General features: G+C 39.1%; 2 protein-coding genes across 5 annotated transcripts; one reads left to right on the top strand and one right to left on the bottom strand.

Moving 5' to 3' along the window:
- The first annotated feature begins 36,800 nt into the window (after positions 1-36,800).
- PARP2_1 (Poly [ADP-ribose] polymerase 2) lies at positions 36,801-53,342 on the top strand. 3 transcript variants are annotated; one of them, XM_051210292.1, is made up of 12 exons: positions 36,801-36,852; positions 39,145-39,218; positions 39,256-39,371; positions 39,415-39,587; positions 39,635-39,731; positions 39,768-39,833; positions 41,782-42,098; positions 43,210-43,408; positions 45,061-45,185; positions 46,216-46,414; positions 47,814-47,938; positions 51,753-53,342. In XM_051210292.1, exons 2-12 carry the CDS (start codon positions 39,149-39,151, stop codon positions 51,907-51,909), a joined length of 1,644 nt encoding a protein of 547 aa, XP_051070267.1. In that variant the 5' UTR covers positions 36,801-36,852; positions 39,145-39,148; the 3' UTR covers positions 51,910-53,342. The 3 variants fall into 3 exon arrangements, with proteins under 3 accessions (XP_051070267.1, XP_051070268.1, XP_051070266.1); XM_051210293.1 differs by adding an exon at positions 36,919-37,128 and having other exon boundaries at positions 36,801-36,872; positions 39,635-39,833; positions 51,753-52,132; XM_051210291.1 differs by having other exon boundaries at positions 36,801-39,218; positions 39,635-39,833; positions 43,210-45,185; positions 47,509-47,938.
- Positions 53,343-55,048: 1,706 nt separating this feature from the next.
- On the bottom strand, positions 55,049-67,435 carry RPF1_1 (Ribosome production factor 1). Of its 2 annotated transcripts, XM_012945408.2 has the most exons (4): positions 67,371-67,435; positions 60,827-61,155; positions 60,678-60,785; positions 55,049-59,383 (listed from the first exon to the last, which is right to left on the bottom strand). In XM_012945408.2, exons 2-4 carry the CDS (start codon positions 61,037-61,039, stop codon positions 58,760-58,762), a joined length of 945 nt encoding a protein of 314 aa, XP_012800862.1. In that variant the 5' UTR covers positions 61,040-61,155; positions 67,371-67,435; the 3' UTR covers positions 55,049-58,759. The 2 variants fall into 2 exon arrangements, with proteins under 2 accessions (XP_012800862.1, XP_051070265.1); XM_051210290.1 differs by lacking the exon at positions 67,371-67,435 and having other exon boundaries at positions 55,049-60,638; positions 60,827-66,799.
- Between the last annotated feature and the right edge of the window lie 4,654 nt (positions 67,436-72,089).

Below are 72,089 nucleotides of genomic sequence, written 5' to 3'. Positions count from 1 at the left end.
CTGTTCCCTATATGGTTTTGGAGTCAAGGTAAAACTGGGTCAATGAAACCTGTCTTTGTACCCTCCCCCATGAAGAGTAGGTTTCGTACTGTGTCATGGGGTTTTGCAATGTCCAGGAATATTACATGAACAGGTTTTTTGAACCCTAGCAGGTAACTCAGCTGCCTTATACTTTGAGGAGATTGTGTGCACGGGACTTGCCTTTCTCAAACCTGTGTCGGGCTTCATGGGGACTGCTGTTTCAATCCATGTGTTTCCTTGTCCTTTCGTTTATCAGAACGTCCATTACATTCGAATCTTTCAGAGAGACTTGCCACTTGTGCTAGGCTCTCCTTTGGCCCGAAACAAACGTCCTGTGTTTCGTTTAACCCAGAATCACTCTCCAGGTGTGTGTTTTGTCTGTGGTACATTGTGTAAAATAGCATTCTGAACCATATTCTACGCTATCTTCCAGCAGTCATACACTGTTTGCCGACACCATTCTAATGGTCATGAAGAGAGTTAAAGACGCAGCCCCATAGTGGTGTAGTGTGCTAAGATGTGAAGGGAGCGTCTTCGTCGCTCTGGAGCATCTCTTTCGTGACCACATGAATCGTGACTGTACCATCGTCACTCCCACTAGAAACTAGTGATTTATTACCAAATAATCTAAGTTTAGTGGTTTTCCATTCTGGTCACATCTTGTGGCATCACCCAAATGTCTAGCCAGTTCTGAACTTTTGGTGGCCTTGGCCAGTCACTTATAGAATCACCCTGTGGGGATTGTATTCAGCCCTATGAGACTTAGGTATGTAGTGTTGAAGTCTCGAGCTGGTAGTATTTAACTAGCCCCTGTGTATGCTAACCATAGTACAGCCCGTATTATCTCATCTTTTTTGTGTTAGAACCGGTGTTGGGAACCGGTATATTACTCCAATCAAGTACTTTTCGCCTTTCACATGAAAATAACCCCAGCATGATTCTGTCACTCAGTGAACTCGGTACGATGTGGTGTTGCGGGTTCTAAGCCACTGTTCATATTTATCGCGACCTACTGTTCTGTGTACCCTATCGCATCTGAAAAGTGTTATGCCTCGCAAGACTACTTCATCATCCGTAATGTCGCGAACTAGCCATATTTAAGTTAGCACTATGATCTCCAGCCTTAACTGGGAACTTATGTTTTTGATCTCTCCTACTTTACCTCTTGGTTTAACTGCGTTCATACAGATGCACTTCGAAGTATTTCTCACCACCAGATGCTCCTCTGAAGAGCATGTGACGACTGGTATTTTAAGTAGGTCGGATAGGACTGGAGAGATGATTAATAGAGCCTTACCAGACGGTGAAGAGCCTCAGTCATGTCCTCTTCGTTTTTGAAGCTCGTAGTCAGCGGACAACGTGATTTACTGTTCTCGAGGTGTGACAGACGAGGAGACCTGGGCATTCTAAACATCGTCTATGTGTGAATCTGTAAAATTATGGTCTAAGTTCATTATTAGTACTGCTCTAATAATAGACTTAATCCTAAAATCGTAGATCTATAATGATGTGACTACCTAATCTATAAGATCTTACATAGAAACCACATCTTCTACACTAAATTATGGTATCGTGACAATTGGCAACATGATACTTGGTACTTCTGAAGAGCACATTTAGGCTTAAGATAGAATAATATATTTGAAGCGAACAAAAATAGGTTGTACGGAACAAACGCGTCTGCGAGGCTAAGCCATGTCATCCGCGTTTACTAATGTTGAATGTGTACTTTCCCAATTATTTCATGTTCAGCTTGTGGACCAATACTACTACAAATCACCATGTTATGCGACAGTCAACCCCACTTTTGTATGTCGTGTTCCGAACTTCATCCAGACTGTCGATTTCTAGCCCAGGTATTCGTTAACCACCATATTGGTTGGTTCTTGAGTGTATTCTGATCTTTTCTTAGGCTCCATGGTTTGTTGTATTTAACTTGCGTTTGTAAGAAACGTTTAATTGATGGTTCTCAGATGTCAGTAAGATTTTTCTATAAAATTTACTGAAGCAAAAGTTACTCTTAATTGAAGGGATTTACCTCTCACTAAATTTTTGGCCTTATAGAGGTGGCCAAGTATAGCTGGAATGGTACCAATCATTGACATTGTACAGTATTTGTTCTATTGTCCTTTATTGAATATTGCCACACAACCTTGTAAGCTACTCCCCGACAGTGGGATATGAAGTAAAATCATGGAGATTTGTCCGACGTCTTCACCCCCTAATTTTTAGCGTTTTGAGATCTATACCATCGCTATTTCCTTCCCCAACCCCCGCGCGCTGCTTCTTACTGTGAACAAATAATGGGTTATATACAATTGCCGGTATTTTTATTGATGTGTGACCTGGTGTTGCGCCTACCACAATCGCGAGTTTGGTCCTCCTGTGTTGGACGAACTAGTTATGTTGGTGAAGATTGCCGGGGTCATTTTTGATGCATTTCAGTACATTTCCTCTACACTTTGGGCGAATGTATCAAAATCATAAAGGGTTTGACCTAACAAGAACCCACTGTATTACCCAGGTAGTGTCGCATCAGAGCGGCATTGAACCCAGTCACCACAGAAATAAAATTTTAATTCTGGGTCCCCGAATATACCGGGCGACGAGAATGCCATACAAATAGCATTCTTGTGTTGTTTCTCTTCGGCAGGATGAGTTACGGTACTTTGTCATACCCTTTTATCCTATTTCCCTCGTCTTCCTAGAAGTGGGAACTTTGGTGGGAGTACGATCCTGGTTACTTATATGAAGACTCAGTGTTTGTGTTTGAGTTGGGTGATTCGTGTTATACACATTGCTGAGAGGCTATTTATGTGTCTTCACCTTTCTTGTACTCTGGTTGTTATGGGAAGAAATTTTCGACTCATTACTATTCTTCGAATTAAATCTCTACCACTAATTATCGTCCTCTTAGTTATAGAGTAATTATTGTTGTCGATGCTTTTGCTGTGCATTTTCTTTAGTAGATTAAAACGTAATATGTGCTAACATTTAAAAACGAAATAGGCAGGACGAAAGTTTTGAATGTGAGATATAAAAGAATAAAATAACATGACAACTTCTAAGAGATATACCAAGATTCTTCCTGCGAGACTCCCGAGAATTTGTTTAGACCACTTCAACCAGTAGTGAACTCTAGCGCCTGGTTGCTCCTTAAGAGTAGGTGTTTACACGGTCTAGTTTTCTGTGCCAGACCTCTAATTTTTGGTTTGTTTCGGAAGTTAGCTTAAGTAAGTTTTGTGAAGGATTCCAAGTAGTGCTTCCGACTCCATAGGTTACTCTTATGCTCTCGTTACAATCTGAAGGTTAAAGATTCAGTGATATATGGAGCCATTTAAGTGGTTTCCTTGTGAGTCCCCTAGCTCTCCTTTGGATACGTTTCATAATATTCTTATCCTTCAAATAAACGTTCAGAACGCTATCTTTTCACACTCTCAATGAAGCCGAATAGAAATGTCGAAAATTTGTTTCAAAGTCCCACAGTAAAAGTTACCAAAAACGCGTCTCAAAGTTAGCAGTGCAAGATTTTGTTTCGAAGCGTTTTTTCACAGCGTAAGATTTTGGGTGATAGAATACAAGGACATCCCAATCTCCGACATCTGGAGTACCCCTAGAGTGTAATTGCCTGAATTGTATTTGTATTTTGCTACGCTTTTCAGCTGTACTAATTCACGCTTTTAATTGTTGAAAGCAAGTCTGTAACAGCTTAGGTTGATTAGTTAAGAGGACCTGAAACAACTAAGCATATGTCGAAACAGTAGAGTTCAAGTATTCATTCACTTTCTTATTTTGTATAAGCGTTATATTTCTTATTATCTTATATTGAATATTGAAGGGCTTTGTTTGTCTGAACAGGTAATCCCACGCTCCACTGTGACTGAGCAAAAATCAAAATAAAGACCTATTCTCTAATAGTCTGGTTTCTTCTGTCAATAGCACGAGGATTACCTATAGGCACGAAAAGTCCATTTTTATACACCAAACTATGGATCCTAGTCAGGCTCCTTTGAAATTTTGCCGAATCATTCCGGTTGCAGACTTTCCTCAAAAGTTTAACATCCTGAATCAAAATTAATAACTCAGAAGATAGGTTCTAAGGAAGATCATCCACAGAAATTAAAAGGACATGAGGTCGTGGAACTGAATGTCTGGCAACGGTACTAAAAGCTTTGTGTCTCAAAAAGATATGAAGCTTGCCTTAACGTCACATAATCGATTATTTAGACAATATTCAAACCAGATTTTTACTGGTGACGCGACTGCTATCAACTTCAGCTTATGAGTAGTGTCTGCAGAATTGACTTTATGAAGACCGTTTGAGAGATCGAGATCTGTCTATGCCAACTTTTCCTTGCCATTGACAACGGAAATCCATCTATCCTCTGTAGCCAGAAAATTAGTGACACCGTAACAACGCTTCCTAAAACCATATTTCTGTGGTGATAATAGTTTGCAGGTTACAAGTGGTCACTTTTCAAAGTTAGAGCCACTTTTCACGGCAAAGCAGAGTGAGCATGTTCAGACCATATATATCCGTGTCTTGATGTTGACGTTTTTCTTACACCAGCTCAAAGACTAAATTCACTCCTGAGATTCTTGTTGAGCTATAGATAGTGCCCTCATCTGTATGGATTACATGTAATCGTTGGAATGCCTAACAATCTCTGTTGGGAGACGCACAACATCACCGTCATTGTTAGTTGGCGCATAAAGACAAATGATGGGACAAGTCAGAAGAATACAAACTACAGTAAAAAATGCATAGTGTCTTCCCATTTAGAATCTGGAGGTCAATGACACGTATGGCTGAAGTGATCGATGGGAATTAGTTTCAGAAATATGTACTTGGAGGTATTGTCATACGCAATTGCACAAAACCTCCTAAAAGGATATCGCCCGTTTGTTCAGTGAGGTTGACTTTAAGAAGATTGAAGTCTTATAAGATTAGAACATGAAAGTGTAAAAAAGAGAAGAATGTGTCGCCGAAAAGAGAACTCATCGCTGAACTTGTTGTTACCTACTTTTATTAAGAGAACGCGATTTGTGTAATGAAAATAATTATCATTATAACTTATTGTACCAGTGATAGTTTTGCTTGTTTGTTTGGCCTTACTAAAAACATTCTTCCTTTCGTTACTTGTGACCTTGCACGAATTCGATTATGCTCAGTAACCACACTTGTAACCTGGCACGAACTCGGTATTCTTTCGATACCACGAGATCGCCAACAAATACATCTCGATTACAGTCATCAGTAGCTTTCTGAAGTTTGACCTTCAAGAGATCTTATCGGTTAACTAGCACGTAGTCTTCCTATACTGGTGATCATAGTCAAGCGCGTGTAGCGGTAAATAAATCCCCAAAATAAATAGCATTAAGTTTTCGACATTGGATGCTGACCATATGTTTTAGTGGACTCATCTAGCTGAAGGCGCTCGGTCAGGCATCCGCACCAGATCACGTGTGGTAACGCCGTGCTCAACATCAACCGCAATCGCTAGCCAGATTAGATCAGAGAATTCCGATATATTGGTCATCGCCAAATATACTCTTCCGGTCTCCTCGACTCTGTCTTTTGATTTCTCTTGGTGGGAACGAAATATATTAGAAGGTGTTACTGGTAGAAGCGTTGTCAAACACTGAATACCTGTGACATCATCATTGGTGAACCCAACGTGATCTGGTACACCTAATTGTAACTGTGAGTCTGTTCCTTTTTGGGATTTTTTATATATCATTGCCTTATTTTTTTATTTTTTTTTGAACATTGTGATTTTTTTTCGTGTTTTTTCTTGGATATATATATATTTTCCCCTCGTTCATTATCGTACTTCATACTTCATCATGACTGAACAGACACCTAAAGTACTCAAGCTTAAGACTTTGTCCCCACCTTCGTTTCAACTGATGCCTTTCTGGCCCGACAACATCGAAGCCTGGTTTTGCTACGCAGAAGCCGACTTCTCCGAGCACGGCGTGATCGACACACGTGCACAATTCCTCGCAGTAGTCAAGGCACTACCGCGCGAATTCAACAGGTACGTAACACCTAGTATGTTTACTAGTGATGTTTCCGATCCTTACGAAATCTTAAAACGCTCGATTCTTAAACGAGGAGATCTAACCGATCGACAAAGGTTAGATCAACTCTTCAATAACATCGACCTGCAACACGGTTCTGCGACAGACATGTTGCAACGGATGAGAGAGGTTATAGGCCTAAGAACTTTCGACGAAGGTCTATTCAAACAACTCTTCTTGTCAAAACTTCCCCAACAGGTGCAAGCAGTTCTGGTCTCGTTCCAGAACAACGGCTTAGACGGGCTAGCTGCATCTGCCGACCGCATTCTAGAAATTACGAAACCTTCTACTACCGAGGTATTTTCAGTCAAAGAAAAGCCTCACACGACTCAGAATGATATAACCGACTTATGTCACACACTCACGCGTTATCTTAGTCTTCGTACCGACCGTAAGAGATCGCGCACCCCACGTAGAAGCATTTCACGTAAGCGATCTGTCTCTAGACCACGAGAGACAGATAACCCCGACTGGTGCTGGTATCATAACCAGTATGGAAAGCTTTCCAGAAATTGCAGAAAACCCTGCAATTTTCCCAACACGAAACCGACTGATTCGAAAAACAATTCGGGAAACTTCCAAGCCGGCACGCGTTAACGGCAACCGTGGCCGGCGAACAAAGCCGTCTGTTATTCGTCACAGATGTGACAACGAGAGTTCGCTACCTCGTCGACACTGGCGCAGAAGTTAGCGTTCTCCCAGCAAATCCTAACGACCGACTACACGAATCGACCCTAAACTTACAGGCGGCAAACGGAAAACCGATCGCTACATATGGCAAAAGGTACGTTTACCTTAACGTGGGTTTACGCAAACCCATACACTGGATTTTCGTTGTTGCAGATGTTTCTATGCCAATCATTGGTATGGACCTTCTACAACACCACAATCTGATCATCGATACGCGCAAACGGAGGCTAGTAGACGGGAACACTAATTTGTCCGTTTGCGTAACTTCTTTTACTGGTTGTAGAGTATCCCCAGTCACAGTTAAACATATGATAGACCCACTCTATCAACCACTACTCGATAAGTACCCTTGGATACAACAAACTCAACCGAAACTACCGTGTGTAACCAGCAACGTTACACATCACATCACGACTACAGGACCACCTGTATTCTCTAAAGCACGACGACTAGCTCCTGAAAAGCTAAGGTTAGCGAAAAACGAATTCGATCACATGATGGACTTAGGAATCATACGACCGTCAAGTAGCCCATATGCATCTCCGTTGCACATGGTCCCTAAAAAGGACAGCAACGATTGGCGTCCAACTGGTGACTATCGGCGATTGAATGCGAAAACCATTCCCGATCGTTACCCGTTGCCTCACATTCACGATTTGACAGCTACCTTGAAAGGTACAACTGTCTTTTCGAAAATCGACTTGGTTAAAGCGTATAACCAAATCCCTATGGCTACTGACGACATACCGAAAACAGCTATCATAACTCCTTTCGGACTCTATGAATTTTTGCGAATGCCTTTCGGTCTAAGGAATGCTGCTCAAACATTCCAAAGATTCATAGGCGACGTTTTTCGAGGTCTCAACTTCGTACACGCGTATGTTGATGACTGTCTAATCGCAAGTCCGGACAGAGAAACACATCTCAAGCATCTGGATCTTGTTTTCGAACGACTTCAAAAACATGGCATTACTGTAAACGTTCAGAAATGCCAATTCGGAACCGACTCGTTAGACTTTCTGGGACACACTATCGATGCTCAAGGCATTCGACCTCTTAGGACCAAAGTGGCGGCCATTCTGGATTACCCAGAACCGACCACCGTCAAGCAATTACGCACGTTCAACGGCCTGGTAAGTTTCTATAGACGTTTCATACCCAAATGCGCATTACTTATGAAACCTCTGACCGACCAACTTCGTGGAAATGCGAAATCCATTAATTTGGACGACACCGCACGAAAAGCATTCTCCACAGTTAAGGAACTGATTGCTAAAGCAACAATGCTCGCACATCAGGACACCCGAGCACCCATTAGCATCGCAGTAGACGCATCCGACTCAGCAATCGGAGGAGTCTTACAACAATGGGTTAACAACTCCTGGCAACCCTTGGCATTTTTCTCTAGAAGGTTGCTAGACACCGAATCTAGGTACAGCACATTCGGTAGGGAACTCCTAGCTATGTATTGTGCTGTACGGCATTTCCAACACTATATCGAAGGCCGTGAATTCACTCTTTTCACGGACCATAAACCGCTCACTTTCTCGTTAAGCTCTCCTTCTGACAAGTACTCTCCCCGTGAGTCTCGACAACTGGACTACATTTCGCAGTTTACTTCAGACATTCAACACATCTCTGGAGCAAACAATGTAGTTGCAGACGCTTTATCTCGTATAACTTCCTTGAACAGTTTCCAAGGAATTGACCTTCTTAAACTCGCCGAGCTTCAAAAAGAAGACAGTGATCTTCAGCACGAGTTATCGTCCACAACACTTAAACTACGCATCAAACAGATGGGAACAGGTAAAGAAACCTTACTTTGTGACACATCTACAGGTAGGGATCGCCCAATCGTGCCGAAACATTATCGACGCAATGTCTTCAACACATTGCACAAACTTTCGCATCCAGGTGTTCGTGCAACCATCAAGCTTATAGCAGAACGGTTTTGCTGGCCTGGAATGAATAAAGACGTGAGGGAGTGGGCACGCTCCTGTGTAAGCTGCCAAAAATCTAAGGTTATCAGACACAATAAATGTCCCTTAGGCTCGTTTAAAACTCCCGATGCCCGTTTCGACCATGTTCATCTGGATTTGGTAGGACCTTTACCAGATTCAAATGGATACTCTTATCTCTTAACCTGCGTTGACCGTTTCACTCGATGGCCAGAAGCAGTACCTATCAAGGACATCACTGCTGAAACAGTGGCCCGCACCTTCGTCGAACGATGGGTAGCAAACTTCGGCTGCCCTTCAACCATCACTACAGACCGCGGACGCCAGTTTGAATCTGATCTTTTCCGTCGTCTGACCACACTTTTAGGAATCACTCGCTTCCGAACGACCGCCTACCATCCACAAGCAAACGGGTTGGTAGAACGTTTTCACCGACAACTGAAAGCTTCGCTATCAGCTGCAAACGTTTCACAATGGACCGACGCTCTTCCACTCGTCTTACTAGGTATCCGCAATGCAGTGAAAGCTGACATTAGATACACTGCGGCTCAACTCGTTTATGGAACGACACTTCGACTTCCAGGAGAATTCGTGGATCCTTCATCCTCTTCAATGAACATGGATCTAACCTCCTACACGAACAGGCTTACAAACGCAATGCGTTCAGTTAAACCTGCTTTCACTCGACCTCAATCAACTGATGTTTTCGTTCAACCTGACTTACGATATAGTACACACGTTTTCGTTCGTCGAGACTCGCATCGACGACCATTCGAATCAGCATACGAAGGACCTTTCAAAGTTCTTCAACGTGAATCTAAGTACTATATAGTCGATAAGAACGGAACCAACGATAGCATCAGCATCGATCGATTAAAAGCAGCGTATTTAGAAGGAAATCCTATCTACGTAGATTTTCCTTCGGTACAATCGAACGACATGACTCCGACACTTATAATACCTCATCCGACAACCAACACACGCGATGATACTTCGACAGTATCCGAAAATAAACTTAAAACGACGCGTTCTGGAAGAAGGGTGAGATTTCCAGAACATTTAAACGACTATTGCACGTAAGGCACTTCTCGACATTTTATATTATTTTTAAAAAAACAATTTTAATATGCTTATATATTTTTATTTCTATTTAAAAAAACAAAACAAAAAAAACAATTTTTTTAATGCTATTACGTGTTCATGAGTTTATTTTCCATTTTTTTCCGCCGACATTGTGTTTTTACGCACATACGAGTGTATTTCGACATGCACTTACATTTTCTTTTTCTTTTCCAGGACGGCTGGAAAAGAACGATGACGTTTATGAGGATCCGAAATTTTCATTGTACATTTTCTTTTTTACTATGTTGTACCTCCGTCCCATATAGTAAGGAAAGACGACCAGACGCTGCTAAATTTAGTAAGCTATCAGAAGAGTGTTTACCAACGACAAACTCGTTGGGTTTAAACTTCTGGCTGGCCACGTCTTAGGGTCGTCACTGCCCTACAAGGGGGGAGTGATCTGTAGCGGTAAATAAATCCCCAAAATAAATAGCATTAAGTTTTCGACATTGGATGCTGACCATATGTTTTAGTGGACTCATCTAGCTGAAGGCGCTCGGTCAGGCATCCGCACCAGATCACGTGTGGTAACGCCGTGCTCAACATCAACCGCAATCGCTAGCCAGATTAGATCAGAGAATTCCGATATATTGGTCATCGCCAAATATACTCTTCCGGTCTCCTCGACTCTGTCTTTTGATTTCTCTTGGTGGGAACGAAATATATTAGAAGGTGTTACTGGTAGAAGCGTTGTCAAACACTGAATACCTGTGACATCATCACCTAGTTCAAGTGGGAGGTGTAAGTTCGTAAATGACTGTGAGTTTATCAGATATCCTCTTGAAGATGTGTACTGAGAGGTGTATGGTCACTCTGGCTAGGAGGGCTTTTCAAATGGAGGAAACTCTCAGTAAGAAAAAGTGAGAGCCTTCATGGTTGTTCACTTTTATATGCGCAGTCTTTCCAGGGTTGCCTCAAGGAGCCTAGTGATGATGTAATACGCTCTCGACAGGGTAGTTGTGGGTAACTAATATGTTGTATACCATTATCAAATCACCTCTTATTCCCCTGTAGCTTAGCGACAATGATCCCAGGTGTTGGAGTATATCCCCGTAAGATTTATGTTTTAGGCCTATCACCCAATTGATTGCCTATCTCTGTATTTGGTTTAAAAAGTTTATGTCTCTTATAAAGGGAGGGGGTGCGACGACATTTTGGAATTCAAAATGAGGCTGTGAGTGTTTTAAACAGTGCTAGAGACAATTTTGAGGTGACTGCAGCAATTTTTCTTTGCAAAATTGTATAGTTATGTTTACTTTTGCTGTATCTTTTACGTAGTTTGAGACGTCTTTTAAGCTTTCTGTGGTTACTAGCCCGCTATCGCGTTCTAACTTGGCAGTCGTGAGAGGATTTTCATAGAGAACGCAATTTGTCTGTGTCCTTATATCAGAATCTCTATGACATGATATTTCAACAGGTGAAGTTTTAAGTAATAACCTATCACCCATTACGTTAGTGTTGTAAGGTCCTTTTGAAGTTCAAGTAAATCGTTTTAGCTTCTTATGGACTTCCAAATCCTCGCGTCATCTTCACAGGCCTGTGCCACTCAATTAGTTTTATCTAGAATGTCATCAATAAAGATCGAGAATAGAAGTGGACCTGTGATGGTCCTCGATGGAACTCCTGGTGTTCGAGAATCTTCAGCTTGCATGCATTCTATTTATCTTGATGTGATACATCCTGTTCCCTATATGGTTTTGGAGTCAAGGTAAAACTGGGTCAATGAAACCTGTCTTTGTACCCTCCCCCATGAAGAGTAGGTTTCGTACTGTGTCATGGGGTTTTGCAATGTCCAGGAATATTACATGAACAGGTTTTTTGAACCCTAGCAGGTAACTCAGCTGCCTTATACTTTGAGGAGATTGTGTGCACGGGACTTGCCTTTCTCAAACCTGTGTCGGGCTTCATGGGGACTGCTGTTTCAATCCATGTGTTTCCTTGTCCTTTCGTTTATCAGAACGTCCATTACATTCGAATCTTTCAGAGAGACTTGCCACTTGTGCTAGGCTCTCCTTTGGCCCCGAAACAAACGTCCTGTGTTTCGTTTAACCCAGAATCACTCTCCAGGTGTGTGTTTTGTCTGTGGTACATTGTGTAAAATAGCATTCTGAACCATATTCTACGCTATCTTCCAGCAGTCATACACTGTTTGCCGACACCATTCTAATGGTCATGAAGAGAGTTAAAGACGCAGCCCCATAGTGGTGTAGTGTGCTAAGATGTGAAGGGAGCGTCTTCGTCGCTCTGGAGCATCTCTTTCGTGACCACATGAATCGTGACTGTACCATCGTCACTCCCACTAGAAACTAGTGATTTATTACCAAATAATCTAAGTTTAGTGGTTTTCCATTCTGGTCACATCTTGTGGCATCACCCAAATGTCTAGCCAGTTCTGAACTTTTGGTGGCCTTGGCCAGTCACTTATAGAATCACCCTGTGGGGATTGTATTCAGCCCTATGAGACTTAGGTATGTAGTGTTGAAGTCTCGAGCTGGTAGTATTTAACTAGCCCCTGTGTATGCTAACCATAGTACAGCCCGTATTATCTCATCTTTTTTGTGTTAGAACCGGTGTTGGGAACCGGTATATTACTCCAATCAAGTACTTTTCGCCTTTCACATGAAAATAACCCCAGCATGATTCTGTCACTCAGTGAACTCGGTACGATGTGGTGTTGCGGGTTCTAAGCCACTGTTCATATTTATCGCGACCTACTGTTCTGTGTACCCTATCGCATCTGAAAAGTGTTATGCCTCGCAAGACTACTTCATCATCCGTAATGTCGCGAACTAGCCATATTTAAGTTAGCACTATGATCTCCAGCCTTAACTGGGAACTTATGTTTTTGATCTCTCCTACTTTACCTCTTGGTTTAACTGCGTTCATACAGATGCACTTCGAAGTATTTCTCACCACCAGATGCTCCTCTGAAGAGCATGTGACGACTGGTATTTTAAGTAGGTCGGATAGGACTGGAGAGATGATTAATAGAGCCTTACCAGACGGTGAAGAGCCTCAGTCATGTCCTCTTCGTTTTTGAAGCTCGTAGTCAGCGGACAACGTGATTTACTGTTCTCGAGGTGTGACAGACGAGGAGACCTGGGCATTCTAAACATCGTCTATGTGTGAATCTGTAAAATTATGGTCTAAGTTCATTATTAGTACTGCTCTAATAATAGACTTAATCCTAAAATCGTAGATCTATAATGATGTGACTACCTAATCTATAAGATCTTACATAGAAACCACATCTTCTACACTAAATTATGGTATCGTGACAATTGGCAACATGATACTTGGTACTTCTGAAGAGCACATTTAGGCTTAAGATAGAATAATATATTTGAAGCGAACAAAAATAGGTTGTACGGAACAAACGCGTCTGCGAGGCTAAGCCATGTCATCCGCGTTTACTAATGTTGAATGTGTACTTTCCCAATTATTTCATGTTCAGCTTGTGGACCAATACTACTACAAATCACCATGTTATGCGACAGTCAACCCCACTTTTGTATGTCGTGTTCCGAACTTCATCCAGACTGTCGATTTCTAGCCCAGGTATTCGTTAACCACCATATTGGTTGGTTCTTGAGTGTATTCTGATCTTTTCTTAGGCTCCATGGTTTGTTGTATTTAACTTGCGTTTGTAAGAAACGTTTAATTGATGGTTCTCAGATGTCAGTAAGATTTTTCTATAAAATTTACTGAAGCAAAAGTTACTCTTAATTGAAGGGATTTACCTCTCACTAAATTTTTGGCCTTATAGAGGTGGCCAAGTATAGCTGGAATGGTACCAATCATTGACATTGTACAGTATTTGTTCTATTGTCCTTTATTGAATATTGCCACACAACCTTGTAAGCTACTCCCCGACAGTGGGATATGAAGTAAAATCATGAAGATTTGTCCGACGTCTTCACCCCCTAATTTTTAGCGTTTTGAGATCTATACCATCGCTATTTCCTTCCCCAACCCCCGCGCGCTGCTTCTTACTGTGAACAAATAATGGGTTATATACAATTGCCGGTATTTTTATTGATGTGTGACCTGGTGTTGCGCCTACCACAATCGCGAGTTTGGTCCTCCTGTGTTGGACGAACTAGTTATGTTGGTGAAGATTGCCGGGGTCATTTTTGATGCATTTCAGTACATTTCCTCTACACTTTGGGCGAATGTATCAAAATCATAAAGGGTTTGACCTAACAAGAACCCACTGTATTACCCAGGTAGTGTCGCATCAGAGCGGCATTGAACCCAGTCACCACAGAAATAAAATTTTAATTCTGGGTCCCCGAATATACCGGGCGACGAGAATGCCATACAAATAGCATTCTTGTGTTGTTTCTCTTCGGCAGGATGAGTTACGGTACTTTGTCATACCCTTTTATCCTATTTCCCTCGTCTTCCTAGAAGTGGGAACTTTGGTGGGAGTACGATCCTGGTTACTTATATGAAGACTCAGTGTTTGTGTTTGAGTTGGGTGATTCGTGTTATACACATTGCTGAGAGGCTATTTATGTGTCTTCACCTTTCTTGTACTCTGGTTGTTATGGGAAGAAATTTTCGACTCATTACTATTCTTCGAATTAAATCTCTACCACTAATTATCGTCCTCTTAGTTATAGAGTAATTATTGTTGTCGATGCTTTTGCTGTGCATTTTCTTTAGTAGATTAAAACGTAATATGTGCTAACATTTAAAAACGAAATAGGCAGGACGAAAGTTTTGAATGTGAGATATAAAAGAATAAAATAACATGACAACTTCTAAGAGATATACCAAGATTCTTCCTGCGAGACTCCCGAGAATTTGTTTAGACCACTTCAACCAGTAGTGAACTCTAGCGCCTGGTTGCTCCTTAAGAGTAGGTGTTTACACGGTCTAGTTTTCTGTGCCAGACCTCTAATTTTTGGTTTGTTTCGGAAGTTAGCTTAAGTAAGTTTTGTGAAGGATTCCAAGTAGTGCTTCCGACTCCATAGGTTACTCTTATGCTCTCGTTACAATCTGAAGGTTAAAGATTCAGTGATATATGGAGCCATTTAAGTGGTTTCCTTGTGAGTCCCCTAGCTCTCCTTTGGATACGTTTCATAATATTCTTATCCTTCAAATAAACGTTCAGAACGCTATCTTTTCACACTCTCAATGAAGCCGAATAGAAATGTCGAAAATTTGTTTCAAAGTCCCACAGTAAAAGTTACCAAAAACGCGTCTCAAAGTTAGCAGTGCAAGATTTTGTTTCGAAGCGTTTTTTCACAGCGTAAGATTTTGGGTGATAGAATACAAGGACATCCCAATCTCCGACATCTGGAGTACCCCTAGAGTGTAATTGCCTGAATTGTATTTGTATTTTGCTACGCTTTTCAGCTGTACTAATTCACGCTTTTAATTGTTGAAAGCAAGTCTGTAACAGCTTAGGTTGATTAGTTAAGAGGACCTGAAACAACTAAGCATATGTCGAAACAGTAGAGTTCAAGTATTCATTCACTTTCTTATTTTGTATAAGCGTTATATTTCTTATTATCTTATATTGAATATTGAAGGGCTTTGTTTGTCTGAACAGGTAATCCCACGCTCCACTGTGACTGAGCAAAAATCAAAATAAAGACCTATTCTCTAATAGTCTGGTTTCTTCTGTCAATAGCACGAGGATTACCTATAGGCACGAAAAGTCCATTTTTATACACCAAACTATGGATCCTAGTCAGGCTCCTTTGAAATTTTGCCGAATCATTCCGGTTGCAGACTTTCCTCAAAAGTTTAACATCCTGAATCAAAATTAATAACTCAGAAGATAGGTTCTAAGGAAGATCATCCACAGAAATTAAAAGGACATGAGGTCGTGGAACTGAATGTCTGGCAACGGTACTAAAAAGCTTTGTGTCTCAAAAAGATATGAAGCTTGCCTTAACGTCACATAATCGATTATTTAGACAATATTCAAACCAGATTTTTACTGGTGACGCGACTGCTATCAACTTCAGCTTATGAGTAGTGTCTGCAGAATTGACTTTATGAAGACCGTTTGAGAGATCGAGATCTGTCTATGCCAACTTTTCCTTGCCATTGACAACGGAAATCCATCTATCCTCTGTAGCCAGAAAATTAGTGACACCGTAACAACGCTTCCTAAAACCATATTTCTGTGGTGATAATAGTTTGCAGGTTACAAGTGGTCACTTTTCAAAGTTAGAGCCACTTTTCACGGCAAAGCAGAGTGAGCATGTTCAGACCATATATATCCGTGTCTTGATGTTGACGTTTTTCTTACACCAGCTCAAAGACTAAATTCACTCCTGAGATTCTTGTTGAGCTATAGATAGTGCCCTCATCTGTATGGATTACATGTAATCGTTGGAATGCCTAACAATCTCTGTTGGGAGACGCACAACATCACCGTCATTGTTAGTTGGCGCATAAAGACAAATGATGGGACAAGTCAGAAGAATACAAACTACAGTAAAAAATGCATAGTGTCTTCCCATTTAGAATCTGGAGGTCAATGACACGTATGGCTGAAGTGATCGATGGGAATTAGTTTCAGAAATATGTACTTGGAGGTATTGTCATACGCAATTGCACAAAACCTCCTAAAAGGATATCGCCCGTTTGTTCAGTGAGGTTGACTTTAAGAAGATTGAAGTCTTATAAGATTAGAACATGAAAGTGTAAAAAAGAGAAGAATGTGTCCAACTCTCTGGCATCAGATTGCTGAGTTAGATGTCACCATTAAGTTTCTGTGGATAAACCAAACTAGAAAACTCGTAGTATAAGAGGACCTTAGTGAATATCATATGGATGCATCAAAGCTGACAAACCCCTAAGCTTAGTCGTGTTTCTCTATCAAGAAGTGCGAATACATAGCAGCCTCGACCTCCATCCAAAATTTTCAACCGTTGCTATATGAAGACATCCCGAGTATTGCCAACACATGTCTCGTTATTTGAGGTACCTATTTTTTGGACATCCCAATCGGATGAACATGAGTTGTTTGCATTAGTTAATTCATGCAATTCATTCAGTTTGCTTAGTAAACCTGCGGTGTTCTTATATAGACAGTTGGTTTTTATGATTTAAACATATACGTGTATTTGTCCTGTTTATTTTAGTGAAGGTTATTTGAGCTATCTACACAAGGCTTTCCAAGTAGGGGATCTTTGCCCCTTTCTTGATATTTGTCCATTAAAACCCACTATTTGGATGATCAGTCGCAGTTTGATTTCACAGTTAATCTTTGTATCATATCGCCTGTCTGGATGCACGTGAATTTCAAGTGCAAACGACGTCAGTTATGTAGCTACAGCCATTATTTGAAAGCAGAAAGTTTCATTCATTCACTGGAGTCTAGTATTACCGTCCTTCTTCGCTAATGTTTCCACTTTATAGATCAGAACATCCTTTTGTTCCAAGGACTACCTCATGATCCAACTTTCTTGAATATAATGGACTGTATCATGAAGACCCTCACTTTCCGATATCTTGCAAATCACAGTTGTTTCCTCGAAAGAATATACAATAGCATCCTTGATTAATGCTTTTGGTGAGATGGCGCATAAAATATAATATATCCGTCAGTATTTACACATTTTGCAGAGACTTCAATAAGTAAGTGTTTGACAAAGCATTCTTCTAATTGCCAAAGCTAGTGAACGTCACACCGAGTCTTAGGTGATTCAGGTGTTTTATATCCTTTGCTCGGTAAGCAGTATGACTGTGAACAGTACGATACTATGAATTTTAAGCTTTCTGGGGAAATCCTGGAAAATTTACCAACCCGTCGGACGTAGTCAACTCTGGCTAATCAGGGATAGCCGATGTATCTTTTTTGCAAAATCTGAATTCCTTGAGCGTCAGTGGTACTTCCGAGAAAGTCGAGGGAGTCCGTTCGAATTCGAAACTTCTGAATGTGAACAAAGATGATCTTTCCGGAGTCATTATGAAGAAATATATAGATCTTGGAGGTGGGATTCTATCCGAACTTACGATCTGACATTCACCAATGTATGCGCACACAAGGTCGAGGTTGTTATGAGAATTCCTCAATAAACAGCCGCAAGGCTTTCCCACTGTTCCTTAGTTCGGAAGAGTAATTTAGAAATGGGTGCTGGTGGCAGTTTTGGAGATATCGTGGCCGGCCATGGAAATTTACTTATATGGTAAATCCGGGTCAATCAATGAAGATCTTCATGGGCTGTTAAACAGCGGGATTATTTCTAAAACAATCAGTTGACTAAATTCATTTTTCTCTAGCCTTAGCTCTCCATGATCTAATCAATGTGCTTTCATCAATACAGGTAGTCCTTCAGTCGTATTTGGTGTGTATCACCGCACTTTATTATGGACAGCCAAATATCTAAGCCAATCATGAACATAATGGACCCCATTGTCATTAATACAAATATAAACAAGTGACAGAACACATGGTTTGCCCTCTCCCATTATTCACTCATAATTGTCATGCCCAAATGCTCCAACTCCCCACTTCCAGGTTCCTAATCTCACTAATGGTTAAAACTGTATTATACTTCCTATGTGTCATGTTCTTCTATTTTCTATTTCATTCAGAAAGATAACTCACAAATCTCACGGATGCCGATCAACTATGACCGATAATAAGAAGCTTATAAGGTCCTAAAATAATAATAATTTATTCTCAAATAATAGCTTGTTACATGAGGCATGCCAGTTTACAGGCAAGATCAGATTGTCACAAATGATACAATTTTCACCGTATTAAAGTACTCAGCTGGGTTGATATTTTATGAGATATTAATTTAGATGGTTTTAGCCAGAACCACAGTTGGCGCGTTTTATGAAGGTCGCGTTGCGACGTGCAACTGATAGTCGGGAATAGATTCATGTGAAGTTGGGGACTTCTAGAAATCGCAACCTTACAACCCTCTGGAATATCTGAGGCTTTAATGATGGTGCAGGACAAAATCACCCGCTCCATATCTGTTTACAGTGGCACATTTCAATGGGGCTGAAAAAGAATGGAAGCAAAAGAAAGAAAGAAAAGCAGAGCAGATAGTGTTCATGAAGGAATAGCTAAAGTATGACTACTCAGTCTAATTCTCTTTTATTGAGCTATTTATTAAGCAAGAGCATTCTAACAGGTTAAAGAAAATAAGTGTAAATAAGTTTTGTGCGCAGTTACCAAATATAGTGCTGGAAACAGTATTCTGATACACAAATGGCTGTTCTCCTTCATTTTTCGAAGCTATTTGAGCCCTTTTTTAGATTTTATAGGGTCTGGAGTATGCTTCGTTTTTAGTGAGTCGCTCAATATTTTGTTTCCTTACTCTGAAGGTTTTACACTTCTAAACTCTTGCATATTCATTGGTTTGCTACCTCTCCTTACCATCTCTCAACCATGTATAACCTGACCTGTGTTTTTTTACTTTACCCATTAGATATCTTCGTAGCAGTGTGATATACTAAATGGATATCCGACCCACAATACAGAAGCTCTAACCATCTGGTGAGCTTGTAACATGGAACTAGTAGAGACAGTATATTCCGACAAGGAGATTAAATTGAAGCAATATTCATACATACCACAAACGTAAGTGAGCCTAACGTCACAAAAGGAGGGGGTGGTGTTACTGACCAGCAAACATGATGGTGGGGAGATTACTTCGATGCATCCATGTCTGTTGGACAGAACATTTTGTTAAATCACTGCTGTTTATGGTCTAGTGGAATGTCACGAACAAATAGTATTGATGTCATTTTATTATGCAAAATACCTCTTGAAATCGTATTTATGACGTTGAATTAGTTTCACTTCCTACCGAGTAATCTTATTGCAGTCAAAACTAGACAATTCGCTAAAAGCAAAGCCTGGTCATGACCCTATAAAATCGACAAAAATAAAAATTAGCTGAAATAGCTTCGACCAAAAAAGGAGAGGGTCTATGTGTATCAGAATGCTGTTTTCAGTACTATATTTTAAAGCTTCACATAATCCTATGCTTTCAGCTTCTTTTTGAACCACGTCCATTTATGCCATATACACGCTTGTTTTCTTTAACCTACTATAAATCTTTCTTAACATGTACTTTAATAATAGAAAAATTAGACTACGTAATCATACTTCACTACTTCACCACAAGTGACTCAATTTCAATATGCATAAACACTGTAAGCTTTGCTTCTCATCATTACTTTTCCTGCCCTCTTTTTCAGCCCTCTGAAGATATGCTACCGATAACGCATATGGAAGGAGTGGCGTTGTCCTACACCATCATTAATGTTTCAGATGTTCCAGAGGGATATGACGTCGCGTTTCTTAGAAGCTCTCGAATTTACGTGGATTTACTCCTGACTATCAGTTGCCAGTTGCAACACAACCTCCATAGAGCGCTCAAACTGACATGCTGACTATGCGGATCTTACTAATATTATTTAAATCCACAGGATCCCATAAAATTGGAAGCTGGTGAATATTCTACCAGTTCTCAAGTGCGGCCGACACATTAAATCTTCAAGCCATGGGCCGGTAACATGTCTCTTAATACATTCAAAAGTTATGGAATCCTTGATATATAATGATCTACGTGACCACTTATCATTCATAAACTTCTTTTCACCTCAACAGCACAGTGTACAACCAACCTGGTGACGTCGGTGGGCAAATGGACAATCATCCTTGTTTGTAAGTGGAACATTGATATCGTATAACTTGAATTCATAAAAGCTTTTGATAGGGTCAATCACATGTATCTCATCAATAAGCTCAAACGATTCGTTATTGAGTCATCGCTAAATGAATGGCTTACTTCACATATAAGTAGTCGACTTTTTAGGGTAAATGTAAACTTTACTTTTTCTCGGGCTAGAGGATGTCCTGGTGCGATCCTTCAGGATTCAGTACTGGGAACTCGCCATTTCTTAATTTATAAAATATGACCCTCCTCAGTAAGTGCAGTCTGATTTGTTACGTTTTTTGACGACATGAAACTCTGAAGAGACCATTGAAATGAAGATTAAAAGCTGGCACTTCAGGAGGACCTTATTTCACTTCAACGTTAGGGAGATAACTGAAGAATTACTCCTAACACCTTCAAGTGTGAAGTAGACCATCTGATACATGTTGCGGACCACTTATGGAATCTGAGTGACTCCTCTCAGGAGGTATCGTAGAATGGATAATATCTAGGAGTATTGGCACCCTATGGTTTGAATTTGCATGCTAACTGCGGCTGAAATGCCTTTTAAGCAAACGTCGCACTGCTCATATCGAAGCGGACCCTTGACTTCGATTGTAGGTATACCTCTCACTTTTTACGAGTAGTTAGATTCAGGAATTCGCCGCCGTCTAAAGCTAGTCCAGATTACTCCCCAGCAGTCCTTAGGAAAAACTTTTACAGGTCTAAGGACAGGATCTCACTATAATTTATTATTTTTTTCTCTTAATCATTAAATATACTTAGGTTCTTACTTGAAGACATCGGTGATACACTTTTACTAAATACAGAAGCCCGTTAAGCGAAATCTTCTATTTCGTCAAGATTATAAAACACGTAGGAAGAACAGGGGCTACCAATTCAAAAAACCCTATATAGGTAAGTTGTATTGGCATTGGATCCTAACCACAAAATCCTCAAAGCTGAATATGAGACAGCTGGGAAAATGGATATTCAACATTTTACGCGGAGAAAAACCCATCGATGGAGAAGGTGGGAAGAATGAGTCGAATTTATCAGAATTGATCGGATGGCACGGCTCGGCCTTGCAGCCGTGGTCTCTGTTGAATGTGTTGGGGAGGTTAGATCCCCAGGACTCACTTGGTAAAGGACCTAAGTTTGTAATTTTATTTAAAAAATTTGAATTTCTTTGTTTTCGCGCCAAAAGCGCTCTTGTCACCTTCATGTCGTATTTCCCACTGGGAAATGTCTTGAGTGCTATTGGTCCGTTGCGTCTTTTAGTATGCCATTTGGTAACTCTTCCCGAGGACGGTTTTGTACTGTATATGTACGTTTTGATTTGTGTTTGCTGTTATCGCTCGTTTCTGGCTGTTTGCAGAATATACTTCACCATTCCAAGCTTGGGCTTCTTCCTCTACTCAGCTGGTCTGGGACGCATCAGATAACTAGCTTACTGGTTTTTGGTCACCGAGCATTTGTTCTTGTTCACAGATTAAGTGAACTCATCATAGCTTCAATCCTAGCAGGTTGTTACCTTATATCTTTTATTCATATTAAATGAATTGTTCTATCTCTAGCCTGAGCTTGTTCTCTGTCGTGTATTGGCCATTGTTACGATGTAACGAATTGTTGCAGACGATGATATGACTCCCTCGTAAGGTCTTATAGATTAGGCAGTTATATCATGAAAATCTACAATTTTGGGATTATGTCTATTATTAGAGTAGTACTAAAATCGGAGTAGGCCATAATTCTACAAGGTTATCTGTCCGTTCACTCAAGACTGATATAAACAAACAGGACGGGAAGCTCACGAGTTTCAAAGTGAAAGCGCAAACTGCTTGTATATATATATATACGCCACGTGAGCTCAGTAAGGCTAATAACGCTCACCTGAAAGAAATATCTGAAATGTGGATATCTTCTCAATTCACGGATCAGGAGCTAGCAATACCCTGGATGTCATTGTTTCGCAATCACAGGAAAACAAGGATAAGGGCGTAGTAGCCTTATACTTGCGATCTTGCTTGTAGTGTACAATCAAGAGTTTATCAGTCTTGATGAATCTGTATGGTGCTCAGTAAGATAGTCTACCACTTCGAAATGCCTAGTTGGGGTCATCCACAGGAAGCCCACGGCTGACATCAAGTACGTCAATCGTCTGGGATACACTCATTTTCTGATTCTAGGGGACTTCAATCTCCCCAGAGTTAATTTCGTTGAAAATACGCACATAGGAGGTGAAAACTCTACTGAAGCTTGGTCCTTCAACCCCACTGAGGATTTGAGATTATACGAAAATACAAAGTCGTCAACACGTTAGAGAAACAGTCAGATACCATCGCGCTTGGACTGGGTATATACAAACGAAGAAGTTCTAGTTGACAACCTCTAAATCTTGGCTCCTCTGGGGAAAAGCGATCGCGCAGTTGTAGCTTCCGTTTTGTCAGCAAGACTGAGCTAAGATATCCCACCAACAACATGCACTGGAATTTCAAACAGTTGAGTGTATCAGCTCCACAGGAATATCTGCAACATGTGGATTGTGATGTTCACCCTCTACTCGATGTGGATGCTCATTGGGATTCCTTACTGCACACGATCTTATGTGCTACAAGGCAGTCAGTTCCGCAACTGGTCCACAAAAGCTACAAGCAACCTACAATCATCATGAACCGCACTCTTCGTCTGCTTAGCCTCAAAGGGCACTGTTGGGCAGAATACAAACGAACTGCTAACAACGGTGCATACAGGCAATACAAACAAATAAGAAGCACATGCACAAAGGCAATAAGATAAGACAGGCGTCAGTACCAGATAAAGCTTATCGATAAATTTGTCCCTAATCCGAAAAGCTTATTTCGTCATGCAGCTCCTCTTCGATAAGCAAAGACTGCAGTTTCACAACTGCTAGTTTCTAAAGGCCCCAATAACAACGACAGTGACGCGGCTAACCTTCTGACTGAACAATACCCTAGGATATTTCAACCGACCCACACTAACTATATTGATGAAAGCTCTATCTGCAACTCCACAGGGCTTTTCGAAATGAATCTGAGCTCTGACTAAGTGTACAGGAAACTGCAGCATCTAAAAAGGACACTTCTCCCGGTTAGGATATAGTTCATTCTCCTATACTGAGGGAAGGAGCTTCAATTCTGGAAACACCGCTTAGCGTGATATTCTTGTAGTGGCATTGGACAATAACCACACAATCCACATAGCTGAACACGAGACTACTCAGAAAATAGATATTCAATATTTAACGCGGAGAAATACCTAACGATGGAGAACGCGCGAACAATGTGTTGAATGGACTGAAGTTAATCGAGTGGCATGGCTCGGCCATGCAGGCGTGGTCTCTGCTGAATGTCACCTTATATCTTCTATTCATATTAAATATATTGTTCTTTCTCTAGCCTAACCTTGTTCTACATCATGTATTGGTAATTGATACGATACAGTGAGTTGGTGTAGTCGATGGTGTGACTTCCACGTAAGATCTTATAGATTAGGCAGTTATATCATGACAAATCTACAAATTTAGGATTAGGTCTATTATTAGAGCAGTACTAATATCATAGTAGACCATAATTCTACATTGGTGAGCCCAACTAAAGAAACGTAACCTATTATTGTTAATCCTTATTTCCACCTTAACCTTCTCAATCGGTTTTTATTTTAGTATACCCAGTATTCTAATAGTCCTTTGATTAATGGTCACATATATTATCGTAATGTTATATCTATTAGTTCACATAACTTTCTAGCTCAATCGATAATAAAAGTTGATCATCTATATCAACTAATTAGCTTTGATGGTTCGTTAACAAGCTTTTATAGCATTTACATGCTTCAGCGACATAGACTTGTTTAAGCATCAAGCTCTAGCAAATATGACCTGTAAATAGCGCAAATATACATTGACTAACAATGCAGCAAGGACTAAATAGTTACCTGGATCTAATATTCAGTGTTCCTTATCTTATCACCTCATCCTGTTTTAAACTATGCACTATCCTGTAATATCTTTTCTTCCGACCACTGCCTGTCTAATTTCATATTCTCGAGTTCCATTGCCAAACAACAAGGATGACGCATCTCCAAAAAATACGGTGAGTTCCAGCTATAAGTTTTCTGCAATCATAAGTTTATTTTAGATGGCTCATTCAACGGCACACACAATTATCTGGATTCATTCAGTTCTGATCAAAGCGAGTCCCGAAAACCTCAACAGCATCAAGCACCCTGGAATTAATTGCCATACCGCATGTTTTATTCTGGATACTTTTGGATCATTACTATTCACGAATGGCGTTATATATGTCGTCCACTGAATAATCTAATTTTCAAAAATAACCCAGGCGAGTTCAACTATTTTACTTAATGATTTTTTGTACTTAACATGTATATGTTTTCCAGTTGCTTTTGCCATATATTTGTAAGTGTCCCTAGGCCAAATGCATTAACTTCTTACGGAATGTTTATAACGCGTCATATTCCTGCCTGAAGTTTCATAAGCAGTCTTAACTTTAAAATTATCTTTCTGATCATGTTCATTATTTTCAAACTGTCATATACGTCAACAACCTGCATGTTAACCTGGCCCATACATGCGTTGCACTATATCTCCATGTCTTCTAAATTTAGAAATCATCTGGATCGCCTTTAACATTTATCAATAAACCCATCATAGTCGTTGTTGCTAATCGTATTTGGGTTTATGGGTTGGTTTATCATATTAGCAGCCTAAAATGCAAACATAGTTTAGATAATAAGATTAAAAATTTAGGTACTATCAACTGCACTAGTAAAATAACTAAATCCCCAGGTAGCTGTTGGCTAAACAAACGTTTAAAATCAAAACTCCGTAGCCTACTAAAATTAACACTAAACGAATATTTCTGAATTGAAATTTATAATTAAATTAGGCGTCTCGGATTCTTTAACGTTATAAGTTTCTGATGATTTCGAATCACCTAGAGCAACAATACCTATTTTTCCACTGACTAATCCTCAATCAACACTATAACTAGTTAAATTTAATAGTTTCAGGATATCGTCATAAAGCATTGTCATAACTTGACTGATAAAATTAATGAAACTATTAACGAAATCGGTCAACAAATTGACTTATAATTACCATTAAATAGTGTTGTTTTCTTGGTATCTTCATCCATCACAGATGATTACAGTATGTTTCTCTATCAGTTGCTCATTCAGTAAATATCTCAAAACCTTGTCAGTCTAATTGATGGTTTAGCGACACAATCATGCATGCAAATAATCAGTATAAGCAGTCGAGCAAATCCCCTGCAAACTGAAAACATCAATGTCGAATTTACCCCAACACTGACTAAGGTTCAAGCCATTATCATAGGCGTGAGTTGGGAGCGTACTCCCCTGGTTACAACTTATGTTCTCCCTGTTAATCACATGAGCATCACTCACGGTTAATCATCTTGTAAAAACTTATTTAGCTAAATACATCTTGCAGCACCACATCACTTCGTAATATGACACAGGCCTAACTGATTTTAATAACTTATAACCACTATATCTCAATTAAATCGTATTCCGCCTTATAATAAACTGCATAATTGCAACTAACTTGTATGCCCAATCAGCCGGCAAGTATAAATATAAATAAATAGTCTACCACAGATCAGAACATTGAGTCTAGAGCATGTCTCTTACGAATACATTCATGTTTAACGATTTGTTCCTAGCTATCTGTCCAAAATTCATATAATCATCACTCACGTATTTAAATTGTGTTTTGATGAACATTCATGTGTATTAGTAGTATTACTAAATTCTATCACGGTCAAGTAAAAATGAGGTTGAGAAAATCTCCCCGTAACTAAATAAACCGTATCAAACTAACTGGAACACTAGTTGGAATTCTTCTCCACGGTATACTTTTGTTCCTTTAGTTAGCCTACTAATACAGATGCATTTGGAATTCAATTCATATGGACAACTTACCGGCATAATCGTTATTTGATTTCATAATTTAAACCAAAACTAATACCAATATTAATATTTCTACAATATTCATCACTTTAATACTTCTAAACACAAAATACTACCTTTACGTTAAGTTATTAACCAACGGCTGTTAGCACGCATCGTTTTATTATTATTATTATTATTGTTATGCCACTCTTTATAGTTCAAATAATCTTCACCCAAATTCTCATTTTAAGCGTGTTAAGCATGAAGGCAGGTATTTTAAAATTACTACAAATATTTCCCGACCAGATGCTGCCGCATTCTTTTTGATTTATCTTTCAGCTTATCATTACTCCGGGGGATTCTTCCTAGTCTTGGTAACCTTCGGCGCACGACAATCCCATCCAATTCGGTATCGAACCAACATCACGTTGATTCTGGTGGGAGAGTAGTGTAGTGGCATTGGACAATAACCACACAATCCACATAGCTGAACACGAGACTACTCAGAAAATAGATATTCAATATTTAACGCGGAGAAATACCTAACGATGGAGAACGCGCGAACAATGAGTTGAATGGACTGAAGTTAATCGAGTGGCATGGCTCGGCCATGCAGGCGTGGTCTCTGCTGAATGTCACCTTATATCTTCTATTCATATTAAATATATTGTTCTTTCTCTAGCCTAACCTTGTTCTACATCATGTATTGGTAATTGATACGATACAGTGAGTTGGTGTAGTCGATGGTGTGACTTCCACGTAAGATCTTATAGATTAGGCAGTTATATCATGACAAATCTACAAATTTAGGATTAGGTCTATTATTAGAGCAGTACTAATATCATAGTAGACCATAATTCTACATTGGTGAGCCCAACTAAAGAAACGTAACCTATTATTGTTAATCCTTATTTCCACCTTAACCTTCTCAATCGGTTTTTATTTTAGTATACCCAGTATTCTAATAGTCCTTTGATTAATGGTCACATATATTATCGTAATGTTATATCTATTAGTTCACATAACTTTCTAGCTCAATCGATAATAAAAGTTGATCATCTATATCAACTAATTAGCTTTGATGGTTCGTTAACAAGCTTTTATAGCATTTACATGCTTCAGCGACATAGACTTGTTTAAGCATCAAGCTCTAGCAAATATGACCTGTAAATAGCGCAAATATACATTGACTAACAATGCAGCAAGGACTAAATAGTTACCTGGATCTAATATTCAGTGTTCCTTATCTTATCACCTCATCCTGTTTTAAACTATGCACTATCCTGTAATATCTTTTCTTCCGACCACTGCCTGTCTAATTTCATATTCTCGAGTTCCATTGCCAAACAACAAGGATGACGCATCTCCAAAAATACGGTGAGTTCCAGCTATAAGTTTTCTGCAATCATAAGTTTATTTTAGATGGCTCATTCAACGGCACACACAATTATCTGGATTCATTCAGTTCTGATCAAAGCGAGTCCCGAAAACCTCAACAGCATCAAGCACCCTGGAATTAATTGCCATACCGCATGTTTTATTCTGGATACTTTTGGATCATTACTATTCACGAATGGCGTTATATATGTCGTCCACTGAATAATCTAATTTTCAAAAATAACCCAGGCGAGTTCAACTATTTTACTTAATGATTTTTTTGTACTTAACATGTATATGTTTTCCAGTTGCTTTTGCCATATATTTGTAAGTGTCCCTAGGCTAAATGCATTAACTTCTTACGGAATGTTTATAACGCGTCATATTCCTGCCTGAAGTTTCATAAGCAGTCTTAACTTTAAAATTATCTTTCTGATCATGTTCATTATTTTCAAACTGTCATATACGTCAACAACCTGCATGTTAACCTGGCCCATACATGCGTTGCACTATATCTCCATGTCTTCTAAATTTAGAAATCATCTGGATCGCCTTTAACATTTATCAATAAACCCATCATAGTCGTTGTTGCTAATCGTATTTGGGTTTATGGGTTGGTTTATCATATTAGCAGCCTAAAATGCAAACATAGTTTAGATAATAAGATTAAAAATTTAGGTACTATCAACTGCACTAGTAAAATAACTAAATCCCCAGGTAGCTGTTGGCTAAACAAACGTTTAAAATCAAAACTCCGTAGCCTACTAAAATTAACACTAAACGAATATTTCTGAATTGAAATTTATAATTAAATTAGGCGTCTCGGATTCTTTAACGTTATAAGTTTCTGATGATTTCGAATCACCTAGAGCAACAATACCTATTTTTCCACTGACTAATCCTCAATCAACACTATAACTAGTTAAATTTAATAGTTTCAGGATATCGTCATAAAGCATTGTCATAACTTGACTGATAAAATTAATGAAACTATTAACGAAATCGGTCAACAAATTGACTTATAATTACCATTAAATAGTGTTGTTTTCTTGGTATCTTCATCCATCACAGATGATTACAGTATGTTTCTCTATCAGTTGCTCATTCAGTAAATATCTCAAAACCTTGTCAGTCTAATTGATGGTTTAGCGACACAATCATGCATGCAAATAATCAGTATAAGCAGTCGAGCAAATCCCCTGCAAACTGAAAACATCAATGTCGAATTTACCCCAACACTGACTAAGGTTCAAGCCATTATCATAGGCGTGAGTTGGGAGCGTACTCCCCTGGTTACAACTTATGTTCTCCCTGTTAATCACATGAGCATCACTCACGGTTAATCATCTTGTAAAAACTTATTTAGCTAAATACATCTTGCAGCACCACATCACTTCGTAATATGACACAGGCCTAACTGATTTTAATAACTTATAACCACTATATCTCAATTAAATCGTATTCCGCCTTATAATAAACTGCATAATTGCAACTAACTTGTATGCCCAATCAGCCGGCAAGTATAAATATAAATAAATAGTCTACCACAGATCAGAACATTGAGTCTAGAGCATGTCTCTTACGAATACATTCATGCTTAACGATTTGTTCCTAGCTATCTGTCCAAAATTCATATAATCATCACTCACGTATTTAAATTGTGTTTTGATGAACATTCATGTGTATTAGTAGTATTACTAAATTCTATCACGGTCAAGTAAAAATGAGGTTGAGAAAATCTCCCCGTAACTAAATAAACCGTATCAAACTAACTGGAACACTAGTTGGAATTCTTCTCCACGGTATACTTTTGTTCCTTTAGTTAGCCTACTAATACAGATGCATTTGGAATTCAATTCATATGGACAACTTACCGGCATAATCGTTATTTGATTTCATAATTTAAACCAAAACTAATACCAATATTAATATTTCTACAATATTCATCACTTTAATACTTCTAAACACAAAATACTACCTTTACGTTAAGTTATTAACCAACGGCTGTTAGCACGCATCGTTTTATTATTATTATTATTATTGTTATGCCACTCTTTATAGTTCAAATAATCTTCACCCAAATTCTCATTTTAAGCGTGTTAAGCATGAAGGCAGGTATTTTAAAATTACTACAAATATTTCCCGACCAGATGCTGCCGCATTCTTTTTGATTTATCTTTCAGCTTATCATTACTCCGGGGGATTCTTCCTAGTCTTGGTAACCTTCGGCGCACGACGATCCCATCCAATTCGGTATCGAACCAACATCACGTTGATTCTGGTGGGAGAGTAGTGTAGTGGCATTGGACAATAACCACACAATCCACATAGCTGAACACGAGACTACTCAGAAAATAGATATTCAATATTTAACGCGGAGAAATACCTAACGATGGAGAACGCGCGAACAATGAGTTGAATGGACTGAAGTTAATCGAGTGGCATGGCTCGGCCATGCAGGCGTGGTCTCTGCTGAATGTCACCTTATATCTTCTATTCATATTAAATATATTGTTCTTTCTCTAGCCTAACCTTGTTCTACATCATGTATTGGTAATTGATACGATACAGTGAGTTGGTGTAGTCGATGGTGTGACTTCCACGTAAGATCTTATAGATTAGGCAGTTATATCATGACAAATCTACAAATTTAGGATAAGGTCTATTATTAGAGCAGTACTAATATCATAGTAGACCATAATTCTACATTCTCACACTCGCTAAGCCGAGGTACATTACCGGACATTTGAAAGCTGTCTCACATCACACCGATTTTCAAAAGAGGTTGACGCAGAAAACCTTCAAGCTACCAACCGGTAGTACTTCTCTCTACACCCTCAAAACTTGTGGAGTCACTGATATGCGACGGTATACACGACTATTAATTATCCGAAAACTTCTTTTCACACCAACAGCATGGTTTCGGGAAGAGTCATTCTTGTATAACCACTCTGCTGACTGCGGTGGACAGATGGACAACCATCCTTGATCACAAGGGGAAGGTTGAAGTCATTTACCTTGACTCTGGTTAATAGGGTCAACCAAATATGCCTTATCAATCAGCTCAAACGATTGGGTATCAAATCAACTCTAATTGACTGGCTCAATTCACATCTAAAAAGATCGACATTTTAAGACCAGAGTTAACTTCACTTTCCTCCAGGCTACGGAATGTCCTACTGGGGTCTACCAGGGTCCAGTACTAGGAACTCTTCTCTTCTCGACTTATATAAATGATCTTTCACAACAGGTATCGTCAGATTTATTGCTTTTTGCTGTTCATGTGAAACTTTGGAGAGAGATACGAAACCAAGAGGATGATTTGGCACTTCAAGAGAATCCGACTCGACTTCAAAGTTCGGCAGATGATAACGAACTTACCTTCGACACTTCGAAGTGTAAGGTAGTCCATCTGAGACATGCTGTAGATTATAGTCGAAACTTAGGAAACTCCTGTCTAGAAGTATCTCAAGTTGAAAAAGATTTAGGAGTCCTGGTATCCTACGATTTGAAGTTTTATGCTAACTGTGACAAAAATGCCTTTCGACCAAACTTTGCACTGACAACATTGGAGCGCATTTTCGGCTAGTTCGACGGAAGAACCTTCCATATAATCTCGAACAATTTTATCCGTCCCCATTTGGATTACGGAAACATAGTATTTCCTTCCTCATTCCAAAGAGTAGAGACACTCTAGAACATATCCAACGGCGAGCCACGAAATCAGTTCGGGTACTCAGATTCAAGTCTTATGAAGAGCGTCTCCAATCACTGAACCCTTGCCCATCGGAGTACAGGCGTCTTAGAGTTGACCCTCTAACGGCTTACAGCATCATAAATATTTCTGAACACCCCTTTAAACACCTACTTAAGCTTAGTCCAAACACAAACATTAGGGGTATAACTCAGAAACTGGAGAATCAGCACAGCGGAACAGATTGTAGACAAGTTTCCTATTCCTTAAGTGTAGTCAAATGCTGAAATTCTCTGCCGGCTGAGCTAGTCCAAGCGACTTTTTGGGAGTCATACAAGAGGAAACTTGATATACTCTTAAGGACTAAGGACATTATCTTATTATGAATTACCAAGTTTTTTTTACTTTTCCTCTTTTATCGATAATGTATCTAGCTTCCTTCCTGGAGGTATTGGTGATTCACTGCTACTAGACACGGAAGCCAGTTAAGCGAAAGCTTCTTCTATTCCATCCACAACCATTTGAATCATTTGGTGTTCGTGTGACACTAAGCGAACATGGAGTAGACTCCTCCATGTCTGCTTTTTCTTGTTAATAATCCAACGCATGTCTATAACATATTCTGTTTCTTAAGTGTTGTCTGTATTTTTGTGAATTCGCTCCCATTTTTGAAACCGATCGCTGTAATTATTACTATTTTATGCACAAATTCTGAGTGCCAAACATGTCCTTGATGTTATTGACTGTCTTAATAACAGTTTTATCTTTGTATTACTTAACACATTTCATTGGATTGGTATACTTTGAATAATACTTTGTGAACTGCTTGCATTTATTTCGTGTGGTTGATTTAGAAATACGCTCCCTGTTTGTTTCAGAGACACTCACTACTATTCATCTTTAATTAACAGTATTTTTCTACAAAGCTGAATTTTTAGTTGATTGTTCATACCGAGAAAGATAATGTGTAGGACTATTGATCATGTTTGATCGTGCCAACATTCCGCTTAGCGGTGCCGGTGTCACCATATTAAGACCACGTGAATGGTTAGAACACAGATTCAGAGAGAATTCGCGATGAAAGCATGAGAGATGCTAAGTCTTATTATTGTTGTTGTTTGGTAAGTTGCAATCGACATCATGATAATATTGTTGTATCAGCGAATGAACTTGTTGTGATATTTCGACAAACAGATTCCTGTGTCATTGACTATTTACTATCTCTGGTATGGCAGTATTTCATCATTCATAAGGACGTCTATATTACAACCGAGAAAGTTCATTTTTGAGGCGAGCTGAACTGACAGACACTTCCTCGGGTAGAATATTGTTACTTGACTGACAGTAATGCCTCTTCTGTTGTGTTTGTCCATTTTTTGTACTTACGTTATTTTTAATCATGCCTCTTTTGGGTATCATCTACATCATTTTAAATGTTTATTAAACCACTATTATGAAGTTGTTGGCTTTTGCCATCTTTTGAACTATTGGACTTGTGAGGGTGTCACTGTGATTCTATCAATCACACGGACAATGAAGTAGTTGAATCTCTAAATCTAACAAAATGTTTTGTTTCACTTATGGATGAGTGGGTGTTCTTCTAAGCTTGATTTATTACTGAAAGGTATTTGGGGTCTATTCGAATAGAGAGAATCAAAGCAGTGTGATACATTATGACCATATGCTTTCGATCCTCCTGCACTGTTCTGACTTCGGGCTAATAGCTTTCGAGCTCAGTTGAACTTATTGTTTAGTCAAAGCTCCTTATTCGATGCTTTTATATAAGCAAAATCTAATAGAGCGGCATCGTTTTTCAGGTAAGGGGACGTTGCGCTGGATGTTTTCCAGATAAAGTTTTAGATAGACACTTCAGACGGTCTTGAAAACTTCTGAAGTTAGGCTACGAAATTTTCTAGAAACAAACCACAAGAAGGAGCATGCTCTATTGGATACTGACTGCTAATGGGAAGAGACGCATGGAGTTTTTTCGGTGGTGAGAAATGTGAAACTTGAATCTCTTAAGAATCGTGTAAAGTATGGAATGTCTATGATATTCACCACTAATGTTCTTCATTTAGAAGTTTCGAGCAAAAGAAACATTTCGGCAGTAAGGTCTAGTCATCTTGAATGGTCGAGACGTAGAAGGGTCAGCTGGACCAGCTGATTCCTGAAGGTCATACACTTAAAGGAGAGTTTGAGGGAATCATTATTGTTCCTTATGTAGAGAAATAGTCCAGGGATCGAGCATTGTTTCACTTCGTTTGTTAGCGAAAACCGATACCTCAGAGTCGTCCGAAATCCAATGACTCGCAATCACTTGTTTGATTATTATTTAGGATCACGTCATCTGAACCCATCTATACTGATTGGATTTGGATTCTGGGGCAGGGTACAGTGATCTACACTTGGAGATGTCTATCTAGCTGATATGCATTGGACAATTGTGTCCAATGAAGTGTCTCAGGCACTTAAGGCGCTTGTGTCATGGATATCAGAGAAAACTAACGTAATGAAGAGATGGCTAAAAAGGTTGGTTACTATATGAACCAACAGATTTCTGTAGACCAGAGAGCCTTGGAGTCTCCTTGACTTCCAAAAGTCCAAATTTCTTTAAACCTGGACCAGTATGAGAAGGTGTGAGGCAGAGGTCATTGGAAAAAGTTGAAAGAAAAAAAGGACAGTGGTATTTTTCCTCGCAGAGTAAATTTCTTTGTTTTGATCGTTTATTACGTATCAAGACTACTGTTTTCGCTTTAATTGAATTTATTTCAGTTAAAGTATTTGACTAGAGTATCGTTTTTACTGTTCTCTCAATTAGTTTTGTCGTTGGTACTCTTGAGTACCTCTTTTTCAACTGTATCTGTTGGTACTTTTGGTCCTAGCAATCTACAGCTCTTCACTTTTTTGGTCATTGATTATTTTTTTGTTTCTGAGTATCATCGCATCTTGAAAAAGAACCCCTTCTAAATGACCGGACAGTGTAAAAAAAGCAGTTGCCAACGTCCAGGTTGTCGTTATTTTGTTGAAAGCGGCATGTAGTGCGACGAGTGCAAAGGCTGGTACCACGAAGTATGAACAAACCTAACGCCTGCTGCTTTCAAACTGTTCAGTAAGAAGGGTTGTGTATGGCTTTGTCAGCAGTGCTGCTCGGATGCAAACAGCTTGTTAACCGAGGCCATCTCACTGGTTGATGCTGCAAAGAAGTGTTTTAGTAAGCATGGTCGGAACGCGTCAAACAGCACTCGATCTGTTGACACGCAAATCAACGTGAAGGAAACTAAGGTTAGTCCGATGATAGATGACTCACGCCCGTCAAAGAAGGAAAAGCAGTCTCCAAAGAGGCTCAAGTAAAGTAGGGTCTTCGGTTCCCCGTCTCCCAGATGGGGTCCAACAGGAAACACCTAGAAGCCGCAATCGCAAGACTCAATCGGTTTCAAGCGGTAAACATAACCTGACCTCTCAGGACTTCGACAACCCCTCAAAATCCAACGCTTGGTTTGACGCAACTGTTATTGCTTCTACCTGCACCGTTGACGAATGGGTACAGGTTGTAAGGAAGAAAAGTAGGAATATAAAAGGGAACCCTGCCCCCGTAGAAGTAGTTGAAAAATCGAAAGCTGATCATAGCGACAGATCAGCTACTTTTCATAGAATCAAGGAGAGCGAGAGCTCTGAACCTAAAGCTCGTTTTGAGCAGGACATTGTACTGATTAGGCAGCTGCTTAATCAATTCATGCCTCAAAATATCACCGGATCACCTTGCTAAAGGTGTACAGACTAGGGAGTCTAGTGGACTCGAAACCAAATCATTCCAGACTGCTTAAAGTAGTATTCAGCTCTTCGAACGAACGTGACCTAATTTTACAGAATGGACACAAATTAAAGGGTTCAAGAGTCTTTGTTCGAATGGACCTACCGTTGGCAGACCGTGTTAAAAGACGGGAAGACGAAAAAGAACTACAACATAGGTTAGACGCTGGCGAAAAGGACCTGAAAATTGTAAATTTTCGGGTTGTAAGACTTCGACAGAGAATGATGCCGAAGCCACTCTGGGTGAAGCACGAGGCCACTTAAACAGGCTTCGGATTTGTTACACCAATGCACGAAGCTTATTTAATAAGCGATCGGAACTAGGTGTACAGATTGACTCTACAAAGCCAGACATAATCGCAGTAACAGAAACCTGGCTGACACAGGCTATAGATAGTATAGAACTTGATTTCGAGGGTTTTACGTTAGTAAGGGCCGACAGAACACAAAAGTGCAGAGGAGGGGGAGTAGCTCTATTCATTAGGAATGCTATCCCATTTGCCATCATCGATAGGGTATTCCATGAGAGTGGGACGTGTGAATTAGTTAGTTGCCGCTTGAAATGCAAGGGACAAGAGCTGTTGAGCTACCTGTCGTCCAGACATATAATGACTTGGGAGTTATCGTTAGTCAAGACTTAAAGACTACTGCACACTGCCGTGCAATAGCCGCCAAAAGTTTTAGAACCTTATGGTCAATACGTAGAGCTTTTAGTCATGTCGACGCTAAGACGTTTTTGACTTTGTATACAGTGTTCGTTCGTCCTAAACTTGAGTACTGCATACAAGCGGCTAGCCCCTGCTTAAAAAAGACAGTGAGCTTCTGGACAAGGTTCAGAGAAAGGCGACTAAGCTGGTTCCCGGAATGGCGAAGCTTCCGTATGAATCTCGACTGGCCAAGCTGAACCTTTTCCCGTTGTCATATCGCAGAACTAGAGGCGACTTGATTACAGTCTACAAATTGCTTAGTGATAAATTTGCACCTAATATGCCCTCATTTTCCTTGTCTTCCAAAACAGAGAATTTACGAGGACACTCCAAAAAGGTTCATAAGCCAAGAACAAATTACTTGTCAGCTGACTATCGACTTTCCCATCGAATCATTAATGAGTGGAATTCACTACTTCAGCACGTAGTTGAGGCTCCATCCGTCGACTCTTTCAAAAGAAAGTTGGATCAACTGAGAGACCACCATTGCCAGGACTAACATAGGCCATCGAGCCTCCTGTCCTTCCCAAACTGAAACTGAAACCACTCGTTTACCTCGTTAGTCTCGTCAGTTCGGTCGCAACGTCTGCTTTGACAGTGCCATAATCGGTTTGTGCAAGTTTTTGTACTGAGTTCTCTCATCAGATGGATCTGCTATTGAGAAACAAAATGAACTAGGGGCATGACTATAATGTCTTGAGAACTAGAAGATTGGTGAGTGAATTTAGTGTACAAAGCTCAAATGCCGGCGCGTTTTTAGATGTTAAGTGTTTTTGTGATTATCCGTGAGTTCGTGAGGCATCCGGTATTTTACGTTAATTTAGTGGTTAAATAAATTATATTAAACGTAGATGAGGCAAATTACGTAACATCTTATCACATCTCTACATGCAAAGTTTATTGACTCAATTATTTTAAGACATTTCATTCAATTGATCAACCCAAAGAACCAATATAGGAAAATAAAGGCAAAAAAGGGGAAAATGCGTTGGAAAGTAGAGGGGAAATAATGGGGGAACGCGCCAAAATGTCTGCCTTTCTTCCTATCCGGCGGAAATAATGTGGGTTTTCCCCTTTTGTCGCTGTCTTTCAAATGTTGATGAATTGTCTATTTTTCGCCTAAATACACACCGAATCGTCTACTTTTTGCCTAAATATACGCCGGATTGCCTGATTTTCGCCCAAATACGCACCGGTTTCTCTAGTTTTGCTTGCACTTTGGAAACACCTTCGGCATAACCCCAAACGTCTCCTGTGTTCGCACTTATTCCAATAACACTCCACACGAAAACTGCAATCCACGTGATAGATAGTTCAAAGAAATGTACGTTTCTTTAAACGTTTAAGGAGATTTGTTGAAAAGAAAAGCGTATTGTTGTATAACATGATGAGTAGTTGGCAGATGCTAGAGCATCAATCGTTATGTATTTTAATTGTAATTGCCAAATCTTACTGTAATTTGAAAAGATCTACAAAAGAAAGAACAATGGATGTATTATCAGCAAGGCACGTGTACTTAATTTCAAGTGCATTTAAAATCAAACAAGCAAATTTGCTTGAACAGATATCGATATCTGTTTTGATCAGAACTTAATACGTTAAAAATGTGATACTTGTGGTACTATCTCCTTGTCCTTTTATGTATTTTGGTATTTTAAATGAGTACTCCCTAGTGTCGTAGAGAACATCTATCTTGTACTTTGTATATTACTCGTATTGCACTCTACTGCCAACGTTATTTGTTTTCTGGTCTACCTGTATAAGTGTTCATCTAGGTTCCTGATACAGAATAGTGCTGCGTTTTGAGTGCAGATGTTTGTGGAAGAGAGAAAATAGGATGTCCTGAATTTCTAGAATGGTATGGACGAGAGTGGGGAGAGTCCGCTCTCCCTCTCAAAACGCTCCCATATGGCCACGCGTATATAGCCTCTGCCAGGGAAGTCCTACTCACTGTCTTCTCGTGGCGTAAGATACTACCACTTCTGTGAAGAAAGTAAAAGGTTATAGCGGGATCGCCACTGGCTTCTATTCTGAGCCATATCTGATAACGTCTCTAGCCACTGTGTAGCACCATCTCTCGGACCCCAACCAGGGAATCGTGAAGGACCGACAGAAGCCAGCCCTCTGCAGCTTTCTTTCATACAACGACCACCTCTCGGCTTTTTCCAGCTTGTCCTAGTGTCGGCAAATAATGCACTACGTGGAATTCTCTGGGACGACATTCGTAGAACATGTCCAAGCCACCGAAGTCGATGTTTCAAGATGGTGACATCAATCGCATTATCGTCTCTGTGCCCGGACAAATATGATGAACTATCGATGATTATGGAAAATACTTGCTTCGATTAACAAATGGCGTGTGAACCGATCGTCGGTCACCGGCTACCATGGGACTGCATCTCCTGACGTTACTCCACTTCTGTGTGGATCAGACATTCAGGTTGAAGGCTCCGGGTGTGGCCTCCTAAGAACACCACCTTCGGTTTGGGCACCCGGGCAGTATCACGGCCCTCACACATATCAAATGAGATGTGTGGCGCATATATATTTGGTGCCTCCTCGTACCATTATCTGTGTTAATATAAATAAGTAAATAAATAAGATTTCCTCAGTGTTATAAGATCCTGGGAAAATATTGGGAAAACCCAAAAAACTTAAGAATTTTTCCAAGACCTGGGGGCATTTTGGCGTTTTTGTGCCATTTCCCCAAAATTGACAAAATTTTCCTCAAAATAGGGAGATCGGGCTTATGATGTATTTGCAGGCTCGTTCACAACAGATCGATATTCGTTTGACTACTTCCTACGTTTCTGTTCTCCATTCTTCTAGCTATTTGGACTGAGTTTATGAGATTCAACCTTTCTTATTATATACAGGTCTTTTTGCGGCTAGATCCTGTATACCTTATTAATACTGAAACCAGAGATAATGAAACTGGTCCTACTATCTTTTTAACAGGCTGATTTCCACTTCTAATGGTTTTTATAAAGTATAGTTACCAATAAGTCATTACGTTGAAAACGTTTTGATTACTTGTAAATATGTGGCAGTGTAAATCCCATCTTGTTCCATTGTAGACCAATGAAGCGTCCCCTTAAAGTTCAGCAGCCCGCTGATAATGAGGAAGACGACTCAGAAAGCTTTAAAAAAGGTTGTTTACTAGTGTTGCTAATCAATTAACTGTACAGTTAGGCGTGTAGTCTGCAAAGGTAAAGCACCAGTCGACGTTGAATGTGTTGCTAAAGTCAATTCAGCTTATGTTTATTATGAAGGCGATGATATTTACGATGCCATGCTAAATCAGGTAATAAAAAGTAATTTTTTAACCATAAAGTGAACTATTTTAGACTAATGTTCAAAATAATAACAATAAATACTACGTTATACAGCTTTTAAAAGATGAAAGTATAAACAATTACTCAGTCTGGTTTCGTTGGGGTCGAGTTGGGAAATCTGGCCAAAATAAACTTGAAAATTTTGGTAGTAATTTACAAGCTGCTAAGAGTTGTTTTGAAAAAAAGTATAATGACAAAGATTTTGCAGTTGTAAACGTATTTTAAAAAATAGGTTTCTAGACAAAACACTAAATCAGTGGGGAGAAAGAAGGAATTTCATAAAACACAATGGAAAGTATGATATGGTCGAAATTGATTATGGTGTACAAGTTGGTCTTTAGTATATTTTTGTATTCACTTCTAAGGATGAAAACGCAACTGCAAAGAAAAAGGTTAAAGAAGTTAAATCACGACTTCCTGTTGCCGTGCAGGTAAATGTTTTGTTAGAAGTTATTCTATAGTAGTTACACTTTCTGTAAATCTATTACTTCCTCACAATGAAAAATATTAACTATGACTAATAAACGTACTCAGTACCATGAAAAGAAAACTTAGTTCAAACTTCTTCCTGAGAGCTAAAGGTGCTATTGGAGATTTCAATTTTAGTCTATTAGTGTAGGATGTGGACTCGTAACACTGACCGAAAAGGGTAAATTAAAGCTCTACGTTTTGAATACTTGGATTAACACTTCACTTAGCATTAAATTGACTGTTATAGTCATTTTCTCGAACCGATGAATTAAGACATCTTAGTGGTTTAGTAAGGATCAGTTTGTTAAAAGTCGCACCACTTGTTGTAGATGTATGAGTGGTAATTATGCCACAACTAATTGGTTCTCTGAAAAAACCTAGTATTTACCAAGCTTATTTCAAAAAGTGTCGGACTCATATCATTAAATAAAAACTCCAGATAATGGGTCACACAAAATAAAAAGACCGTCATGCAGAGTTATTGATAAAACTTTATAGTGATAAGATTTAACAAATATTATAAAAATACAAGTTTAATAGATACGCGATCAGACAGACAGAAGAACTTGACACATGTTTGTGGGTCTAATTTACCTTCATATAAGGATAGACCTAATAAAGTAGCTAAAAATTATGGCTGTTAGTCGTCAATAATGGTGCAGATAGTTGTGGCAAACTAGAAGTCCGAAAAAAGGCAGTTGAAAGAGGTAAATAAAGTATTGAATAACGTTTTTTATATTTGAAGTTGGACTGGGTATCTGCATTCCTGCTAACTATTTTGAAACATTTCATGGGTTATACCTATCCGACAGACCGTATCTAAAAGTTGTAATTTCTCCCAACACCCCCGAAAATTAGTCGGATATTTCTTGGTCTAATTGCTGCTAAATTTTCGTCAATCTACACCTATGCTACCAAGCATAGGGTTTCTTGGTTGGCGGTGGCTGGGCACATATTACATATTTCCTAATCTCAGTCGATCCAAATTCTCAACTTTAAACTGATATATCATTTTTATTTGGTAATGTATAAGTGAGCAATGGTTTGAATAAGTAGCTAGAGGTCAGATCAACCAAGCTTTCCACACATCGTTCCAATATTCTGATTTTAAAACGAGTCACCCTTCGCTTTTTATCTATCTGTCAACATTTTTAACTTCCAGGACTCAGTTAAAAGTATGTTTTATTCCTCGTGAAAGCTTTCGAAAAGTGGCTGTTTTGCGACTTAAGACTCGAAACAGGATAGGACTTCCAGTTAAAAATGAGCTGCTTAACCAGATAAAGATTATAATTAAGGAAAAGGGAACTATAATCCATACAGAAATATTAGATACTAGAAATAAACCTTTTCGTAGAAAGGACCACCATTTTAAGTACTGGGTTCTATAGGGTTATTCATATTTTGTAATAATTCATGTAAAGTCTGTGTGCTGCGTCAATTCATAAATCCGTAGCAGGCGGTTTTCTTGACGATGACCGTTGACCAAATTGGGGACATATAACCTACCCTCTCTTGGATCCCATATTACCACCTCAGGATTTGATAATTTCCTTGAGTAATTCATATGCTGGTCGAATCAATTTTAGTTTTAGTCGTTTGGTATCCTCCTCATTTGTAGAGACGTCCCAGTTGAGAGGTTTCTCGAAAAGGCTACAAATGTGTAGTCCACTGTACACCGTTTATGTGGAAAGTATGCTGAAAGTACTTTGGTTAGTAATATATCCAAGGTTGTAGTGTCTTCTAAAAGTCGACCAGTGGTAAACATCATATCGGTATATTTGATTCTTGGATATTTTCTAAAGCGTTTATAAGCAAAATTTCTGAGAAAATTCATCTTTATCATATGCGTTGCTTGTCTTACTAACTTTCCCATCAATTTACTGTGTTCACTGTGTAATTCTTTTTTAGGTACTTATGAAATTAATATGTGACTTTAGTAACATGGAACAAGTTATGACTGAACTAAAATATGATTCACGCCGAGCTCCTCTAGGAAAGCTTAGTAAATCACAAATTTGTGCAGGTTATACAGCATTGGATAACATATCCCAAATGATTGGTGCTTTGTCAGCTTTAAGTCAAGCGTGTAATACTGAAACAGAAACTAAGCCAAGGGGCAGAGTAAAACGTATCGTCAAAACAAATGTGGGTGATAAACGTAAACTTGAAGAACAATTACTGTTGGCCTGTAATGATTTCTATACACGGATACCTCACGATTTTGGGTAAGAGACTGTTTATGACCATTGCAATCAGCAAAAATACAAACTAAAGTGATATGCTGTATGACCAAAAGATCTCATTTTAGGCTTACTATCTCGTAATTAACTCTCTCTAACTATTTTTCTCATACAGTAATGATATATCTGTTTATTCGTGTTGTCGCCTAAGTGTTACTCTAGTGGATAAATTCGCATTTTTTTACCCTACGAAAGGGTATCGCAATTTTTTACTGTTTACATCTACAATAATATGTATCCACTGTACGATGCGTTATTTACATAAGGTGAAAGTGTTAAATACTACGGAGAGTAGTACTGTTGTAGAAAACGAATGTATTATTACCCTTGTTTGGTCCTATAAAGCATTTGACAAGGTGCGGGAGACTAGTAATATTGAAAACCCTTATTGTTGTGAGCAACCAAAATCTACCAATTCGCAAAGATTCTACGAGATTTGGAAAACAGATCTGCAATCCATCCTCGACTCATCCATATAAAGACATTGTTGTGACTTTGAAGCCCTGCTAATAATCATAGGTTAGCTGTGGAAAGTACCGGATATGTATTAAAAACCGACGTATTAAACATGGGGAACACCTATCTTTTTTATTATTCGTCATATGCGCAAATAAAATATCAAAATGCGTAAAGGGCTAGTGGATCCCCTCATATACACAGATAATATGATATTGTTTACCGAAACAGCGCCGTAGCTGCAGTACAAACTTGATACGTTGCGTAAGTTATTGGGCTGAGGAGGCCTGTAAATAAACCTCACCAAGCCATTAATCGTATTTTTCAGTAATATTTGTTCATTTTAAAATATGCAATTCTTATGTTTAACTTTCCTTAATAATTGGTTTTGGTATCCTATTCTCTACTTTTCAACTTATCAATCTCCCCTAATTTTTCTGTTATGGTGTTTTGTTGTAAGGTAGAGCAACCGATCACTTATGTCAGATATGCGCTGTAATCAAGTTAATAAATTTAGTTCAATTTGACTTCTGTTTTCATAATTATGACATTTTAATACTTTTCTAATACGGTTATTTTAATAAGAAATGTATGTCGACTGTCTTTATGATTTTTTTTTCGTTTTTTACTTTTCTTATAGTATGCGTATACCACCGGTTATTCGTACAATGCCTGAAGTCAAATCAAAAATTGAACTACTAGAAGCCTTATCCGATATTGAATTTGCTGTAAATATTTTGAAGAATAATCAATCATCTACTGAAAATATTATTGATGTAAATTATAAACGACTGAATTGTGACATTAAACCTCTGCGATCAACTGATCCAATGTATTCGGTAAGAATTACACATACATGTATACCGAACTGTTTTATGTATCTATTTTGCTTTCTCAATTGTTTCAATGAATGAATAAATAAATTCACCTCACTCCTTTGGTTGATTTTAGTGTAAAAGATATCGGAAACTGAAAAGTAGTCTGACGTACTCTTTTGATATCTCGTTCCACAACTAGTATTGATTAATCGCTCAGACATAATAGTGACCGATAGTTTATACAAATCAAAGGTTATTTCCATCAAAAACTGACATAAAATGGACTGGGTCCTGTGTAGGATGATTTTATGCTAAATCATCACAAGACGACTACCTTAGTCAACAGATACCAGTTGAGTTATAGGAATGTCGTAGAAAACACTGAAGGTTTAGCGATAACCTTTATCACAAATTTCACTGTCGTCACTTGTATGCATATTTGATTCTTTTATTTAGTACGAGTGAAATATAGTGCAACTGAGCACCATAAATAGTATACGCCACACTAAAAAATATTTGTATATGGGCTAAGATAAATTTTCAGCTCCAAAGCTGGAACAAGTGCAGTTTTCTTAGGGAACTACTCTCCGAGCAGTGGAACGTCATTGAATCCTGTCCTATGGTAGACAACGATCAGGAATCCTTTCACAAGCCATTCATTTCTTTAGGATCGTCGAACTCATGTTTTGAAACCAGACTTTCTCAACTCCCTTAACTCGACCCTCTGTATCCACCAATCTTGTAAAAAAACATCGATATAGTTGACTAGACTATAGTAATCAGTTCACTAGTGACGCACTTCAAGGTGTTCCCGAGGTTCTGGTAAAAAGTCGTGACTAACAGAGTTCAAACCTATCGGGATTGTGAAATACTTAACAACAATGACATTGTGTGGTCGTTGCGCTACATCACAAATTGATAGGAGTTGAAAATATGTAACAGTGGGTCCCGATCCAGTAGTTTAAGAGATTAGGTGTTCACTGCTGGGCCTGAATGTCTTGGGTGTGTTCTCTATTGGGTCTTTGTCGACGGTTTATGGGGATTCCCATAATGGAGCGAAACAACCGTCCTTTGGCTACCTGATCTTCTATAATACTCCCTCTGAGATCAGTCTGTGGGAAATTCAATCTGGAAATATTAGTTTTTGATGTATTTCGCACAGTTGCTCACATGACTATAGTTCTTATGATGAATTAGCCTTGAATATTTTGGTAGAATACATCAGTGCATCGCAATCCCGAGAATTCTTTTAAAAAAGTGAAACGGACAGTTGCTTAGTACTTAACTTGTTTGTCAGTAGTAGTTATTTGACAAATCACAACCCATACTGTGAAATTTTACATCCTTGTTGTCAACTTCAACGTTACAATATTCTAACATTTATTTTATCAATTAAGAAAATTTCGCGACTTATTACCTCGGCTACCCAAGCTGATGTAGGTTAACTATGTTTCGTTGCAGCTGACAGACGTGCTTTAAGCATTAAATTGACTATTCAGACTTTTGCTCAAGTAAGCTATAGTGTAGCCAGTTCTTAACTTCAATCAGTAGGTAAGTCGGTAGTCAGTGAAGTGTAAATTAAAAATTTATTAATTTAATTCCTTGTACATGCCATTCCTATTACTTTGACTGTTCATCGTCTGTCTAAATGTTAAATATTTTTGTTGTCGAAGTTGTTAACCGATTACATGCACGAAACACATGGAGTTACACATAATTGGTATACATTGGAAATATTAGATATATTCGAATGTCAAAAATCTGCAGAACAAGGAGAATTCAAAGATTACGGGAATAGGTAATTTGAAAAAAACCCAACATTTCTCTGATTTAATGTTGAATAATATAGTTTTTTTGACAGGATTGTGTGTATAGTTTTATGGAGTAAGAGTTACACCAATTCCTTTTTATTTTGTAACACATCATGAAAATATCTCATGAGAACTGTTTTATTTGTAGGGACCTAACAGATATTTGACAAAATGTGACTGTTTATTGTATATGTTTTGGAGGTGTATAATTAGAAGAACTGCGTATATATATCACTTATTATTAGTCTCATTGCCTTTATATAACCTCTGAATGATTGCTTCCCAGCATATACAGACACGTAGATCTTAACTATGTTTATTCATACACTTTGTATCCCTATTCTTCTGATTATTGTGATTTTAGTTACGTTTCGAACATTCATGTAAACTGCACATACTAAGGTATGCTAAAAATTTGTCAAGAATTATATTTACCAGTATAGGGTTGTGGAGATTGTTGAGTTTGCATTGATATCATGAATGGATGAATGTTAGACCACCATTTAAAATCTGGAAGCACCAGTGCGTGTTCACGACTCTGCATATGGGATTTGAACCCAGGACCTTCTGTTTTGCTCTCGAACGCTTAAATTTAGACCACTGAACTGGTATCAAACGGTGTTAATATCTAACTTCAACCAATCCACAATATTGCGTCCCATACTAAGATTAAACGTCCGTCCAGTACTTCCAGGTGTTGAAGTTGTACATTAACACTTTTGGGTACCGGCTCAATGGTCTAGAGGTTTAACGTTCGCGCGCGAGACTGAAGGTCCTGGGTCCGAGTCCTATGGTTGTTTAACATTCATCCATTCATGATATCAATTTAAATTAAGTTTATATTAATAATCGTAATTTCAGGTTGTATGTAGCTGATAATAAAACATAGACTGATGAATTCATTTTATTCTGCAAACCTTGTTATTCTTGGTGTGTGTTCAAATTTATCAAGTGATCTGGTTGTACAATATTAAATCTATACATACATTTATCTATAGTTTTTCATTATCATTATAGGATGCTTCTTTGGCATGGAAGTCGTTTAACTAATTGGGTTGGCATTTTAGGCAGAGGTTTACAAATTGCTCCGCCTGAAGCTCCATCTTCTGGTTATATGTTTGGAAAAGGTGTATATTTTGCTGATTGTTCATCGAAATCAGCCAATTATGTTTATCCAACACAAGCTAACAATGTTGGACTCATGATTGTTTGTGAGGTAAATTATATATATATATATATATATATATATATATATATATATATATATATATATACTGCTGAGTATTTGCAAACTAAAACGGAAAAGTTCACAAATAATTTTCTAATTTTCATTAATTCCACAACATACAACTAAAACTATCATCTTAGACTTCTAGTCGCCTTGAGCAACAAGGTGAGCATATTTGATATGCGTTTCTTTCCCTTCCAATGAGTAATATTGCTTTAAATCTATCAACTCCTAGACTAGTGATTTAATGAATTGGTTAAGAGCATTGATCACTTCATTTATTTTAGAAGTCTTATGAACCCAAGTTAATCGGTGTTTGTTGCTTTGTAACAGCTTATGTCATCTGTGATATTTGCGCGATGCACAAATGTCAATAAAGGGATATGTGTACTGTGCAACAGCTTGTTCTCTTTTGATTCATGGCTGTCAAACATGATTTTCTAAAGTTAAAAACATTAGGTTGTTAGTATTCGATCATAGAAATCTTCCAAATATTACCCGCGTATAATGGAACAAGAAAGTGAGCTATTTCTGTTTAGATTACTAAGACGGATTATTCTTTGATAGTATTGAACTTTCATTAAGTGGGGGTAGCTGAAATGTATCCTGCATTTAGCCAGTCACTACCTACCCAAACTCATAATCTTGACTGGAACAGAAGTAGTTGGAAAAAAGCTAGACGCAACGAAACAGAAAATTGACAGCATCCCATGAAGTTAGTGATTGTTATGTTGTTGGTTGCAGAGTACCTTATTGAATTGTGACCAAACGATGAGAATTCACAATCTCATCAACTGATAGACCATCTTTATCGAGTAGCGTAAAATTAACCTCGATATCACTCACATAATCTTGTACTGTATGTATACTTGTGTTAGCGGGATTTAGATGGGATTGAAGCATGTTCCGTATAGTATTGTTTTGGGGCACGTTGAATGACTACTTTTAACTCATCAGCGCTAGCGGAGACTTGGAGAAGACTATGAAATCTTATGTAAACATTATAAATATTACTAACGTCTTTCTTATTGTGATTTTTATTTTCATCTACCCTTGTTATTGGGAATATAATTACATTCCAGTCCAACCATGTTCTGATTTGGGGACTTGTGGAGTGGAGTAGTGTCCAAGAAATACTAAACAATGAGAGCAGCTGGGTCGTACTAAGAGAAATCAAAACATCTTGATAGATAAGTTGTACTAATACATAGTTGTATTTTTGTTCAGACTGTATTAAACCTTATAAGCCTTATTATTTTACTCGTTTAAAATGACTAATTACTGTGAATGTTTCCTATCCTTATTCAAAAATCCATCTCATTTTATTTTACCATTTAAATGATCAGCAATCTTTATCATTTGTTCTTTTTTATTGAAATCATCTAAGGTCTCATTAGGTAAACAAAGAGAATTATATCAATCATGTTCTAATGCTCATGAAAATCTCGCTGATTATCATAGTGTAAAAGGTGTTGGTAAATGGCGAACAGATTCTGCAACATGGAAAACTTTGTAAGATGTTTATTTGTGTTGTTTTCTGCTTCGAATATGTATTTTTTCATTTTTATATCATCTTATATAAATAGATATACACTATCAAAATGGGGGTTTGTGGAGATTGTAGTAATATTGGTAGTTAAATTCATGAGTCGATCTAAGCTAGACCACCATTGGAAACCTAGAAGCACTGGACGGTCGTTTCGTCCTTCTGAAGAGTCCCATATGATGACGAAAACGGCCGTTCAATGCTTCTAGGTTTTCAATGGTGGTCTAGCTTAGATCGACTAATGAATTCAACTATTAAAAATATCTTTTCTACTCTATCATTTATCATATGGTGAGTATTTTCAACTTAGTACTAGTCCATCATGTGACTAATATTGGTAAACTAATTAATTGATTTTTCCTTTTGTTGCATAGTTTATTATACAATTTAAACTATTGTTTAAGCAGAGAAAATCTACTCTGCTCAATTCTGGTTGTTTTGCTGGATCTGTACACTTTTAACCAGTACAGTACAATATGAAAATATGGCAAATATTGCGCATTGTTTCAAATTGTTGTCACATCATTTCAACTCAGAGAAATGAAATTGTGAAAACTTATACCTGGAGTAGTTGAAATAGTGACAGTATCAGTAGTATTGAACGCTAGACATAGAGCATATGGTTTGGGAAAATATAAATTCATAGAATAAAAACGTCCAAAATATTTTTGCAACTCAAGATATAAGGAAAAATAAAAATGGATGAGCCTGGAATATTACAAGAGATTCTGAGCAGCATCACTGTTGTATCTTGAGATTAAGGTTCGGTGCAGGCCTAAAGTAATTACTTAATATTGAACATTTGAGCGTATCCTAGTATGAATAATATCTATGACGGACTTTGCAGAACGGTAACAGGCACACAACAACACTCCAACGTTAATAAGCTATACCCTTACACTCGATAGAAAAGATGGGACTTCCTGTATATCCTACTATTTCATAAAAAATTCAAACATTGCAAGTAGTCGACTCTATTTATATATTTACATCCAATACCCTTGGGACGCTTAAAAAAACCAACAAATTAAGAATGGAAAGACAACTAATCAAATAATCACAAAGGTTATTGAAGAAAGATTAATTTGAAACATGTCCTCCAGGTTATGTTTGAAAAAAGAACTAACCAACTGTTGATTATGACAGTCGCTCAGATCTCAACCAGGTAGTCCGCACCTACCTACATGGCTCAAATTAATGGTCTATGATTATGGATTAATGGCACCGGTCAAGTTAACAACCATTATGTCCTAATCAGTTAAGTATTTGATTTCATTCCAGTTCTGGCTATGCGGCTAGGTTCCCGTTCTGTCTTCATTTACGTAATAATTTGAAACTAAGATTGAGGTTTTGTCCCGTTGTCAGTCGAAGGCTGTTACTCCTCAGCTAATGAAGCATCAGACTTGGTAATCTGACAGCGTTTACCTGAGTTTGACTTCATTTCATTTTCGTTTGTTGTGCTGCTGTGAAATATAGCAATTTAAACCGTATTATTACTGCAAAATAACTAATTCAACTGTATGGAATAGACGGAGTGTGGCTATCAGCAGAATCCAAAACGCTTGTTTCGTCCCACTTGGGACTCTTTAGCTAGATGTACCTGCATCTCAGTGTTCAGGTTCATACCTAGACTCAAACCCAGCACCTTCCGCTTTCAAACTCCTTCTAATAATGATATGATTATTATTCCGTCTTAAAACTTATTTAAAATGACACAAAGAAGAGACGAAAAACACCAATGATGGAGAAGATTTGTAGCTCAGGTAGATGATTTTGGTGGAGTTTTGTTCTCTGAGCTGGATGGTTTGGTCGTGGAGCTTTCATCGTTCTTCTGAAGTGAACTGTTCGAATTTCTCCATGTGTTTCACAGCTTGTTCTGTGCACCTCGATGTTGATTGGTTCTTGTTGACCTTAAATTTATCATTGTTTACTTCTTTGTTTTGGTTGTGTCTCTCATTGGTTTGATTTTTGTTCCTATATTTATGCATGATTTTCCTGATTGGTTGATAAATTGGATTGATTTCAATATGTTTGTTGATTGCTGACCTGAGTGCCAAGCTTCTAAAAATTCTCTGGTGTTTTTGGAGTTTCCTCTGTCTTAGGAACGATGAAAGCTCCACGACCAAACCATCCAGCTCAGAGAACAAAACTCCACCAAAAAACACCAATGCTAGATTATGACTTATCCAACATTGAGAGCAGATCAAACATTATGTTTTGAATACACAGATTTCTATACGTTTTTGACTTGATTAATAATAACCACTTACTTCAAGTAAATTGAACTTGTTCACTATTTTATTAGTTATTCACTATATGAAGACAAGTTAAGAACATCATAAAATTGAGCTTACTACAATCAACATTTAATAACTTACCGTCTTCTGTTAAAAACCTTGTATGAGTGTGCAAGGTTGTACATTGTTTATGATCGACTGGATGAATTTATTGACGTACTTCTCACAAACTAACCATATTCTTTTTTAAAAATAGGTTGAGGTATGTTAAGTAAGGTCACCTTTAACAGTACAACTGCATATCGAAAATGAATAACTTTGATTCAGTAAATATTTGTTTAATTAAGTACAGATGTGTTTTGTGGACATTTTAGGTGTAAACTTGGAGACAAATTTTTATTACAAACTAACATCAACTAGATAATTCTTGCAAACCAAGAGCTATCATAGTTAGTAGTTTGTTTGATAACGTTGACTATTGCCTACTCATTAGATATCAGTTTATTGCTTGTTTGTGATTGCTTATCAGCTATTACCCCAATACCACGTTAGTATATTACAGTTGGTTTTAACAGACCATTTATCAAATGTCTGTCAGTCGCAGTTAAAGAAATATTGCTCAAGGTGTATCGATTACCGCTTTATCCACAGAGGTAAGATGAATATGCGCGACCTAAATATTAACGTCGAATAAAAGAAGTTAGGCCAAAATAGCGTATCAGTTGATGTGCCTGAAGTGAATAGAATATGTGTTACGCACGCCCAATCAATGTATAATGTTGGATGGTGTTTCAGCGACCGAACTAAGGTTTATCGTCGCTATGTGAAATTATTGATTTCTGTTCTAAGCCATCTTGTTGGTTGTAGTGCACATGGTTGAACTCTTAGAGATAACCGTAATCAGCGATTAATTACACCGTGTAATGTGGCTTACAGTTAATCTCAGTGACCTAGAAACTTCCTCTCTTTATCTCCTGTTTAGATCTTCAGTTATAGTATCCCTTCTCACATTCACAGTCTGACATATATTATTTATACAATGGAGGCTGAGATTGCATTCTACACTCAATGGGCAAGGTTAAGCGAAAAGGACCAATAAAGATTTAGAGTTAACATAAGACCGCTAATTCTGATTGGACGTGTAATTCATTTATTTAACACAAGAACAAAATCATATAAGTCAGTATTCAGATTGACGATTTTATTCTATAATAATTAGCAGAGAAAAAAGTTATAAAAGTTTACATATGGTAGTCTTCAATATTTTTTAAAGAAGATTCTGTATAATTTCACTTGGTGTTGTTTTATTTGTTATTTAAGATTGCAATTGATCAGTCTCATGTTGGTATATTGTGCTGTGCTTCCTGTGCGGATTGCCTCGATATAGTCTTAAGTCACAAGCTTTTTAAGCAAAGATGGATAGTGGCTAGCAGTGGAATTCAGGACGCACGTTTCGTCCTATTCCATTGCTAGCCACTACCCATGTTAGCTTAAATAATTCTGTATAATTTTATTTTCATAAATTTTTCTTCTATTCATTTAGGAATGATGGTGTTATAGTACCATGTGGAAAATTAATTCAAGCACCTGAAATTGAAGCAAATAAATGTATTTTACAATTTAATGAATATATTGTCTATTGTGTAAATCAAATACGTTTACGATATTTACTGAAGGTGAAATTTAATTTTGTTCATTAAAATATCTTTGTCAGTATTGTCCTATTTGGTTATTGTTATTTTTCCCTAATTTTTTCTCTTTTTACATACAAATTTTATTGACTGTAACGATCCGTTTTAGTAACTATGATGTTTTCGTTTTTTATATATGATAAGATTACTGAAATGTTTTTTTTTTATTATTTTGTATAATAAAAATTATATACGTATAATCTTGATCAATGATTAGATCTATTTTTTATTATGAGTTGGTTTTCTTTTGTTGTTTAGTCATAACAGAAGGGTTTTTGTGGATATTATAGTGATTTCAATGGTTGAGATCATGAGTCAATTGAGGCTAGATCACCACAAAAAACCTGGACGGCCGTTTCGTCCTATTGTGGGACTCCCCAGCACTGTACATCCACGATCCGCTCCGCGAGATTCGAACGCGGGGCCTACCAGTCTCGCGCGGGAGAGCTTAATCCCTAGACCATTGAGCCGGCATCCAACCGTGTTAATGACTGACTTCAACCAATCCACGAAATTGAGCGACTGTTTAGTCATAATTTAATTTTTAAGCAATTGGTATATCTTCCAACAACATTCTTTATATATCGTCTGTAAAATCAGTAACTTTTTACATTACCAATAACACAAAGATCAATAAAATAGACTAAAACTACTCATTGCCTTCTCGTGGCGGGGGTGTTGTTTACGAAAATGAGAGAACGAAAAGCGAATGTCCGGCGCTTTAACTGGATCCTAAACCAATGGTGCACATGGGCTCCAGTATCCTGCGGGAACAAATGGCGTATGAACCAATCGTTGGTAACCGGATACCATGGGATTGCATCTCTTTACGATGCTCCACTGCCTTGTAGGTTAGACCTTTAGGTCAAAGGCTCGGGGAGTGGCCCCCTAAGATAACCACCTGCTTCGTTTTGGGCACCCGGGCAGTATCACAGCCCACACACAAATGATGAACTCTATGTCTATGGAAACTACTTTTCTCGCTTCCAAAAACCATCAATTGATTCAAATTATTATCATTACTATTATTGTCATTATTAATATTATTATTGCTACTATTATTGTCATTATTATTATTACTATTATTATTATCCACATTATTCACCCTCTTTTATACTTATACAGCGGCTCGTCTTTGGTAGAAATTCGACTGTATCTAAACGTTCTTGAGTCACTGTCCGAATGAAAATTGTATGTTACCACCGAATATGAGTACTGAAGCAGTTTATCTGAAACCACATGCGCCATTCAAACTGGCTGCCTTCAACGTTCGCACACTTATGCAGGTCGGACAACAGATAGGGCTGGCTATGTCTTTGGAAAGTCTTCATATCGATGTCTGCTGTCTATCTGAGACCCGTATTCAAGACTCTGGTGAAGTACTAAAAATTCGCTCTTCATCTGTCGCGTCGAAAAGCTTGTTTTGCGTGTGTTTATCCGGGAACCCTTTGGCATCTTCGTCTGGTCTTGCTGGCGTTGGTGTCGCACTAAGCGCTAGAGCTGAGGCAGCACTAACCGATAGGATCCCCAGCTCGGATGCAATCAAGGATGAGTTTTACCACCAGTTAACTGTTCTTCTCCACAAAGTGCGTTCGACAGATATTGTAGTACTAGCCGGAGACTTGAATGCTCAGGTCGGGCATCTAGGCACAGAAGAGGATCGTTTAGGTGGGCGATGGGGACTTGTTGGTCGCAGGACAGATAACGTGGACCGTCTACTGCAACTGTGCACAGACCACAACCTGTTTCTGGCTAGCACTAACTTTCGGCACAGTCATCGCCGATGTGCCACCTGGCGTCCTCCCTCTGCATCCCAAGCATGGACTCAGATTGATCACATCGCGATCAGCTACCGCCGGCGTGGTTGTGTACAAGACTGCCGCTCCTTTTGGAGTACCTATCTGGACTCTGACCATGCCTTGGTCTGCGCCAATCTTACCTTACTTTTCAGTGGACAAAGAAGTGACCGCCACCGACGGATTGATGTTAGCAAGCTGGTTGCAACTTCTGTTGCTAGCAAGTATCGAACCGAGCTAGTTTCTAGGCTAGCTACCATTCCACCGAAAAGTATAGATGAGCATTGGTTGCAATTGCATGACGCCATGGAAATGGCGGGAACAGTCAGTTGTGGGTTCGCGGAACGTCCCGCTTATAAGCACTGGGTTTCTTCTGGTTCCTTACAACTCATTGAAGCCCGTCGGTCTACTCCGGCTGACCGTGAGTTTGACCACAAACGAAGGATGTTACGTAAGTAAATTGGGCAAAGCTTGCGTAAGGACCGAGAAGCCTGGTGGTCGAAGCGTGCTAATGAGTTGTAAGCAGCAGCTGCATCTGGTAACAACCTGAAGCTCTTCCAACTCATCCGAGCCACTGGCAGCAAGAAGTCTGGTGTGAGCGAAACCATCTGTGAGAATGACGGGATGCCAATCACTAACATCCATCGACGTCTTGGACGATGGGCAGAATTCTTCGAAGGGCAGTTCAACTGACCTGCTGCTCGGGCAACATCGGTCAGACTGTCCTGCTCTCCATGGTCGGTGACGACTGATCTACCAAACGAGGAGGAAGTCCGCAAGGAACTCCAACTCTTGAAGCGTTACAAATCACCGGACCCAGATGACTTACCTCCGGCTCTTTTTAAAGATGGTGGTGACTTTCTGACTAAGGAATTGACGACGTTGTTTACAAAGGTTTGGGAACTAGAGAGTGTACCAACGTCATGGAATGAGTCGATAGTTGTCCCTATCTTTAAAAAGGGTTCACGTCGTTCCTGTAACAACTATCGAGGGATAAGTCTACTTCCGATTGCGTCCAAGCTATTGGCTTCCGTCATACTTCGTAGGTTGTTCAGAACCCGAGAAAGATTGACTCGCGAGGAGCAGACTGGTTTTCGTTCTGGTCGAGGATGTGTTGATCATATTTTCACCCTCCGCTAAATGTTAGAACACCGCCATACTTATCAAAGGCCAACAATCGTAGTGTTTCTTGACATCAGGGCTGCCTTCGATTCGTTGGACAGGACTGTTCTCTGGGATTGTCTATTGAAGAAGGGTGTGTCTGAGAAGTTTAATAACATTCGAAAAGCCCTATATACAAACACCCCAGGCAGAGTGAGGGCATACAATCACCTCTCTCCATTGTTCCACTCGAGCAGTAGGGTTAGGCAGGGTTGCCCAATCTCACCATTCCTCTTTAACTTTACTATCGATGACATTCTGGAAACAGCTCTGATGGACGTAAGTAATGGTGGTGTGGACCTGTTGCCTGGAGAAAGACTCCTCGACCTTGAGTATGCGAATGATATTGTCTTACTGTGCGATGATGCCCAAGCCATGCAATCCGCACTTAATCAGTTGGTAATTAATGTCCGTAGGTATGGTATGTGCTTTGCACCTTCGAAGTGCAAAGTACTTCTACAAGACTGGCAGGGTTGTAATCCTGTACTCACCCTGCATGGTGAGCAGATAGAAGTAGTCGAGAAGTTCGTGTATCTAGGTAGCTGCATAAGTGCTGGTGGGGGCGTGAGTGATGAGATCAATGCACGAATAGTGAAAGCCAGAGCGGCTCCTGCCAATATGGGCCACCTTTGGCGCCTTCGTGATGTTAGTCTGGCTGTAAAAGGTCGGATCTACGACGCGTCGGTGAGAGCAGTTTTGCTCTATGCTTGTGAAACCTGGCCTCTCCGAGTTGAGGACGGTAGAAGACTCTGTGTTCGATCATCGTTGTCTCCGAAGTATTGCTGACTCCAGTGGCAAGACCATGTCAGTAATGCAGAGGTTCGGCATCGTGTGTTCGGGCACAGAGACGATAATGCAGTTGGTGTCACCATCTTGAAACATCGACTTCGGTAGCTTGGATATGTTCCACAAATGTCGTCCCAGAGAATTCCACGTCGTGCATTATTTGCCGACTCTGGGACTGGTTGGAAAAAGCGGAGAGGTGGTCAGTGCATGACATGGTGTCGTGGTATGAAGGAAAGCTACAAAGGACTGGCTTCTGTCTTTCCTTCACGACTCCCTGGTTGGGGTCTGAGAGATGGTGCAACACAGTGGCTAGAGACGTTATCAGATATGGCTCAGAATAGAAGCCAGTGGCGATCTCGCTGTAACCTTTTACTTTCTTTATAAAAAGTGGTTGTGTCTCCCTTAACTGAAAGATTTCTTCTGATTGTACCTTTCCGTTCCCTCATTATTACTATTACTATTACTACACTACCTTACACCATCCCCTTCGTTATTGTTCCTTTTTTTCTCACGCTCCTTATCTTTTTTTTCTTTCTCTTCAAATTCTCATTGTTTTGTGTGGCGCATATATATTGGCGCTCTCTTGTAACAATATTCATGTGTTCAAATAATAAATAAAACTTGTTGGTCATCTAACTCGTTCCAACCTAGTGTCTATTCAGAAAAAGAAGTTCGTACGCAGATATATATACGACAGGTTCCTAATGAAACAACAGTATGAATAAAACATTAGATTTTATCCATACCAACACCATTAGTTAAAGAATAAACTGATTAATAGGTCTTTAATTAATGAACAATAATTTAAAGAATGTAATATCTACAACAATAGTCTTTGAACCAAAACAAAAACGTATAAACGACAATATAAGAATACAATGTTCCAAGTATTTATACGAATATATGTCATTAGTAGAACGAATATTTTGACAAAAAATAGACGCCAAGTATTTAATATTTATACAGCGAAAATACAAACAATAATTACATTTACTTATTCTTAAGTTATCTAGTTCGGTCAGTTTTATAGAATGGACAGTATAATAAAAGTATTATACTGATAGCGTTGAGCTAATTAATGTAACCAAACTATGAGTGTGACATCGTGTTTATACTGAATTATAGGAAACATGTTCCTGATTAGAAGTAGACGATTTCGGAGTGCTTGATCTGATTCAAGAGTATTTGTGTTGCTAAACGGTTTCTTTCCACGCTAACTAAAATCTCAACCCTAACTCTCATAAGTGTGTGTAGTAAACGGTGGAAAAGTATTATTGAATAATAGTTGATGTCAGGTCGTGACAAACATAAATCATGACACTAACTCAACCCGTAAAACGTAATCCTGACATTTTCTTTCCCTTACTCTAATGGATAATTCTACATATAAGGGTTCATTAATCACGTCGAAATTATTTGACATTTGTAAATTTATCGTCAATTGTCTTGCAGTTAAACACTTTCCTGTTAAGTTCATGATCTTCAGTATAATATACTTTTTCGATAGTGATGTTTGAGTGTACTCATTAAGTTTAGCTTTATAGTATAGTTGAAGTATTTGTGCATCTGTTGTGATTTGCATTCAAGAATGTGTGCAGGATAAAGAAAAGGATTGGTCACGTACCTAAATTAGTAAGAATAATAGATTTGTATAGATTCTCCAAAAGCATTATCTAAATTGTAGATAGTGATAACGTGTCAGCATATCCATCCATTATGTTTACTATCAATTTATGTCCTTCAGGATGTTGCCATCAAACCTAAACAGCTGTATATGCACTACAGGATTAACAACTCCAGATTACTACTACCAAGCTTCAAACCACATGTTGGAGCTCCACACGTTCTTCATATTTTAAGACATATTTACTGTTAGCAATATATAGAGTCCAGGCAATGTTGGATGTCCGAAGCATTCACTCAAGGTAGTTTTAACTAAAAATCATGGTTACGTTAAAATCAAAAGAAAAATGGATGAGTCACCAAACTACGGTTTGAACGTTGTGATATCCCTAAGATTTTGTCGAAGTTCGATATCGAGTCTTGGAGTGTGACATCTATTTACTTGAATGGAGTGAAGCGGGAACGTCTGTATGTCTGATATTAGGAAACGGACAACTAAATTTTTCATCAACGGACTGGGATCGATTGCTATTTCGTCTAGCTAGTAGTTTCGCTCTTCAGTAGAACTCACTAGGTATTGTTACTATTGCAGTTACTAAAATGATGACGACTTACTCTAAAAGTCACTTTTCACGTGATAAGATACCTTGACCTTATTTCTGAAAAATAAACTAAGACATATCAAATGGATCCGTTACCATAAAATACAATATTTCGATATGCTTCTTACGTCGACATAAGTAATATATAACACACCTCAGAAGTAGAATACCTAGCATCAGAAGGTTGAGATCGAAGAGAACGGGAATAGAGTAACTGTTGTGGCAATGAAGTTTGAGACAATTGATGGGATATGTATGTATCGTTATTATATTTTATCGAGATATTCTGTAATTTTGTGTTGAAATATTATTGTTTGTCCCCAGCCTGTGTTCTCGTTCATTACATGCTTGGAGCTCTGCGTACATATATCAGAACTTCTACTCTAATCTGGTAGATTAAAATCAATACTGCTAAAATCGGCATTGAATAGTGTCTTTGAGTTTTAATAAATACACCAGGCACGTTTTATTACAACTTATTTGTAAAGTGTTAGTAATATTGTTAAAGTAAAGACGAGACGTAAACGGTCATCCAGTGTTTTTACGTTTTCAATGGTGGTCTAACTTAAATCGGATCATGATTTCAATAAAAAAACGAAGCATTTGTAACCAGGCAGTTGAGTCTATAGCGCATTTGTTAAATAATTTTTCATATCTGGTTTGAATTATAGGTCATTATTATTACTAGTTGATAAGGGGTGGTAGTTGGGATTTAGAAATGGATAGTTTTCTAAAGTTATATTTAAAACCGAACACTAATTAATACACATTTTTAACTTCTCATATAATCTATTTGCAGACTAAATAGGTTATTTTTATGGAATAAATAAACAAACATGTTATTGAATTAATAAATAATTATATTTACAATAGACAAATACTATTTATCAACTATAAGATAAATGTTCGCCGACTTCTACCAATTTCTGTTCGTTTACGAACCCATTCATAATTACCATATTGACTATCGAAAGTACCTAGTTGAATTGAACGTAATTTCAATGTGAATTTTGGTCCAACTTCATTCATTGCGATATGTTCTGTATTATGTTTACCTTCATTTTCATTATCATCATCGTTATGAACATCAGTTGTATCACGATGTATATAACGATAATGTCGAAAAAAGATATAATCTCTTTGATTATGAAAAACGATTGTTCTACTATGTGGTTGTGGCGGTAAACGACTTTCATTAGGAAATAATGAACTTAAAATACGTTCAGTACGTAGACCAAGACGTGTCATAAAACGTGTAGTAATCAAATGTGGTATTATATTCGATTCAATATATTTGACTTTTTTAGCTGAACGCATTTCACGACGAAGTAACACATTAGTTAGGCGAAATGTAGCTGTTGGCCCGTTTGGTAAGTGACTAACTATTAGAGTATTAATTTTTTTCTGATCTTCATTAACAATTATTAAACAAGTGAATTGACGTTCAATAGCCATAGGGATAATTTTTTTAAGAGGTAAATGCCAACGTGCAACAAGATGAACATTTGGAATGACCTGATAATTTATATATGAAATTAGAAACAATGTTAGTTAAAATAAAATGATAGATTTTCTGAAAAAAACTATCTATATATCAGGTGGCTCGGAGACAATGTGCCTTTAACTAAATTTTGTAACTATTAGTGCTTACAATCAACGTGTATCGGTAATCTTACTTATGCCTATTACCTCAAGTGGAGGAAAGGCCGCTCACCAGCATTCTACATCCAACTCTGTCCTGGACAATCATTCCCAATTGTTTCCAGCTGCTATTTATTCTTTTCATGTCTGCTTTCAACTCACTGCACAGTGTGTTCTTTAGCCTTCCTCTTTTTCGTTTCCCTTCAGGAGTCCAAGTTAGCGCATGCCTTGTGATGTAGTTTGATGGTTTCCGTAATGTATGTCCTATCCGCTTACAGCGTTTATTTCTAATTTTCTCTACAGCTAGAAACTGGTTTGTTCTCTCCCACAAAGGGCTGTTGCTGATATCCGGCCAACAGACATGCAATATCTTACGTAGATAATTGTTTATTGGTAGTTTATTTAGTAAATTAATTACCCCCAAATGCCCTGGTACGGCCGAGAGTGGGGAGAGTTCGCTCTCCCTCTCAAAATGCTCTCACATAGCCACGCGTATATAGCCTCTGCCAGGTAAGTCCTACTCACTGTCTTCTCGTGGCGGGGGTGTTGTTTACGAAATTGAGAGGATGGAAAGCGAACGTCCGGCGCTTTAACCGGGTTGGTGGACATGGAGGGTCCACCTAGGGGTTTGGAAAACCCTGATTCCAAACCAATGGTGCACATGGGCTCTAGTATCCTGAGTAGACAAATGGCGTATGAACTAATCGTTGGTCACCGGCTGCCATGGGACTGCATCTTCTCACGATGCTCCACTGCCTTGTGGATCAGACCTTTGGGCCGAAGGTTCGAGGTGCGGCCCCTTAAGAAAACCACCTGCTTCGGTTTGGGCACCCGGGTAGTATCCCAGCCCTCACACATATCAAATGAGATTTGTGTGGCGTATATGTATTTGGTGCCTCGTTGTACCAATATCTATGTGTTAAGATAAATAATAAATAAATAAATTATAAGTTGTTAAAATCAATAAATTTACACAGTTTTAAACTGAACTTCAGAAATATAAATCACTAAATTTGGGTTACTCATGAATGCACATACGTCTTCATGATGATCGACAAAAATGCAAGAACAAAAGTAGTTTTATTTACTCTTCCCCTCTTAAAATGTTGGAAACTAATAAAGTTAGAAACTTAAGTGAAAAAATTTCACAATGTAAAGCAATACTTACCATACTTAGTTCTTTACAAAATCCGATTGTCCTAGGACAAACACGATCAGAATGAGTCAACAAAATTTTAGGAGTAATTTCTCCACTAAAAATAGATGAAAACTCATCCTAGATTAGAGAAATCTAAAAATTTATTTTATACAACATACCGTTTCATGTTCAATGACAACTTCTTCATCATCTTTAGGAACGATTGTTTCATCAACTGTTCTAAGTGATTCAAGAGTTTGAGGAATTCCTGCCGGTGCACCACTTTCTTTTCGTTGTTTCCGTTTGATTCTACGTTCTTTTGCTTTTTGAATCCTTTCCTTGTGTATTATATCTCTAAGATGATGACGTGTAGTTTCTTTACGAATTGGCATGATCAGAAATTTTAATTTATTCAAAATTTGTAAGTATTCAATCACTTAGTGTTTTCTGGATGGATATACACAGTTTACAAAACACAGCCGAAAGAAAACTATAAACATAGAACAATCTAAGAAAAAAGAACACAAGACGGAAAAAAGTTAAATTTTACGGTGGTATGAAACCTTAAAGAAAAAGACTGAGAAGCAAGATTAGATCCTCTAATTGTTAAAGAGACCGCAAAATGTAATTTATTTTATTTATTTGAACACAAATATTGGACCAAGAGGTCGCCAAATATATATGCGCCACACGAAACAATGAGAATGGCAAGAGGAAAAAAGAAGGTAAGGAGCGCAGAAGAAAAAAAGAACAATGACGACCAGATTAGTGTGAGGTAATGTAATAATAATACTAATACTAATAATGCTACTGCTACTACTACTACTACTACTACTACTACTACTACTACTAATAATAATAATAATAATAATAATAATAATAATAATAATAATGGGGGAAACTGGAAGGTACACCCAGAAGAAATCTTCCAGTTAAGGAAGACACAACCACTTTTTATAAAGAAAGTGAAAGAAGGTTACAGCAGGATCGCCACTGGCTTATATTCTGAGCCATATCTGATAACTTCTCTAGCCACTGTGTAGCACCATCTCTCAGACCCCAACCAGGGAGTCGTGAAGGAAAGACAGAAGCCAGTCCTTTGCAGCTTTCCTTCATACCACGACACTATGTCATACACCGACCATCTCTCCGCTTTTTCCAACCAGTCCCAGAGTCGGCAAATAATGCACGACGTGGAATTCTCTGGGACGACATTCGGAGAACATATCCAAGCCACCGAAGTCGGTGTTTCAAGATGGTGACACCAATTGAATTATCATCTCTGTACCCGAACACACGATGCCGAACCTCTGCATTACTGACATGGTCTTGCCACTGGATGTCAGCAATCCTTCGGAGACAACGATGATCGAACACAGAGAGTCATCTAACATCCTCAACTCGAAGGCCCCAAAGGTGGCCCATATTGGCAGGAGCCGCTCTGGCTTTCACTATTCGTGCATTGATCTCATCACTCACGCCCCCACCAGCACTTATGCAGCTACCTAGATACACGAACTTCTCGACTACTTCTATCTGCTCACCATGTAGGGTGAGTACAGGATTACAACCCTGCCAGTCTTGTAGAAGTACTTTGCACTTCGAAGGTGCAAAGCACATACCATACCTACGGACATTGATTGCCAACTGATTAAGTGCGGATTGCATGGCTTGAACATTATCGCACAGTAAGACAATATCATTCGCATACTCAAGGTCGAGAAGTCTTTCCCCAGGCGACAGATCCACACCACCATTACTTACATCCATCAGAGCTGCTTCCAGAATGTGATTGGCATCCCGTCATTCTCACAGATGGTTTCGCTCACACCAGACTTCTTGCTGCCAGTGGCTCGGATGAGTTGGAAGAGCTTCAGGTTGTTACCAGATGCAGCTGCTGCTTACAACTCATTAGCACGCTTCGACCACCAGGCTTCTCGGTCCTTACGCAAGCTTTGCCCAATTTACTTACGTAACATCCTTCGTTTGTGGTCAAACTCACGGTCAGCCGGAGTAGACCGACGGGCTTCAATGAGTTGTAAGGAACCAGAAGAAACCCAGTGCTTATAAGCGGGACGTTTCGCAAACCCACAACTGACTGTTCCCGCCATTTTCATGGCGTCATGCAATTGCAACCAATGCTCATCTATACTCTTCGGTGGAATGGTAGCTAGCCTAGCAGCTAGCTCGGTTCGATACTTGCTAGCAACAGAAGTTGCAACCAGATTGCTAACATCAATCCGTTGGTGGCAGTCACTTCGTTGTCCACTGAAAAGTAAGGTAAGATTGGCGCAGACCAGGGCATGGTCAGAGTCCAGATAGGTACTCCAAAAGGAGCGGCAGTCTTGTACACAACCACGCCAGCGGTAGCTGATCACGATGCGATCAGGCTTGAGATGCAGAGGGAGGACGCCAGGTGGCACATCGGCGATGACTGTGCCGAAAGTTAGTGCTAGCCAGAAACAGGTTGTGGTCTGTGCACAGTTGCAGTAGACGGTCCACGTTATTTGTCCTGCAACCAGCGAGTCCCCATCGCCCACCTAAACGATCCTCTTCTGTGCCTAGATGCCCGACCTGAGCATTCAAGTCTCCGGCTAGTACTACAATATCTGTCGAACGCACTTTGTGGAGAAGAACAGTTAACTGGTGGTAAAACTCATCCTTGATTGCATCCGAGCTGCAATCTGTCGGGGCATAGGCGGAGATGACGAAAAGACATAGTTTCTCACGCCAATTTCTTCTCACTTCGATGGAACTTTCTAATCTAACAGCACAAAACCGACTGTTAATGGGGATCCAATCGGTTAATGTTGCCTCAGCTCTAGCGATTAGTGTGACACCAATGCCAGCAAGGTCAGACGAAGATGCCACAGGGTTTCCGGATAAATGCACGCAAAACAAGCTTTTCGAAGCGACAGATGAAGAGCGAATTTTTAGTACTTCACTATAGTCTTAAATACGGATCTTGGATAGACAACAAACGTCGATATTAAGACATAGCCAGCCCTATCTGTTGTCCGACCTGCATAAGTGTGCGAACGTTGAAGGCAGCCAATTTGAATGGTGCACGTATTTTCAGAAAAACTGCTTGAGTACTCATATTTGGTGGTAGCATACAATTTTCAACCAGGCAGTGACTCGAGAACGTTTAGATAGAACTGAGTTTCCACCATAGGTGAGCTGCTGTATAAGTCGAAAAATAAGGATACATAAGGTGGGAATAAAAGAATGAGAAAATGACGTAGCAAATATTAATAATAATAATGTGAATTGTTTGACTGTGAATCGAAGTGAGAATAGAATTTTCAGTAAATATCATCACTTTCATTTTATTTGTGTGTGGGCTGTGATGCTGCCCGGGTGCCCAAAACGAAGCAGGTGGTTTTCTTAGAGGGCCACATCTCGAGCCTTTGACCTAAAGGTCTGATCCACAAGGCAGTGGAGCATCGTGAGGAGATGCATTCCCATGGCAGCCGGTGACCAACGATTGATTCATACGCTATTTGTTCCCGCAGGATACTAGAGCCCATGTGCACCATTGGTTTGGGATCCGGTTGAAGCGCCGGACATTCGCTTTTCGTTCTCTCATTTTCGTAAACAACACCCCCGCCGTGAGAAGGCAATGAGTGGGACTTCCCTAGCAGAGTCTGTATACGCGTGGCCGTGTGAGAGTATTTCGTGAGGGAGAGCGGACTCTCCCCACTCTCGGCCGTACCAGGGCATTTGGGGGCATGATGGTAATATAATTTATTAGCATTAAATAAAACGTCACTCGGTAGTCTTACCACATAAACTTCCTAAAACATCTGGTTCATAAATAAAACGAGGATTTTTTACATAGATATGTACCAGGTGAGTTTTAAAGTCACTAGCAATCAGCGTTCCATGTTTCAAATAAATGATTGCTTGTCATGAGTAAAAAATTATCAGTCAACATCAACCAACGAATTTTTAGTGAGGAAATAGCAGCTATTTGCGGACATTTCCGTTTCAACAATGATAAGTTTAATTATGATATTTATATATGCTACTGAGAACTGTTCTGAGCCCTTATTTTGAAATTTAATTCCGGTTTGTGTAGTAGGGTGATGTAAACATTTTTATTCGGAATAGCCATGAGCTTAAATGTGTGATGTTTACATCGAATTGCAAACTAATTAACTGAAGTCAATGACAGTTGGAAACCATTTTAATAGGTACAGACTACCTGATTAAGGTCCATATGATTATCGCAAATAATGGTTAGAATTGAATGACATGGGTCAAAATCGCTTAAAATGGAGCAGGCGCATCCATTCTTTGTCTTTCCACAAATCCATAGATTCTAAATCCCTTATAAATTTTCCGTTTTTATCTCGCTAATTTATACATTTTTCGAGGGGTATCTTCGAAGTCTAATGCTAACAGACAATCACGGGTGGATCACGAGGTATGGAAAGGTAATGCAAATGAAAGTGAAAACGAATTAATCCGTTAGTGTACGATCTGGTCACTATTTCATGCAAAGGATGGCAGACCATGAGTACTTACATGGTTGTTGATTTTCCTATTAGAACTGACTAAGAAGTGGGGTGTGGACACGTATGTTGAGTGTTTCAGATAGGACAAACCCGTTGTTGCGTATTTGTTCTTTGGTGTGTAACTTGTCGAGGATTACTTCATGCGTTGGAATGACGGGTTTTAGGAAGAACCCTTTTTCGGTTGCGTGTGTTACTCACTGGGTTATACATTCTAGTTAAGCCCCATTACGCAGTTGGTCACGGAGCGTGATGGGGATACTCCTAAACAGTCGCTTGGTTCGTCTCGTTCTAGTGAAGGCATAGAGGATTCTCGGGCGTATGAAGCATCTGGCTTGTGACTACATTTAATATTATCGTAGTGTGATCGATATTCACTGAGTGTTTTGACATGGACGTTCTCAACTAGAAGCTAGTCATTCGCAGTAGGTAATCAAGTCATGATGGACTATCGTCTTCCTTTCATATTGCGTCGTCACCTATTGCAGTACCAACCAGGGTTATTGAAGATATTATGGAAAACGATAAAACTGGACCTCCGAAACCCACTTATCCAACAATCATTACCAGAAACGCATGCACTAGTGAGTTCAATATTTTGGCGGAACCAAGGAACATAGTATAATAATCCCTCTCGAGACGAGCAACGAATTCCTCACCTACTTAGAAATGACAGGTCTTTATTGACTACTTTCCTACACAATCATGCCAAGCAGACAGTCAAATGAAGCATGCTACAATAACACCTAACTCCTCGAATAGCACTACTGAATATATACAAAGGCAACAGACGATCACATGATCATATAAGCAAAAACCACTCAGATCCTGGAACAGTATAATGAAGACTGAAGTCCTTGCGACTAGATACAACATTAGGTGCTCACAATATCAGTCCTGTACTACTGAAACAGTGAGGTGAGACAACTTGCACACCACTACGCAATATTTTTTAGAAATAAGTCAATATCCCACCAATCTTTTTAAACGTATGCCATTTTATGATTAGTCTTTAAACGTGGAGAAAATCCAACCTGTAATTGAAGGGTCGCACAACTTCCTGTAATCTACATAAATCTGAGAGGCCTGCCAAACTGCCAGGAAGGAAGTTGTGGAGAAAAACGAAAACCGTTAATAAGCACAATACAGATTAAGGAAATATAGGTATTCTCAATCTAATCTCCGAACACCGGTTCAAATGGTTGTGGACGGAATAGAAGAAGCTTTCGCTTAACAGGCTTCCGTGTCTAGTAGCAGGGGATCACCAAATCCTCCAGGCAGGAACCTAGGTATGTTAACAATAAAAGAGGAAAAGAGATTGGTAAATCATAATGTGATGCTGTCCTTGGTCCTTAAGAATAGGTCAAGTTGCCTCTTGAAGGACTCCTGAGAAGTCGCTTGGACTAGCTCGGCTGGCAGCGAATTCCAGCTTTTGACAACTCTTAAGGAGTAGAAATTGTGTCTACATTCCGTCTTGCTATGTTGTGTTTACAGTTTCTGGGTGTTACCCCTTAGGTTATTATTCGAACTAAGCTTAAGTAGGTGTTTAAGAGGATGTCCAGAAGTGTTAAGAATACTATAAGCCATTAGTAAATCACCTCTAAGACGCCTATATTCTAATGGGTAAAGGTCTAGTGAACGGAGGCGTTCTTCGTAAGGCTTAGATTTGAGTCCTCGAACTGATTTCGTGGCTCGCCGTTGGATACGCTCCAAAGTGACCTTATCCTTTTGGAGTGAGGGGGGGAGTACTATGTTTCCGTACTCTAAATGGGGACGGATGAAACTATTGAAGATTGTGTGGAAAGTTCTTCCGTCAAACTGGCCAAAAATGCGCCTCAACGTTACCAGTGCAAGGTTTGCTCGGAAGGCATTTTTGTCACAGTTGGCGTAAGACTTCAAATCATGGGGCACCAGGACTCCTAAATCTTTTTCGACTTGGGATACTACTAGAGAGGAGTTTCCTAAGTTGTAACTGTAGTTTGCAACATGTCGCAGATGGACTACTTTACACTTTGAAGTGTTAAAGGTAAGTCCGTTATCGTCTGCCCGTCCGTTATCGTCTGGATAACCTTTAGAAACTAGAAAGCAACTGCTCACTAACTGTCTTTTCTGTCTAATAGTGTGTGGCTACGTGAGAACAGTTGTTAGTGAACATAAATGTGGAGTAAAAATGTGTATAACATATCCACTAAATTCCAGGGCTTACAGAACGTGGGGAAGAACACTTTCAAAAAATGGACACAAGGACACGTATTCAAACCTCAAACTACAGTTTCAGTTTCAGTTTGGGAAGGACAGGAGGCTCGATGGCCTATGTTAGTCCTGGCAATGGTGGTCTCTCAGTTGATCCAACTTTCTTTTGAAAGAGTCGACGGATGGAGCCTCAACTACGTGCTGAAGTAGTGAATTCCACTCATTAATGATTCGATGGGAAAGTCGATAGTCAGCTGACAAGTAATTTGTTCTTGGCTTATGAACCTTTTTGGAGTGTCCTCGTAAATTCTCTGTTTTGGAAGACAAGGAAAATGAGGGCATATTAGGTGCAAATTTATCACTAAGCAATTTGTAGACTGTAATCAAGTCGCCTCTAGTTCTGCGATATGACAACGGGAAAAGGTTCAGCTTGGCCAGTCGAGATTCATACGGAAGCTTCGCCATTCCGGGAACCAGCTTAGTCGCCTTTCTCTGAACCTTGTCCAGAAGCTCACTGTCTTTTTTAAGCAGGGGCTAGCCGCTTGTATGCAGTACTCAAGTTTAGGACGAACGAACACTGTATACAAAGTCAAAAACGTCTTAGCGTCGACATGACTAAAAGCTCTACGTATTGACCATAAGGTTCTAAAACTTTTGGCGGCTATTGCACGGCAGTGTGCAGTAGTCTTTAAGTCTTGACTAACGATAACTCCCAAGTCATTATATGTCTGGACGACAGGTAGCTCAGTGTTATTCATCGTGTATGTATCTGTGCCTTGATGATCGATATGCATCACAACATACTTGGAAGTATTTATCGGCAACTGCCATGTTTGAGACCATTCAGACAACTTCTTCAGGTCATTTTGAGGTTCTAAGCTATCACTCTTACATCGTATCGTTCTCCATATCTTGACATCGTCAGCATATAGCAAGGCCGATGATGATAGGAGACGAGGAAGGTCATTTACATACAAGAAAAATAGCACTGGACCCAAAACTGTACCCTGGGGCACTCCACTAAGCACAGTTCCCCAGCTAGATAACTTTGAGTTCACCCGAACTCTTTGTTGACGCCCAACTAAGAAGTCTTTTATCCACATCAATAAATTGCCTCCAATCCCGACTTTTCTTAACTTATATAACAGCCGGTTGTGCGGAACTTTATCAAAAGCTTTACTGAAATCAATGAAGGCGACGTCTACAGGTAGCTTTTGGTCCTTAAGAGCACACCAGCTTTCACGAGCCACTAATAAGTTAGTGAGACAAGAATAACCTATTCTGAAACCATGCTGCTTCTCCGAGAGGATCCGGTTTTTATCGAGATACTTAAACAGCTCCTTCCGAATAATCTTTTCTAAGATTTTAACAACCACACTAGTTAGGCTAACGGGGCGGTAGTTCTCAGGTTTGTGTTTCGTACCTGTTTTGAAGACAGGACTTACTATGGCGTTTTTCCAGTCTTTCGGTAAGCGACCCTGCGTAACGGATAGGTCAAAGCATGTACTTAAAGGGCTTGCAACGAAGTTAGATAATTCCTTCAGTAGCCCAGGATGTAATTCATCGGGCCCCGTGGATTTACCTATGTCAAGCTTATTTAGCAGACCAAAGACATCGAGTTCTTTAATGGTCACGCTATACAGTGTATGTATGGGGGATCTGTATACGCTGACGAGAAGGGCGCTTCTATGGTATACACGTTGCTAAAGTAGTTCGAGAACGCTTGAGCCTTACCAAAGTCGTCCTCCACTAATGATGAAGCAGTACTGTCTCCCCATAGGGCAGGAATATTTCATTTTATCCTTGTCCTTTGGTTTATATAGGAATACAAGCGTTTAGGACATTCTATGGATTCCTTAACAAGTTTTTCTTCGTACAATTTTCTAGACTTACGGAGGGTCGAGGCACAAGTATTCCGGACTTTTCTATACTGGGATTTTGACTCATCAGTCCCCAGTAACCTAAATCTATCCCACGTTTTCCTTTTCTTACGGAGAAGGATGCGGACCTCCCTACTGAACCACGGTGGTGAGTTTTTCGGCCCCTTTGGTATAGTCCAAGGGATGTGAGGTGTGGTAGCTTTTAAGTATGAATTTCGAAATGCGTCCCAGGCCGTTTCAATGGAGGACTCTGGGTCTATTGTCCAATCTATTAACGATGCTGAGTGCATGATGTCTGGTATGTTTGCTTTCCAGACGTTGGGTCTGGACTGGACTGACGCGTCCTCATGACTGGCAGTTATATGGAAGTCGAAAGTTAAAACTGCGTGGTCACTTTTACCTAAGGGTGGAATATGATGGAGGTTCGCAAAATCATCCTCATAGTGAGTCAGTATAAGATCTAATAAGGATGATTCAGTGTCCGGATCGTACCTTGTCGCTTCTTTCACATGTTGCACTAGAGCACATGTGATAACCCCATCAACTAGTTCCTGCTCGAAAGAATTCTCCGACGATTTAGTTCTCAGATTTTCCCAGTCTACCATAGGTGCATTAAAGTCCCCTAGGATTAGACATCGACCACTTTGGGACCAAGTATTGAGACTGCTTAACAGGATCTCATTTGCCTCACAGCTTGGACTGCGATAGACCAAACCAATCAGCAGCTCTTGTCCCTTGCATTTTAAGCGAAGACTAACTAATTCACACGTCCCACTCTCATGGGATACACTATCGATAATGGTAAATGGGATAGCATTCCTAATGAATAGAGCTACTCCCCCTCCTCTGCACTTTTGTGTTCTGTCGGCTCTTACTAACGTAAAACCCTCGAAATCAAGTTCTATACTATCTATAGCCTGTGTCAGCCAGGTTTCTGTTACTGCGATTATGTCTGGCTTTGTAGAGTCAATCTGTACACCTAGTTCCGATCGCTTATTAAATAAGCTTCGTGCATTGGTGTAACAAATCCGAAGCCTGTTTAAGTGGCCTCGTGCTTCACCCAGAGTGGCTTCGGCATCATTCTCTGTCGAAGTCCTAAAGCCCGAAAATTTACAATTTTCAGGTCCTTTTCGCCAGCGTCTAACCTATGTTGTAGTTCTTTTTCGTCTTCCCGTCCTTTAACACGGTCTGCCAACGGTAGGTCCTTTCGGATAAAGACTCTTGAACCCTTTAATTTGTGTCCATTCTGTAAAATTAGGTCACGTTCGTACACCTTTAGCAAGGTGACCCCAGTCATATTTTGAGGCATGAGTTGATTAAGCAGCTGCCTAATCAGTACAATGTCATGCTCAAAACGAGCTTTAGGTTCAGAGCTATCGCTCTCCTTAATTCTATGAAAAATAGCTGATCTGTCGCTATGATCAGCTTTCGATTTTTCAACCACTTTTACGGGGGCAGGTTTCCCTTTTATATCAATACTTTTCTTCCTTACAACCTTTACCCATTCGTCAACGGTGCTGATATCGTTTTCAGATTCAGAATCAGATTTGTGTAGTACGGACAGAAGCCCTATGGCCTATGTTATTCATTTTCTAGTATGCTTCTGTGAGTGTCCAGTCTCCTCTTGAAAGAGTCAACTGAAGGTGCGGACACCACTGCTTCAGGCAGCAGGTTCCAAGTATTGATGACTCGGTGTGAAAACCTGTATGCCGTGGGTATTTTGTTCGTTATTGGCTTTTCTACTCGCCTGCTATGTCCTCTGAGATGTCCCAATCTAGTGTGAAGAAAAAGAGAGAATAAGTTAGGTCCGAAACTATTTCTCAGTATTCTGTACATCAAAATTAGATCTCCCCTTAATCTGCGACAGGACAGAGTAAAAAGGTCCGGCTTTCAAGCCACTCTTTGTATGGTAAACCCCGGAGTTCTGGAATTGCACGGGTAGTTGCCCTCTGTACTTTCTCTAGGATATCCGAGTCACCTTTTAAACAGGGGCTTGCAGCCTGAACGCGGTTCTCAAGCTTAGTCCTCACTAAGGATGTGTATACTGTAGTGGACATGGTGGTATCTAACTTAGTGAATGTCCGTTTTAAAGCCCAGAGGGTTCGAAACCCCTTCGCTACGACCTCACGGCAATGGGCCGTCGTCTTAAAATCATGACTCACTGTCACCCGTAGATCCTTATGAGACCGGACCACGGATAATGGAACTTCTCTTATGCTGTGCCTATTAACCTTTGAATCCCCCAAGTGCATGTAGACACACTTTTCCGCGTAGCAGTCTATTATTTGGCACCTTGTCAAAAGCTCTACTGAAATCTATGTAGACAACATCCACTGAGTTTCCGTTGTCTAGCGCGTTTATCCAGAACTCCCTCGATATAAGGAGGTTTGTTGTACAAGATAGACCCTTTCTAAAACCATGTTGTTCCATGTTTAGCAAGTTATTGGTTTCCATAAACGCCATTATGGTCCGTTTGACTATTCTTTCCACCATTTTAACCACAACACTGGTGAGGCTTATAGGTTTGTAATTCGATGGAACTTGTCGTGGACCTGTTTTGTGTATGGGATTGACGGTTGCGTCCTTCCAGTCCATAGGTAGCACTTCTTGATCAAGTGACATGTTGGATATCACAGTCAGTGAGGCCGCGATATATTGTGCAATATGTCTCAATATTTGGGGGTGTAGTTCATCTGGTCCTGTTGACTTTTCCATGTCTAAAGTGCTAAGAGCCTTAAGCATGGAAATACTGAACCTAGTTTTTTTAAAAGATATATTTGTGTTACGATGTGATTTTTCGTGTATTAAAAGCTTTCATTCAAGGCAGGAGAGATTGATTTCAGTGTGGTCGG

The sequence above is a fragment of the Schistosoma haematobium genome, chromosome ZW (assembly GCF_000699445.3).
Source record: "Schistosoma haematobium chromosome ZW, whole genome shotgun sequence".
Taxonomy (NCBI): Eukaryota; Metazoa; Platyhelminthes; class Trematoda; order Strigeidida; family Schistosomatidae; genus Schistosoma; species Schistosoma haematobium.
This window is presented reverse-complemented; position numbering and strand designations above follow the sequence as displayed.

Bases quoted from the DNA above. Each gene is read 5' to 3' on its own strand.
- PARP2_1 (XM_051210292.1), top strand. From the start codon at position 39,149: ATGAAGCGTCCCCTTAAAGTTCAGCAGCCCGCTGATAATGAGGAAGAC. The intron at 46,415-47,813 runs GTAAATTATATA...AAATCATCTAAG, and splicing joins GACTCATGATTGTTTGTGAG to GTCTCATTAGGTAAACAAAG. The intron at 47,939-51,752 runs GTAAGATGTTTA...CTATTCATTTAG, and splicing joins TCTGCAACATGGAAAACTTT to GAATGATGGTGTTATAGTAC.
- RPF1_1 (XM_012945408.2), bottom strand. From the start codon at position 61,039: ATGCCAATTCGTAAAGAAACTACACGTCATCATCTTAGAGATATAATA. The intron at 60,786-60,826 runs GTATGTTGTATA...TCTCTAATCTAG, and splicing joins TTGTCATTGAACATGAAACG to GATGAGTTTTCATCTATTTT. The intron at 59,384-60,677 runs GTAAGTATTGCT...ATAAATTATCAG, and splicing joins TTTGTAAAGAACTAAGTATG to GTCATTCCAAATGTTCATCT.